The sequence below is a fragment of the Malus domestica genome, chromosome 04, assembly GCF_042453785.1.
Source record: "Malus domestica chromosome 04, GDT2T_hap1".
Lineage (NCBI taxonomy): Eukaryota > Viridiplantae > Streptophyta > Magnoliopsida > Rosales > Rosaceae > Malus > Malus domestica.
In genome coordinates this window covers 502,210-566,597 of record NC_091664.1, presented here as the reverse complement: position 1 = coordinate 566,597, position 64,388 = coordinate 502,210, and the positions used below count along the sequence as shown (strand labels likewise).

At 38.0% G+C, this 64,388-nt stretch overlaps 4 protein-coding genes and 2 long non-coding RNA genes across 7 annotated transcripts; 3 read left to right on the top strand and 3 right to left on the bottom strand.

Annotated features, from left to right (window-relative positions):
• Nucleotides 1-16,280: 16,280 nt before the first annotated feature.
• Nucleotides 16,281-17,336, top strand: LOC108171838 (uncharacterized). Its single transcript, XR_001788364.3, has 4 exons — nt 16,281-16,415; nt 16,527-16,578; nt 16,905-17,058; nt 17,203-17,336. It is a non-coding gene; the product is annotated as an uncharacterized lncRNA (long non-coding RNA).
• An 8,103-nt stretch (nt 17,337-25,439) lies between these two features.
• LOC103421794 (polyketide synthase 5) lies at nt 25,440-27,245 on the bottom strand. The gene is made up of 2 exons (NM_001319252.1): nt 27,068-27,245; nt 25,440-26,431 (listed from the first exon to the last, which is right to left on the bottom strand). Exons 1-2 carry the CDS (start codon nt 27,243-27,245, stop codon nt 25,440-25,442), a joined length of 1,170 nt encoding a protein of 389 aa, NP_001306181.1.
• A 573-nt stretch (nt 27,246-27,818) lies between these two features.
• On the bottom strand, nt 27,819-30,566 carry LOC139194877 (uncharacterized). Its single transcript, XR_011579616.1, has 5 exons — nt 30,249-30,566; nt 30,006-30,165; nt 29,832-29,900; nt 29,075-29,133; nt 27,819-28,134 (listed from the first exon to the last, which is right to left on the bottom strand). It is a non-coding gene; the product is annotated as an uncharacterized lncRNA (long non-coding RNA).
• A 14,233-nt stretch (nt 30,567-44,799) lies between these two features.
• On the top strand, nt 44,800-50,561 carry LOC103443515 (uncharacterized). 2 transcript variants are annotated; one of them, XM_008382389.4, is made up of 4 exons: nt 44,800-45,038; nt 45,257-45,446; nt 45,799-47,441; nt 49,816-50,561. In XM_008382389.4, exons 3-4 carry the CDS (start codon nt 45,825-45,827, stop codon nt 50,155-50,157), a joined length of 1,959 nt encoding a protein of 652 aa, XP_008380611.2. In that variant the 5' UTR covers nt 44,800-45,038; nt 45,257-45,446; nt 45,799-45,824; the 3' UTR covers nt 50,158-50,561. The 2 variants fall into 2 exon arrangements, with proteins under 2 accessions (XP_008380611.2, XP_028956572.1); XM_029100739.2 differs by lacking the exon at nt 45,257-45,446 and having other exon boundaries at nt 44,805-45,038.
• Nucleotides 50,562-53,784: 3,223 nt separating this feature from the next.
• On the top strand, nt 53,785-56,437 carry LOC103443517 (uncharacterized). The gene is made up of 2 exons (XM_029100737.2): nt 53,785-55,723; nt 55,891-56,437. The coding sequence occupies exons 1-2, from the start codon at nt 54,269-54,271 to the stop codon at nt 56,146-56,148; spliced, it is 1,713 nt and encodes a 570-aa protein (XP_028956570.1). The 5' UTR covers nt 53,785-54,268; the 3' UTR covers nt 56,149-56,437.
• Nucleotides 56,438-56,745: 308 nt separating this feature from the next.
• On the bottom strand, nt 56,746-63,658 carry LOC103443516 (uncharacterized). Its single transcript, XM_008382390.4, has 13 exons — nt 63,228-63,658; nt 62,821-62,970; nt 62,303-62,473; nt 62,044-62,187; nt 61,763-61,868; nt 61,476-61,624; nt 61,255-61,380; nt 60,755-60,898; nt 60,209-60,296; nt 58,568-58,941; nt 57,948-58,259; nt 57,198-57,428; nt 56,746-57,078 (listed from the first exon to the last, which is right to left on the bottom strand). Exons 1-13 carry the CDS (start codon nt 63,510-63,512, stop codon nt 56,944-56,946), a joined length of 2,415 nt encoding a protein of 804 aa, XP_008380612.1. The 5' UTR covers nt 63,513-63,658; the 3' UTR covers nt 56,746-56,943.
• Between the last annotated feature and the right edge of the window lie 730 nt (nt 63,659-64,388).

Sequence of the window (64,388 nt, the reverse complement as noted above, 5' to 3'; positions counted from 1 at the left end):
TCGCTTTGTGATTGGCCTCCTGGTTGAAGGGAAGCTCTTCTAGGTCCTTGACGGTATAACGTTGACCGGTGCTCAGTAGTTTCGGGATTGGTCAAGTATGGTACAAACAGAGTGTAATTTTATCAGAAAGAAAAAATTTATAATTCGTTTTATTACGAAAAATAAAGAGATAAAAAAGGGGACGTGCGGAAATCCTTGATTTATTTTCTTATAACAAAAATGAGATAAAAAGAATTTAACCCAATCAACCAACGCCACTCTTCCTCCATTTTAGGAGAGTGAGAGCGTTTAATATCTCACAGAAATAAAAATAAGAAAATACAAAATAAAACGCAGTCATAGTATTGTAACAAAAAACAGAAACTTAAAATTGTTTTTATTGAAAAAATGAAGAAGAAAAAAAGACGTGACCAACCCCACTCCTCTTCCATTTTCGCAGAAAATATTAATCTAACAAAATTATATTTTAAAAAAATATCTAAGAAATTTAAAAATGAGATAAGAAGAATTTAATATCTCACAAAACTATATATTTATATATAGATTATCCTATCCACACGCACTTGCGAGAGACCTTTTTTCAATCACGTGCACTACGCGCCCCTATATATGTCTTGCATTAGTTTTTTTCATTGTAATTGTCAAAATGGCTCACTAAACAAATTGAAAACAACTAATGCACGACATCTTTAAGGGCGCAAGAAATTTGTTTGATAACTATGTAAACTAAAATGGCATTAATGTTTAATTGTATGGCGTATGTCACATTTTTCAAGCTATATATCATGATCAAATGATGGAATGTTTTGATACATTGATTCAAAACAAAACGATGCACAATATGTACATACAAAAACATAAAGTCTACTTGTAATGTGATGGTGCCATTACTAAATCATGGTCTCTTTTATCATGGTCACGCAAGAGGCATTTTTTTAATTACCGGCACTACGCGGTTTTAATTATATATTGTGTTGGTTGTTTTCATGCAATAGTGAAACAACACTTGCGTGTGAGAGGATTAAAACAGCCTTTTTTAGGAGGCATTAGGTGTTCATTTGTCTATCGACATTCTTACTCGTTGAGAGCTGATTGACGAATTTTATGTATTTGCAAATGGTGTTTTCTTAATTGGTCATGCTTAACTTGTTTGTATTTTCCTATAGAAGATGAAAGTTTATTACATTAGTTTCCAATCTCTTTATTAGTAGATCGCCTAATCATGTTTTTATTCTAAGAAAAATGGGTTAACAATTTTGTTTTTGTTTTTACAATCATACCCGAGCCTTTTTCTATTAAAAGTGCAAATGGAGGTTGTTCTCTTAATGTGTATATGCCAACCCTATTTTATTTGGTATAGATATTGTACCTTAATTAAAATTGAATACATAATGTAGTAATAATCTTGTTTTAATTTGTGCAAAACATGTATATCTATCGTATTTTGGAGCACTGTAAAAGGTGTTCATTTTTATAACCTTCCAATCAAAAATACAATCCCATGCATGAAAAACAAACAGATAAGATACAGTTAATTACTTGATAAGACAAATAATTACACCCGAACTTCGAAGTTGTTCCAGTTCATATTCCTAAAAAGAAAGTAATCAAATCATTTGAAGCCTGAATGAGCCATGAACCTGTAAATTTAAGACGATCCATTATATACAGAACAAAAGGAAATAGGGGAATTAGAGAAGAAGAATCAATTACATACAAAATTATGCCAAATCACAGAATACTACCTGCACTCTTGAGTATGATAAACTACATTCCTCTGAATCTTACACTAATTAATAGCCAAGCAACTCTTCGTTGAACAATATTTTAAACAACGTAAAATATTTAATAGTCAAGCAACTCTTAAACCGCAATCTGACAACCATTTTCATGGTTTGACACTCCAGCTTCAAAATCAGTAGACATGTAAAACCCAGAAAGCTTTACTTGCTTGCACGGCATCTTATTTATGCAAAGAAGTGATCGAAACATGAAGTAACAAAAATAGACAAAGCATACTCAGATAAAGAACATGTTTACTTTATCAATTCGAGATAATTTTGTGCTCAATGAAACATAAAAGCACAAATACATATCTGTGCTCAATGAAATTGAAAAGGGCACCAATGAATTGTGTTCTTAGACTTTTTTTTTCTTGTAGTGTATATACATTCTTGTCTCCTCACTCCTATTCAAATAAAAGGAGAAGTAGTGCCACCCGTACTTTTCCCCCTTCCTAAAAGAACTTACAGAAAGTAAGGGTTCCAAGTCTCTTTCTTTATTTTGGTCCATGTAAAGGGCAACGCGATAAGGATATCACCCTAAAAAATAAGCAAACACTCTTACGAATACTTAAAACACCAAATGACAAACCCAAATTCTATAATCAACCCCAACGAAGAGGAAATCCAACTGAATATAAGGAAATAAGAAGTTGAACTGATTACAGGAAATAAGAAGGAGTTGAACCCAAATTCTATAATCACTGTTCTTGGACCGACTGTAGATGTCTTCCCATGGTTCTTCTTTGTTTCCTCTGAATACAAAGTACGAAAATAAAAATCCCTTCTCTGATATAGTGTTCATACTACATATAGGTTTGATCGTAGATTACATTATTAAGATAAACTAAAGATGACATAAACAATTAAGGACATCTTCATAAATTGGGGTAAGGCTAGCCGACATTCACCTCTCCCAGACCCTGCGTAAAGCGGAAGTCTTGTGCACTGGGTACGACCTTTTTGTAGAGCCTTGAAACCATTACAGAATAGAGCAATTGTAACATTTTTCTTCCAAAATGGAAGAAGAACAAAGTATCATTTGATCGCCAATAAATAAATAAAACATGGAAGAAAAAGAAAATAGAAATATACCCTTCACGTAGCCTCTCAGAGCACGCCAGTTGTTTCACATCAAACATATCCAACCACTTCGACACACCTGACGGCTCTACGGGCGAAGAGTGAGAAAGAGAAAAGCGTGAATTGAAAAATAGGAAAAACAGAATGGGAAATATGAGACACATGTTAAGAAAATGGGCATGCCCATAAAACAAAGCATAGATCGTCGTCCTACGTGACAGCCGCCCTCCCATCAAAACATCGTCCACCAATTGTCTATAAAAAAAGTATGCGCGCAGGAAATAGAAGCAGATAAAAAAGGTTCAAACTTTTAGTGTATGTTTGGTATCCTATTTAAATTTTTTTATCATTTCTCAAAATATTTCTTGAAAATAATTTTCTTTAAGACTAAAAAACTTGATTGGTTTGTGCTTTAAAATAGACAAAGATATCTAAAAAGAGAGAGTCGTAGGAGAGGGAGAAAGAGGAAAGATGGGAAAAAAAAGTAAGAGATGATTAAAGGAAAGGGAAAGAAGAGAGAGGATCGGACGAGATAGAGAGAAAGAGGAGTGAGAGAAAGAATCGAGAGAATGAAGACATCAGATTGGAGAAGAGACGACAAAGGTAAAATAAAAAAGAGGAGAGAAAGAACAAAAGAGAGATAGATTTGTAGTGAGGGGAGGAGGGAGAGAAAAGAAATGAGTGAATTTAAATTTAAAAACTCTAAAAACTCACTTTTTATGTTTTTAGATAATAGACAATATTTTTGAGTTAGTCTTGAGTTCAATTTTTAAAAATAGTCATACCAAACAAGTTTTTAAGGCCTAAAACTTGAAAATTATTTTTGAGTTAAAAAAATTGGATTCAAGTAGAATACCAAACAGAGCCTTAATTTCCTAGAAACCAAAAATGAACATTTCTAAAAAATTAATTAAAATGAATTCATGGACAGGAGGAAAAAAGACTTAACGAAGTTACCCAAAAGAATGAAACCACCAACTCATATATTGAAAACGCATCGATCACTGGGGATTCACCAATCAGCCTATATATTTGATCAAATCTAGAGTTAACGATAAAAAGGGAAATTAAAAATAAATCAAACATCAAAGTAACATACCTGAGAGTGAAGACGATTTAGTTTTTGCAGGAAAGGAAAAAAACCAATTGCAATTTCAAATTTGAGCTCCAATTTTTTTTAACGTGTTATAATTATAATAACTGCTCAGTTTAGGAGGATAATTATCCAATTTTTCCTCCATGTTCGTCTTCAAATGCCCAGCGATCAATTGCATAAAATGTGAACAAAAAATTCAAAGAATCTCAACTAAGAGAGATAAAGAACCATCACAACCCAGAGGTTATTTACATAACCGAGCGGATTGGTGGGCAAAAGTATTAACTGGCTATAGAGTGTTCAACCATCTCAGATCCGGATCCCGCCGCCCTAACTCTATTGAGAGCCCTTGGATGATCAAAGGCTATCTCCAACCGATGGCTAGCCAGAAGGCTTGTTTTAGCCCTCTGCCCCTCCAAAATTCTCCAAGATATTAATATTTTAATGAACAGTACATGACCATATTTGTCTCCATCTCCAACCGAGGGCTAGATGACTCGTTTTAGCCATTTCACAAAAAACTGTCTCCAACAGAGAGCTATAGGGCCAAACATAAGTTATTATTTAAAAACTATAACTTAAATTCAAATCCAATGGTTTAGGAAGTTATAGGAAAAAAAATAGAATTAAAAAAAAATATGAAACAAATTTTGTGAAATAGAAGTTATAGAAAAAAATAGAAGTTATATGAAAAAGCATAGGTCTCACCTAACATTTTTTTTAATTGTTATTCAATGAGGTTGTTCCACCTAACATTTTAATTAATAAAGCGTAGGTCTTATCTAGGTGTATAAGTGTTAAGTTCCAACCAGCTGTTAAACTAGCGTAAAACATACCTTAATTAAGACCACCCAATATTAAAATTATAGATCCACTAATGTGTATTTAGTGTTACTCTTCGTTGAATGAACATTGAATCATATAATTATTATTGTTCAAGAGTTATTCAATGTTGGTTGGTGTATGAAGTTTAATTATGTGGATGGGATGGAAGAAAAGAAATGTTTAAATTAAAAAATAAAAACCCAACGGCTAGCTGACTCAGCTAGCTGTTATATTCAAAAAAATTTCAAACTATTAGTGTCGATTATAACCGACACTAATAGTAAATAAATAAAAAATTTTGCCTATAACCGACAGTATTAAAAATCATTATTTAATGATGTCGGTTATAACCAACAACAATAGGAAAACTATAAAAAAAAAAATAGCCAGCCCGGGGCTGGCTGGCTGGTCGAAAGCAGCCAGCCTTTTGGCCCTTTGGCCCTTTGAAATTCCATGGGGCCCTCCCATATTCCCGAGCCCTCTGGCCTAGCCCTCGGTTGGAGACGGTTTTAGGGCTATTTTCGACCCTCTAGCCCTCTGGACCCTTCGGTTAGAGATGGCCTAACGTGCCTGACACGCCCCGACCCTGATATTCCCCGAATACCAGGATAGACACGTGTTGGCCGACACCCGAGGGTGACGAAAGCCATTAATTGATACAAAAGCTAAGAATAAGAAATAAATAAGGGTTATGAATTTAAAATACCAAGAATTTATAATTTAGGAACGTGCTCAGAGCATACAATTAAACCTAATCACTAAAAGGAATTAAGATAAAATTTAACGAATAAAGGAGTGGGTCCTACATCGAGAGGATCCGAAGATGCTGCTGCGGAAGTGTCTCCACGCCGGGATTAGGTGCCTTGATTCTAAGTCCTGAATGGGGGCGCAAAACAAAGGTGAGTGGACCAAGTTTATATATATATAATAATAATAAAACAATTATCAACATACTAACCCCCAAAGTTTAATAGTGAAAACTACTAGCATAGTAAGTGATGGATTTAATAAGAAATCCTAGCATACCAAAGTATCTCAAAAAGCCATATCGCGGAATAACATCGCGGAAAATCAAAACAGTAAACGTCTCGTAAACGCGGTGTGCTACTAGAAAGATCACTGAATAAATATAACTCCCGGCCCAATGCCTGCACCTCAGTCTCTGTGCCCGTAGCCAGAGATAACTCCCTCCCGGCCCAATGCCTGTCTCCGTGTCCCTCAGCCTTTCGTTAGGGATTATTTCTCCCGGCCTACATGCCAACACCAGATCCTCGCCCCAGGCGGCATAGTGTCCACTAGGTACGCACAAATAGTTACGTCTCTCTTAAATAACCACTTCATAGCATAGGTTACCGAATATCGTCTACGCTATAAAGAGGGGTTCAAAAACATGTTCTAGCATCCTATCGTCATCTGTCAGATAGTCTACCAGTTCATGGTTTTTATAGAAAATACGATATATTGAAATATAGCTCAGTATAGGCTAACAATTAATTCCTCACCAAAACACGAGACGATAATCAATATATATTTAATCAACAGGCTTCACCTAAATCACTTCATAAATTCGTAGGCATGCTAATCATTTATGCAATTAAACTATAAAATCATGTAATTTTAGAAGGGGTCCACTCACAAATATTCCTTAGCAGAAGAGTTGCGGGAATAAGGATTTAGAATTTCTCCACTAGCAATTTTACCTAAGAACAAGAATGTATAATTAATAAAATGATTTTTCTAAAAGATTGGTTTTGAATTAATTTAAATAAGGGATTTGGGATTGGATGGGTTTAGGGTTTTTAATGGGTTTTGGGAACCTAGGGCTCTAGAATTAAAAGGGGATGGAAAGGGGTTTGGGCATTAAGCCCAAACATATAAACTTAGCCACACACACACACGGGCACAAGGCCCTCAGGCCTCACTACAGAAAACAGGGCTTTAAGCCCTTGATTAAAAACCGGCCCAAGGCCAAAACAAAAGCTAGGGCCCGAGCCCTTTGGGCTTTAAAAAATTTAAATAACTAAAAATAAAAATGGAATGGGTTAGGGTACTGGGCTAAGGCAAAACGGGCTGGAGGCCCGTGGGAAAGGAAATGGGAAAGGCCGGTTGGCCTGTGGCTTGCCGAGAGAGAAGGCCGGAGCTGCTACAGCTCCGGTCACCTGAAAACTGGAGCTTCAAGCTCCGATCTAGGTACGAACGTGAAGCACAAGGAGAGAGGAAGAGATTTATACCTTCCTAACATCGTAACTCGGTCGGAGGTGACCGGGAAAGTCCTCGGGGTGCACGGGTTCACCGGAAAAGTGGGTGTGCTCACCCACGACCGTTCCGAAGCAAAAACCTACGTAAAAAGGTAAGGTTCAAGCTTCTAAATCACAACCAAACCAAGAACTAGGTACGAGAGTGAGAGATTTGAGACCTACCCGACGGAAAAATGGGGAAAACTCGCCGGAGCTTTGCTCCGTGCCGTCGAGCCGCAGTGCAGGGATCCCTGGTTCGTTGCGAGCCTCTCTTCGATGGTGACTCGGTCCTAGTGAGTCCAGGGGAAGAGAGAGATGTGAGAGGTTGAGGGAGAGAGGTACGGGATAGCTGAGAGGGAGAGAGCTAAGGGAGAGTTACGGGGGAGAGAGACGAAGAAGGAAGAGAGAGACTGGGGGAAAACAAAAAAAATTATAAGGTGGGCCCTACGGGCTCACCAATTAAGACCTTAAAACAATTTTTAAATAAAATGGGGTTGGGGTGTTTCAGTGCCGCACAAAATTCGAAGCTAGTGGAGCATCGTCATCAGATAAATAATACAATACATCAAATTAAATCCGCGAAAAAAGAAACAAAACTAAACCGTACCCGACACCAATGGGTCATCAGCCTGAGCGACGACGAAAGTTGAATATCAGAGTGCGCAACGAACAAGACTAACAAATAATATGAATATTATTAAAAGAACGAATTGAGAATGCCGAGACGACTACAAAAACCCTAGAGACTACATTGTGAATGAATTATTTTCTAATGAATAACAAAGCAACCTATTTATAATAAACTAAACCTAATCTCTAACAAAACCTAATTCTAACGGGCTAAGCCCAAAATACCAAACATTAAAATAAACTAAATAATAATATTTTCCAACACCCCCCCGTCAAACTCATGGCGGTTCACGACATGGGTTTGCCAAAGTAGATGTGGATGCAAAACTCCAAATTCCAATGCTAGTGTCAATGCCGATGCCAATACCCATATGAAATTTCACCGGTGCAAGTGCAAGATTTCAATGCCAATGCAAGATTTTCATGCTAGTGCAAGATTCCAATGCCAGTGGAAATTCCAACTTCCGAACAAACAAACAAAGAATAAAAAATCCAATTTTTTTTCCTTTTCTGTGCGAACAAACAACAGCAGCAGCAAGATCCTTTCTATTTTTTTTTTTTTTACCGTGCAAACCAACAACATCAGCCTTTTTATTCTTCGCGGGTGTAGGGTGGTGGAGACGGATCCAGGTGCAGAAACGGTGCGGGTGATTCTGCAAGAGAGAAAGGTTGCAGCAGGTGGGTTGGGTTTGTGGCTTGATGACAGAGTGGAGCGGATGCAAACAGCAGCTTCGGTGCAGGTTTGGGATGCCTCCCAAGTCCCAAGCAAACAGGTTCAACTTTTTTTCTTTGTTTTCAAACAACAAAAACCTAATTAAAACAAAACTGATAGTGAACAAACAAACAAATCGATATCAACCCCAAAACAGATTAATTCCCGAAGGATTTAACCTGCTCTGATACCAAGTTGAATATCAGAGTGCGCAACGAACAAGACTAACAAATAATATGAATATTATTAAAAGAACGAATTGAGAATGACGAGACGGCTACAAAAACCCTAGAGACTACATTGTGAATGAATTATTTTCTAATGAATAACAAAGCAACCTATTTATAATAAACTAAACCTAATCTCTAACAAAACCTAATTCTAAGGGCTGAGCTCATAAAACCAAACATTAAAATAAACTAAATAATAATATTTTCCAACAGTTGAAGCCACCAATCTCTGGTGGGATGAAAGCTCAAGAATTTCTGCGGCTGAAGAAGGCTTTTTGTAAAGAACTGGTAATTGAGTAACTTCAGTAACTCCTATAAATGTCTCTGGCATTCTAGAATGGCAACAATTAAGCTAGAAACTGAATAACCAATACACAAAAGAGGGAGCTTTCTACAAATTGGTCCAAAACCCATTAAAAAAATCTGGTAAAGATAAATAATTTCGAATAGTTCAAATGATAATCAAGTAAAAATCTCCAAATTATCTATATATATAAAATGAGAGCCACAATTTGATGAAGCATTCGATAAACCCAAAATATCCTCATTTCAAAAAATAAAAAACTACACGACTGTCCCAATATAATACGGTTAAATGGTAATACACAAATATAATAGGGTTAAAATTGTCATACAAAAAATAAAATATTGAGAGATGTTTAGATGCGGACAATATATCTGCACATATAATAAATGAGAATTTACAACCATCAAACGCAAGGCACCAACACTTTCAAATTAATTGAGACCCTTGGATTACCCATCACATAAATAATGAACTACATCCTTCTACAAAAGCGCCTTTCTCCAGTGGAATTTCAAAAGGAAAAGCACAATATAATCTCCTCCACGTTTTCGGCATTAACAGCACATACTTTGCAGTTACATGGAGAAGCGATAATACCGTTCAGTTTTAAAGTGCTATTTTCGATTTCCAATCTCACACGTACTCACATGGATTTCATTCCAATTAGTATCAGAGTTCCAGTTTCAAGCCCTTTGGAAGCGAGACCGTGCTATACTGTTTGGATTAATTTGGGGATATTCTTAACGCAATCGGCTTTTGCCAACCATTTATATCCATCTTGGGTAAAATTTCATATCTAAAATTCTATTTTATAGTGAAAGCTTCGTGCTTTTTTATTTTTATTTTTTCATTTTCTCTTCTTATTTTTGTTATAGGCTCCAGACAATTCTGTGACCTTGTTTAGCAGCTCGGACTGTACTGACTATTTCTGTTGGATAAGATAAATAGTCACCGGATAGTACTGATTAAATTAATCGGGCGTTTGGTGCAGTATCGGATTAATGACCGTATTATTTATACTATGTTTGATATTATATCGGATAGGAGGAATCACACTTAAAATAAAATTAAACTTAAAATAAAAAAAATAAAAAACTGAAACTTTTTCCAGATCTCTCCGCACCCCCCAAACTCCCTCCCTCTCTCTTCCTTCTTCTTTTTCCCCGACCAAAGAAGAATCCCAAATAATTGTTCCTCATATCTCTCCGCCGCACCCCCAAACTCCCTCCCTCTCTCTCTTCTTCTTCTTCTCCGACTGCAGAAGAATCCCAAATAAATTCAAACAGCAAATTGAAATCATCTCTCTGCCGCAGAAAACGACGACAAAAAACCCAGTTGCAAGGGAGGACGACGAGTAGGCGATGAGGAAGGCCATAAGGAGAGGACGACGAGGAAGGCGACGAGGACTAGGAGAGCAAATATGGCGAGAGAAAGCAATGGCGAGAGAAGGCAACAGTGAGGACGGCGATGGCGAGAGAAGGTGACAGGGAGGACGACGACGCCAAGAGAAGGCGAGAGAAAGGGGGTCGAGTTCGCGAGCGGAGAGCGAGAGAGAGAGAGAGCGGAGGGGAAGCGAGAGCGAGAGTGAGACCGACTAAATTATACTGTGAATTTGGACGATATACGCAAGCAGGTAAACACCAGATAAAAAAGGTGGGCCCAGATTATTTAATCCGGTGCCTATTTAATCCAAACGGCCACCAAACACCGTACACCGTATTATTAGTACTATCTGGTGCCTTATACGGTGTGCCAAACAAGGCCTATGTGTGCTAATTGCAACCATTGGACAAGAAGTAGAGTTCAAAGCTTTGACTGATTGTGGGTAAATCTCAACTTTACCTATTCAGTTTTTAGGATTTTTTTTTTATTATTTGTTTTTTTTAACTATTTGTATTTAGTATCTCTAAGTAAATTTTAGTTTGTATTTACTGACCCGAATCAAAGAACAAAGATTATCATAATCAAGGGTTCATATTGTTGTGTTAATTTACACTGCATATTATTTTGATAAAAATATCTGCATATTGTATAGGGTTTTAACATCCAGATGGCAAAAAGTTTAATTTCTATATAACCAAAAATCTGTTTACTCCCAGCCCTTCTCGATGGGATACGACGACTTCTTCGTTGACACGGTTGTAGAATGAGGTCGAAGGTGACTAGGCTATGGAAATTACTGAGACTCCAAGACGGAGAGAGTTGGGATGAATGTTGAGCTATATATTTTCATAAACAAAATATATTAGCAAGTCTTAATAAAAATGGGGAGACTTAAAAATAATAATAGTAATAATAATAGAGTCCAAAATATGGACTGACTAGAAATAAGGCTCACTTTATGTGCATATATTCTTATGTATACTATATTTATATAATATATATATAAGAAATAAAGAGAGGAAAAAAACAACTCTATACCCGCACACGTGGACCTCAACGTACACCAAGTCTGAAGGAGTTTGTCATCTACATGGCAATTGGGTGTAGAGAACGTGTGAATCTAGAACCCTCTAAAACTCTCACGTTCTCCACTCAAGATATGGTTTTCTCTCAGCATCTCCACACCCCAAGAAAGTTGCATCCCACTAACTTCAACTGCCATGTCCACTGTTTGCCTATAAAAAGGCATCGAACCAAAGCAAAGAAAAAAAAAACAGAAAAAGAAAAAGAGAGACTGCAGAAATTGAGAGACGACGGTGAAGAACGGACGACAAAGAAGAACAAAGCAAGACAGTGGGGGGAAAAGTACACAACAGCAAAAAAAAAAAAAAAAACAAGAAAGGAGGAAGGTGTACACACGACAAAGAACATCAAAGTGTGCACACGACAAAGAACGTCAAAATACCCAAAGGTATCGATCTTTATCTTTAACTTGTTCTTGGTTTTGTGTATTGGGTGCAGCTTTTTGCAGGATGAATGAAAGAGGAACTTGGCTTTTCCTCTCTCACCGAAGCCAGAAAGATGGATGGGCAAATTTCCCCGTGGCAGCCAAAAGATAAGAGAAGAAAAAATTCTCTTCTCCTTCCCCCTTAATTTTGCTGACAACAGGTAAAGCAATCCACCCCTTTTAATAGGGGCGTTGCTTTGATAAAAACCCAGTCACCACCGCTCTTCAACCATTGTCTCAAGCATTCCTTCGGAAGAAGCCCAAGGGCCCCGAGGACGGTGAACCAAGCAATCAACCAAACCGCAATACCACCGCTCTTCAACCGTTGTTTCCGGCAGTCTTTCGGAAGAAGCCCAAGGGCAGTGCCATCCGCACTCCAAGGACGTTGAGCCAAGCGATGTAGTTAGGCACGCGGGTCCAGACCATTAACAAATTCGACAAAGGCTCGTATGAGAAGATGGCAGCGATGGTCAGTGTGAAGAAATGAAAGAAAAAATGCAACACCAATCGCCATGAGCCATCCCCATCCCACTGGCAGTGGCGAGAATAACCCAAGGCTTTCAGAAAATGTGGAAGACATCCGAAGGCAAGAAAGCCGAAAATTTGGGAAAAGTGTCATGTCCCCAGGTCCAAGGATGCAGCGGAAATGGTTCTAAAGTTGCACTTTAAAACAGATTACAGAGGCTCAAAGGCTCTCTGTGAAGCTCCTGCAGCTTCTCGGGTGTCTAAAGAGGTTTTCGACATCTCTCTTTCTCTTCTCAGAGATGCAACGGAGAAGAAACCATCACTCTGCATGTTTGAACAAGTGGAAAAAAAGAACCCAGCATGTCCAACGATGGTTCCGAGGCTCGCCAACAGCGCAAAGATGGACATACCAGCAGCAGCCATGCCGTGATCTCTGCCCAGCAAGTTCGTCCATGCCGAGAAGAAAAAGGAGCAGTTTGTGCCGCTGCAGTTTAGTCCTATGAATTTCTTCGGGGTTGTCTAAACCATCCCGTGAAGTTCCAATCAAACCTGAAATTTCCGTGAGAGTTCCGACGCCATGCTCTATCTTTTCAAAGTTGAAGATGTTGAATACTGCAGCAACAAGCAACAAGCACGAACATGGAAAAGCAACAACAAAATGACGGACGTGAAGACAAAATGAAATGGGCTTCAAGACAAAATGAATGAAAAGGAAGGAAAATAAAAGAAGGAAAAGTTGCTCATCACGTAGGAATATTGCTCTACATGGAGATTAAATAAAGAGAAGAAAACCAATGGCTTTTTCATTTGTTTTATTCATATAAGAGTTTATCAATTTTGGCTCTGAGAACAAGAAGTATGGAGACCATGTCCTCAAAAACCTGTCCTTCATAAGATCACCAAAGAATTTGACACGTTACTGCTGCTCCATTCTTTGAAGACGTTCCAGGAAAAAGAGGAACAAAGAAATAGTCTTGTTCATCACGTGGGAATCTGCTCATATAGAGGAAAAGTAAGGTCGATTGAAATTAGAAGTCCCATTGGAATTGGAGACCTTTAAAGTCAAATAAAGAAGTGTAAATCTTGATGTCAGATTGGTCATAAGTTTAGGTTTGATGGGTTCGAAATCACATGTTTAAATGGGTTTGAAAAGTTCAAAGAAGAATATAAAACGAGAGAGGGGAAATGCTAACTGAAATCATCAACTCATATGGAAAATTGCCCACGTGAAGAAGAAGAGGAAAGTTTTAAAGTCACATAAAAAAAAATAAAAAAAAGGAGGAGTAAAGCTTGTTGTCAGAAGGCTTGAAAATCCAAAGTGGGTTCAAAGTTCCAGGGGTTGAAAATTCAAAAGAAAAGTACATAAAAAAGAAGCATGAAGCCGTGTTAAACTTCAAAACGCACGAAGCCATATCAAGTATCAAATAGCACAAAGTCGCGATGAGTCTCAAAATTAATGAACTACGCCGGTTTGATTCCGTTAAGGATACGTAGGCAGTCTGATATCAAAGTTTTAGACGCAACCGTAAAGCCGAAACGAATCTCTGGTTTATATAAACTAAATTCATTCTTACTATTTTGATCAAGTAATTCTACAAAGAGTAAGAGAGATCTTCAAACACGAATTATTAGACTTTCAATTAATACATGTTGCTCATGCAATAAAGCCGAAGAAAAGTGGCCAATGGCACGAAGCCGAAGAAAAGTCTCAAATGGCATGAAGCCGTATCAAGTATCAAATGACACAAAGCTGCAACAAGTCTCAAAAATCAAGAAGTTACATACAGCTCCAATGGTTTAAAGTCCTCGCCCGCATGAGCTAAAACTGCACAAGGCATTAAAGCTCCAACGGCTTAAAGTCCTCGCCTGTATGAGCTAAAACTGCACAAGGCATCAGTTGCTCTTTGCCCGCATGAGCTAAAACTGCACAAGGCATTAAACTCCAACAAATACATCGTGAACTACGAGTGACTTGATCCCTCAAGAGGGTACGTAGGCAATCTAGGATTCGACCTAGATGCAGTCACAACATCAAACAAACACCAAAATCCTCAAGTTACATTTTATTCGAATTGGAATCAAAGGGTATTTCTTTCCCAAAAGAAAGGTTGTAATTAATAGGCGCGTAGCCTAGAATGGGTCGAACTCGAATTAATAAAACCCTCTTCGGAAAAATGAACGAGGGTGAAATTGTGTCGAGTGAATTATTTGTTTACATATTATGTACAATTTTTGCTCAACAATGAAGATCAAAGATGTATGTCGAGAACGTAGGCATTGTAAGTTTCTATATATATCAAGATGTAATTAGAATCTAATTAAACAGTTCGACCCTACGCAATTGACAATTGTACTGAATAATGAAGGAATAAATATGTGTGTTCGATCCTACTTATCCATGTATATAAGCAGTATAAGTGTTTGAAAATCAAAATTTCAAATTTGGACCTACGATGACCTGTGGCATGTTTTTTCTAACAAGTGTGGGGGAAATGTACTCTTCCAGTCAAAACGTCACTAATGTACTCTTCCAGAAAAGGGTACTCAATAAAGTTTTTTGAAAAGCAAATACTGAATTTTTTTTCTTTTTTCTTAAATTTAATTTGATGGCAATTTAAAGCCTTGTTTTGTTTGCTATCATTTAGACATAAAGTTCTACTTTATAGTGGCCTTTGTTATGTAAGAGATTGATAGGAACATCATGTTTAGCTTCATTCTGTTTATGTTCTTTTCTCTTTTCAAGTTAGGAGGCTTAAAATATCTCAGTTCAAACTTCAAAGACAAGTCATTTTGGCTTCTCCATTTATCCCATGAAAATACAAATTTGGGAGGATCAAGAAAAGGTTAAATTTTATTTGCAATAAAAAAAGTGCATGCATTCAACATCCAAGCCAAGAAGGGGATTGAGTTCATATAATTAACAAACACGATCATCCATAGCATATAGATTATTGACCCATTGAAATGTACTTTTCGATGGTTTGGCATACAAATTTGGGAGGACCAAGGAAAGAATAGTGACTGGATAGTAGGTCATTTCATCTTTTTTTTGTTTTGTTAATTTTATACTCAAAACAACATATGAACGGGTCCAAATCTTTTCCATGATCATGGTGGAACTATGTACGTTCTGATAATCTATATATCTATATATATAAAAGGAGAGCCCTAGTTTGGTGAAGCATTCAAAAATGCCAAGAAAGCCCCTTTGTTTTCTTCACAATCCAAATCCAGAAAATGAGGACAAACCCGGAAAAAAAACCATAACTAAAAAATCTGTATTAAAAAAATATATCTCTACTTTAGAATTAAAACTAACTATTTTAATTAACAAAAAAATGATGATAATTATCTACAATGGAGTTTTACGGTTATAGAACACCCTCATTCGTCCCCCCCCCCCCCCACCGTCCTCTAACTTCTCTTCCATTTTTAAAGCTTTTTCACGCCAAACCTCCTCTTCATTTTCCTTAGTTTGGTGCAAGGTTCGGGAGGTCAGATCACTCAGGAGGTAAAATGAATTTAACCAAAAAGAAAAAAATTAGAAAAAAAGGAGATAAAATTAGAAAAAAAAGGAGATAAAATTAGAAAAAAAAGGAGATAAAATTGAAAAGAACAAACGTGGAAGACACAAATTCAACCACGTTCGACGCAAATCAGTTTTCAAAGAAAAAAAACGAAAAAAATGAGATATAATGAATTTAAAAAAATGAGATAAAATGAATTTAACCCAACCAACCAACACCACTCCTCCTCCATTTTAGGAGAGCGAGAGCGTTTAATATCTCACAGAAAAAAACAATCTTTTATATATATATATATATATATAAATGGAGAAGACCAGTTTGGTGAAGCATTCAGAAATACCAAGAAAGCCCTTTTGTTTTCTTCACAATTGAAATCCAAAAATAGGAAAAATGGAGGACAAACTGGTAAAAAAACCTTTAACTAAAATAGAGATAAAAGCATCCAAACGGAGAGTTCAACAAGCTCCGCGAACGTGGGATTCAACAGTCTCCACGTTCTACAAACTACCAGCACCATCTACACTAACTTTCCAAGCAGTTTTCTCCACAACCATTGACACAAACATGTTCAATTTTCAAACTGATATTTGGACACACACAGAGAGACATGCGATGCTATTTGAATTAATTTGGTGAGATTCTTGACTCAAAAGGCATTTCCCAACCATTCATATCCATCTTCTGTGAAATCTTGGTGCTTTTTATTTTAGTTTTCTTAATTCTTTCTCTCCTTTTTGTTATAGGGCCAAGATGATTCTATTAGGCTCCAAAGTTCAAAGGTTTGAGTAACTTTGGGTAAATCTCTATCTAAATTTACCTTTTTAGTTTTTAGGTTTTTTTTAACGGTTTATCTTTTAGGTGATGAATTTGATGCGCTCTACTGCTGCTGCAGCTTTGAGGATGTATATATAAGTTTGTATTTAGTATTTCCAAGTCAATTTTAGTTTGTATTTACTGACACGAATTAAAGAACAAAGTTTATCATAAGCAAGGGTTCATGATATTGTGTTGATTTGTTTTAAAGGTTTTGATTTATCTCTATTTTTCTTTGTGCCTAATCTGCTTTTATTTCGTTAAAATAAATAAATAAAATTCTTCATATTCTATGGGGTTTTATGCAGGCATGAAATTTGATTCCTTTCAAACCAAAATTTATCTGCTCCAACCCCTTTGCGATGGGAACGACGACTTGCAAAAGTAGGGATGAAGAGTACTTCTCCTTCGACCCATTCATGGAATAAGTGTGTAATTGTCAGTTGCATTGAATATCATTAGGTATGAAGGAATGAGTGTGTGTGTTTGATTCTACTTATTAATTTATCAGTAGTAGATTGGAGGGGGAAGGAGATTTTTATTTTTTTGGTGGGATTGTTGGTTTCTTTTGAATTGGATATTAATGTAAGGTTATCAAATGTGTAGAGATTGTTTTAGTAAGGAAAACCTCAAAAGAGACCTTCACATTGCCAATGAAGGAATAACGATGGTTAAAACGTTCAATGTAACTACCCGAGAGATGTTACAAAAAGCCAGTGAAGACGTCTGCAACCTTGGGTGGGTTAATCAATCGGCATTTACAGGTCTCACAGTTTATCAAATTTGATTTGTATTTTCTTTCATCTTTAGTTCCCGATTACTTGAATTTTATATTTTTTGAGATCAGTTCCAGTTGGAGCGAGTTCAAATGCTGGAGAGAAGCATTTGTGGATGACTCTTGAATGACTCCATCAATATATGGGTTCAATTACAAAGGAGACATTTTGCAAGTGAATGTGCTTATTTTCAACTGGGTTTATGAACATTTTAATGAGAGACTGAGAATCTTGTTGGATGAAACACGCACTCCCTCTTTTACATCTGAAAACCCACAAACCCCTAAAATCGCTAACCTTCAAGAACGATTTGGTAAGCATTCTCCAATCTTCACATTTAAAAGTTGATGAACTAATATTGAAATATATTATATGGATGTGATTTTGAAAGCCGAATACAATTTTGTGTGGAAAATATACATGATACTGTATTAGATAAACTTTTATATTCCTCTGCGTAAGAGTTTTGCTTGCATTATGGGTGTGTTTGAGTTTCCTTATAGTAATGGTGACCATTCACGGCAATTCATTGTTTGCATGATCATCCTTATCACAAAATAAGGATAAATATGTCCCGCGCTTGATTAGTAAAAGTGTTTGTGCCAGGTCCTATAGTTTAACGTTAATACCATTATTGTTTACTCATTCATGAAACAAATGTAAAGTGATGTTTAGGGGTTCATATAGCGCCGGTGCAAAAATTAGATTCAGTTTGGAAATAACAAGATTCTCAGTTTCTAATCCATGAAAACTGTGGTGAGAAATTTTGAATTGATCGATATAGAGTTCCGTTACAAACCTAAATGAAGATTAACTGTTAGGAGACACGAATAATCACACTCTTTACATGAAATGTCAACATATGAGTACATGTTCTCTTCTTGATGCAATGCATATACATGGGTGGATTGGCCCATGTAGATATTTCTCACAAAGAAGGAATTCATGCATTAGAGATGAGATCAACATAGGTCGAGAAGAGTGATCACACAAATGGTCAAATTTTTTAGAAGACTTTAATGATGTGTTTGCATGAGCTAATTTAAATTTCTAAAAACTTAGGATATATGTATTAAGACTGCACCACCAAGTGAATAAAATGTAAAGGTATTGTATTAACATACTCTTTAACTTAGGCTATCTGTAATTCTTTTGAACAATTTTTCGTACATGTGTCAAAATGATAGAAAAGGTTTGAGTTTTTTTTATGATGGAATTCCAAGACTGCCATGTTATGGACTTCCAAGAGATTAAAAGCATAAAAGTAAAAAAAAAGGCATTTCAGAGATGAAGCATCAGGCCACGGGATCGCAATATTCTAATTGGGTTTCTACTGCAGTTTTATTTTAATTTTGTTTTGGTTTTGGATTGCTTTGTGATATTTGCGGTTTCCGATTGACTCTCTTCGATTGTTTTTTGTGACTTTTACAGTTTTACTTTTATTTTCAGAGCTTTTGTTAGAGATGAAAATTTGAATAAGAAGAAGACGGCAAGGAATTTGTAAGTAATTTTTTCGTTTCTCTTTTATTTTTCTGAATAGATTATTTTTTTAGTCTATGATTGGATGCAAGTGTTCCCAAGCAAATACTGAAAATTTTAGTCACTTTCTTAAATTTATGTCTGTTTATACCATATTTAGGGCCTCGTATTTAGACCTCGTATGAATACTCGGGGGACTTAAATGTAATAAGGTAATAAAGGAAAGGGCAAATATGTAATAAGTGAGGAGTCCTTATTCTATAAAAGGACCCCCCACCCTCACAATTGGGAGGCCATTTCTAGAGCCTTCTCACCCCTCTCAAAGCTCTCACTCTCAGAGCTCTCTCTCTCCCTCACTTCTCAAAGAAATACTATACAATCAGTGTGGACATAGCCCAAACTTTGGGGTGAACCACGATACATCTTGTGTTATTTACATTTCTTGCAGATTCACGGTCGGATTTACGTTGTTCCAAAACCTCCGGTTTTATACATCAACATTTGGCGCCGTCTGTGGGAATCGATACAAAAACTATGTCAGTTTCTTTCTCAATTTTTCATACCACCACCGTGGATCTGCAAAATCACAAAAAATCCAAAAAACCAAATCTCTCTCTTTCTCATCTCTCGGTCAGTCCTACACAGAAACCAAAACAAAAAAAGAAATCAAAAGAAATAAAAAAAGAAATCCAAATGTAAATCTCTCTCTTTCTCCTCCAAGACAAAGAGCTGTCGAAGAACCAGACGCATAAGAAGGGAAATGAGGTGTATCCCGACGACAGCACTCCACCTGTGGGTGTTGCCTTTGCCGTCACCATCTCTGAGAAGGAGCGACACAAGCACCAGCTTCAGTCCATCAGTGCCTCTTTGGCATCCCTGATCTCATCGATGTCAAGCTTCTCCAAGTTTCAGGCTCTGGAGATCCATCACAGGAATCGGATCCTCCGAATCATGAACCGGGTTGACTTGGTGATCCAAATCAATGGCCTGGGTTGAATATGGAAGTGAACGAAACCCTGTCATCGAGCTTCGAATTGGAAGCCCGTGGCTCGCTTCGCCTTGACTCTCCTGCTCCTGAACTCGAACCCTCCGTCGCTGTTTTGGTCGAAGCCTCGAAAACTTGGAATGTACCACTGATGGATATTTTGTCACCAGCTCCAGCTTCGCTCTTGCTTCCACTCACGACGGTGGATCTGGGTCCATCTCCTTACATGTAGTCGGTCAGCATCGCCCACCAGATCGTGGCGCCATCAGATCTGGGCCTCATCTTCTTCCTGCTTACTATTATAAGGATCTTCAGGCAGTTTGAATTGTTCCAACAATACCAGCAACGACTGACTGCGCTTGTTGGAGCAAAACAGGTAACACGGCTAGTGAACAGTGCATTTGTGCTCATAACTCTCGGAGGCAATGACTGGGTCAACAACTATTTCATCCAACCTGTCTCCAAGACCATGCCAGTATTTCATCCCTGCTTTCTCCACTTACCCCACCTCACTCGGAGGCAAAATGAAAGAGAACCAAGCAATGTTACAGAAAATTGAAGTTCTCTTTCTAAATATCAACAGCAAACCAAGCAAACTGCCTTGAAGCGTGAAGGGAGTACCAGCCTTGCTTATTCCTTCTCTAGCCAGAAATTGAGTAGTGGTAGCAGCGACGAAGATGCTGGTGAGCATGAGGAGTTAGAGGAGAAATTTAATTTGCTTGATGGTTGGACAAGAAGAAGGCAACATGAGATCAATCCAGGCAGAGCTTCGTTTGATCAGAGAGATCCTATCAAAACAGTTGAAATCAACACTTCTCGATCTTACTCTTATTCGAGTACCCCGAATTCCAATTCTAGAATCAAAAGATCAGATCAATATAATTATCAGAGCCACCATCTGCAGTATAATTATCAACAGCAAAGAGCTCATCCTCAGTCATATCCAGTTGCCTCTCCTCAATCACCTGTCACGCCAACATCATCCACTGCTTTTGTCGGCAAAAGCAGAAAGGGAAACAGAGAACGTGAATGCTATCTGCACTCTGCAAAGTAAAAGCAAAAGCTAAAAGAGAAAGTTTGTACTTTTGCTTTTGTTGACGGATGCATGTTCCTATTTTTTAAAAGCCAGAGAAAAGCAAATGGGCAATGTCAGAAAGGCTGTCTAAAGTAGCTGTCATTTTAGAGAAAAGAGGAAGCAAAAGAGAAAGCAAAAGCAAGGAATAAACACTCCACCATAATGATGTAATTTATTTTATCTTGCAGAGACATATGTATAAACTCCAACAGAGGGTAATATGTATAAACCCCGTCAGGTGGTAAAAAAAAAAACAAAAAACAAAAAAAAAACAGCAAAGCCCAAAATAAATGGGCTGGAATTTTGGGTAGAGGGCAAAGGCCCATAAGCCCAAAATAGCTCCAACCAGGTGATCAAAAGTACGCCCAGTACTCTACAATTATTCGGCAACCCGCCGCTATTACCACCTACCAAGTCATCAAAAGTACGCCCAGTACTCCAAAATTATTCGGCAACCTGCCGCTATTACCACCAACCAGGTGATGAAATGTACAACCCGTACTCTAATATCATTTGGCAACTAGCCATTCATGCCACCAACCAGGTGATGAAATGTACAACCCGTACTCTCCTATTACCACCAACCAAGTGATCAAAAGTACACCCAGTACTCCAAAATTATTCGGCAACCTGCCGCTATTACCACCAACCAGGTGATGAAATGTACAACCCGTACTCTAATATCATTTGACAACTAGCCATTCATGCCACCAACCAGGTAATGAAATGTACAACCCGTACTCTCATTCATGCCACCAACCAGGTGATCAAAAGTATGCCCAGTATTCCAAATTATACATGAACATTACTCATGTCATTCATACATAAACATTCATAAGCATCACTCATAACAATCATACACAAACATTCATGACCATCATTTATGTCAACATTCATGAGCATCACTCATGTTAACATTCATGAGCATCACTCATGACAACATCCATGAGCATCACTCATGTCAATCAAACATTAATGAGTATCATTCATGTCAATCAGCTTCAAAAGCTTCATTTACAGAGCTCTAGCTTTAAAAGCTTCATTTACAAAAGCTCTAGCTTCAAAAGCTTTATTTACAGAGCCCCAGCTTCAAAACTTCACTTGCAAAGCTTCACCTACAAAGCTTCAGTGCAGGGTATACAAATACCACCTCCGAACAACCGCCAATTCGGCCCATACATGGATTCAATTTGAAGTCTCCAGCCAACAGACTCTATTGACCGAAAACTTGGGGGACTACACTATACACCATATATTGGGCCTCAACTGGACCTCATGAAAAATACTTGGGGGACTTAGCCCATCACTTATGTATTGAGAAGTGAGCCCTTATTTTATAAAAGGGACTCCCTTACCACCATTAGAGAGCATCAATTTTAGCCCATCATTCATGTATTGATGAGCGATCCCTTATTCTATAAAAGGGACTTCCTCACCTTCAACGCCATAAGCCGAGCCAACCAAGGCAACATAAGCCACGAGCCGAGCAGCCTCGCAACATGTGCTACTTCTAGTTGAGCATCATTTCAAATTGAGCACCACCTCATATCGAACATTAGTTCAAGACAACATCTAGTTACTTCGACCCACACATGGACTGAATTTCAAGTCTCCAGCCAAAAGACTCTCTTGACTGAAGACTTGGGGGACTACTGTTTATACCATATTTAGGGCCTCGTATTTAGACCTCGTATAAATACTCGGGGGACTTAAATGTAATTAGGTAATAAAGGAATGGGCAAATATGTAATAAGTGAGGAGTCCTTATTCTATAAAAGGACCCCTCACCCTCACAATTGGGAGGCCATTTCTAGAGCCTTCTCACCCCTCTCAAAGCTCTCACTCTCAGAGCTCTCTCTCTCCCTCACTTCTCAGAGAAATACAATACAATCAGTGTGGACGTAGCCCAAACTTTGGGGTGAACCACGATACATCTTGTGTTATTTACATTTCTTGCAGATTCACGGTCGGATTTACGTTGTTCCAAGACCTTCGGTTTTATGCATCAATAATGTCCATTTTATATACTGATCTATTTGTAAAAGTTAATTTGATACCAATGTAAAGTAGTGTATTTATATGTGAATTTGTTATTTGATTTGCGCAGAAATTATTATTTTAATGATGGCTTACAAATGAAAACCAAATGCTCTATATGACTAATAGTTAGGTTAAGATGATTGATGTGCATATTACATGATTAATTATTGATAGTAAATTTTACATGTACTGTATAGATAAAGATCAAAATTTTCACATTATTGATAAAAAAAAAAAAAAAAAAGCCAACATAATGTATAAGGTGGTGTTGTGGAGTTTTACATATAAAGATCAAGTTCCACTCTGTAGTGGCATTTGTGATGTACGAGATTGATTTGAAAGATTATGTTTAGCTTCATTCTATTTATGTGCTTCTCTCCTTTTAGGTTTGGAGGATTAAACAATTTCAGTTCAAAGACATAATTTTTACATTTATCCCATTGAAATACAAATTTGGGAGGATCAAGAGAAGAATAGAGATTGGATAGTTAGGTTATTTTGTCTTATTTATTTATCAATTTTAAACTCAAAATAACATTTGAACAAGTTTAAGTTTTTTTGACCAAGGTGGAATTCAACCATTTTTCGTGGTAGCTGACTGTGATCATACTTATTATTATGTTAAGTTGGTAGAAAACGTCCGAACAAGTGTGCCAATTTTATTCGATCTCTGAACGGTTAAAAAAGGTAGAGCACGTGTGTTTTTTTTCAATAGAATGCAAATTTCCTTCAACTTGGAGAAATACTATTCCAGGATTGTGCTTACTACTTCTAATCAAAAGAAGAAGAAAATACACACTTGAAGGTATCTATTAAAAAGGTAGGAGGAAACATGGATGTTGGCCTCTCACAAATTCATTGGAAAAATGAGTGTTAGTATTTCAAAGTTTAAAATTTTGGATGGGCAAATAAAAAAACAACTAAATCAATACATTCTTAGAGGCGCGTAGCTCCCGTGATGAAAAAATGCCTCTCGCATGAGTATGAATAACATTTAAATCTTTACGTTACGCAAAGTAAAAATGAAAAACATGATAATTTTTTAGGACATGCATGGTAAAAAAAAAAAGTTCCTCTATGCACAATACATTTAAAGTATATCTTGACAATTACAATGGAAAAAAACTAATACAATACATCTTTAGGGGCGCGTAGCACCCGTGATGCAAAAATATCTCTCGCACGCACGTTAGTGCGTGCAGAGAGGCTAGTTATGTATTAAAGTGGGCAATTAGTTAACAAATCAAACATTAGTAGATATGAACAATTCAATTAGGCATAGAGTACCTGAATTGAAGCAGAAAATGAAAATTTCTGGCGGAAACTCATTTCAAAATTTTGGCATAGATAAGAATATTGTTCGAGAAAATTACCCAATTTACTCTTTTGTATGCACTGTGGTGATCAAGAACGTGCGATGGAGGACGGTTCCATCTTTAGTCTGTGCAACTGCTGATATGAAATGAGGACATTTTTGGCATTTCAGAATGCTTTATCATTGTGTGCTTCTCACTTTATATATATAGATATAGATATATACGAAACCAACGTGGGAAAAAAACAGGGGTAGAGGCTGCCATGAGTTTCAGTTGTTGCTTGGTATTACAGACTCTCACACTCCAACGTGGGATAAAACGGGATTAAGCAACGTCCGAGTCATCATTCTTTTTTTTTCTTTCAAATTTTTCGCTTTTTTGCTTTGCCATTCTTCTTTCTCTCTCTCCCTCTCCCCAGGCGTAAAAGGAAATTAATCTGGGTGTAAGCTCCTTTTTTTTTTCACTTCCACGGGTTTTCGCCTTTCAAACGTATGTGCTATAGCTTTTGCAAACCCTAATCCGTCTACATTGTGTTCTCGCCACTTGTGCCAGGTGGTGTTCCCCACTTGTAAAAATTTAACACCAAAATTGAGCTAATTGAAAAGAAAGTAAATAATATCTGAGTGTGAAATTGGGAACATTACTTAGCACAAGTGCCGGTACTCCTAAAATTTTCACTGCGAAGAGCCCAATACACGCTCCCGGAGCCACCTCGCTTTATCATGAGATCAAGCTGGCATTAGGAGAATATCCTTTATGACAACTCTGATTCCGAGGCTCACCACAGAAGTATCCCTAAATCCCCTCCATTGATCGCCATTTACACATTACGATCTATTTCAACACGAGCAAAGACTTCCCGAATCCCAAATCAGGGGCAGGGCTTTACCACAATGTTTGAAATGGAGATGCAGCTAAGAGATTATACTACATGAAAATCAAAGAGTGGTATTATTCGTCAATCCATATTTTACTCATCATTACATTGCCCAATCAGGGCCCTTTTTTCATCAATATTGCAGTAAACAACATGAAAGTAAGGGTCCTTCCTTGCACCAAGTTAACCCCATGACGCCCACACACAATATCCCAAAAGCCAAATTCTAACCAGAAAAGGCGGAAACAATACATAAACGAAGCAGATAGATAAATCAACACCGATTTTCATGTCATCAAGCACCCACACTGTGAAGCACAACGGTCTCAACAGTGAGGCCAGGCCCAAATCCGAAGAGTACGCCCCACTCCAGTCCTTCTCCAGTTGTTTTGAGTCCTTTCTCAGCAGACTTCCTCCTCACTTCGTCCAAAATAAACAAGACACACGCACTCGACATGTTGCCGTAATCAGACAGCACTTGCCTTGTAGCTTCTAGTTTCTCCGGCTTAAGGGCCAACTTGGACTCTACTTGGTCCAGAATAGCAGGGCCACCTGGGTGTGCAATCCAGAAGAGCGAGTTCCAGTCTGAAATGCCTATAGGCTTGAAGGCCTCGTTAAGGCTCTTTTCGATATTCTTGGAAATAAGCCCAGGAACGTCCTTGAGAAGGTGAAATGTAAGCCCTACTTCACGGAGATGGCCGTCAATAGCCCCATCACTGTCGGGAAGAATGGTTTGTGCTGCTGACACCAATTCAAACAAGGGCTTCTCGACTTCGGGCACTGGATCCGAACCAATGATGACGGCCGCTGCGCCGTCACCAAACAAGGCTTGACCCACAAGACTGTCAAGGTGGGTGTCACTAGGCCCGCGGAAGGTGACTGCGGTGATCTCAGAGCACACAACAAGAACACGTGCACCCTTGTTGTTCTCGGCCAAGTCCTTGGCCAAACGGAGGACCGTCCCGCCGGCGAAGCAACCTTGTTGGTACATCATGAGGCGCTTGACGGAGGGGCGGAGGCCCAAGAGCTTGGTGAGTTGGTAGTCGGCGCCGGGCATGTCGACACCGCTGGTGGTGCAAAAGACCAAGTGGGTGATTTTGGACTTGGGCTGTCCCCATTCCTTAATGGCCTTGGTGGCAGCCTCTTTGCCAAGCCTTGGGACTTCAACAACCACCATGTCCTGCCGAGCATCGAGTGAGGGAGCCATGTACTCGCACACAGTTGGGTTCTCTTTCAGAATTTCTTCAGTCAAGTACATGTAACGCGTCTTGATCATAGATTTGTCACCTGAAAAGTTAGGTACCATATGTTATTCAAGAATCAATTTTCTGGACCTTTAAGTACATTTATTGATTGCATGGAAAATAAATAAATGCAATTATTAATTAGGTTTCCCCATAAGTCCTTTCTGACAGGCTGTTGTGCAGGGCAGCAAGGAGGTTTTGTTCATCTTTAATTGGTGGTTTAATTCTTTTTCCAGTTACTAGATTCTTCATGCTATTTCTATTTTTGACCAGAAAATATTTTAATTTCAAGTACCAATGAATACGATATAACTATTGAAGCGAACCACTATCACAAATATGAAGTTAGAAAAAAATTTGTTTTTAAATTACTGTATGGAAATAATATTGTTGTTTAATTAGTACTGTTTTTCCCCTTAAAAAAAAGTACTGTTTTCTACTTATATTAATACAATTGCCCCCTCTTCGTATATAAGTAGTTTACAGAGAGAAAAGCCATGACCATTACTTTGAATTTTGTTTCTCTGTGGCTATATTCGTAGTTCTTCATTATTTACAAATATGGAATTCATATCATGAATAAACGCTAAAGAGAGAAATAAGAACAAATTGTAACAGATGATGACAAAACAGATAATTATTCAAAGAGAAATGAGAACAAAAAAAAATTGGTACATACACATGCGCTGGAATTTTTCTTTGAGCTCAGTCTTGTGCTCACTGTTGGTGATACGAAAGTAATAGTCGGGGTATGTGGCTTGATCCACACAGTTGGGAGGAGTTGCTGTCCCAATGGCCAAAACAGTGGCCGGACCCTCAGCCCGTTGAGCCTTGCGAACTTCTTCGACGGTCACCATTTTGATCGGGTCGTCAAGAAAGATCGAAGAGAGGAGGAGTTAGAGGACGTTGCAAGGGTAAGTAAGATAGCAGGTAAAGGGTGTGACACAATGTTAAGGGAAGTGGATATATTTATATAACGCGAAGAGAGGGTAGATGAGGATCACGTGCCTGACCCATTACTTCGTTAGAAACCCTCAACTACCTAAGGGGAAGGGGGCTTGTTGGCACGTGCATTTTGTGTGGTCTGCTTTGCCTACTAACCTGTGCATGATTTGGAATGTGTTTGTTCTCTCGTCTTACCTACCAAACAAGGGGTAGGAAAAAATCTACGTGGTATTTTATACATGATTTGGAAAGCTTAGAGTTCCAGCGGAAACAAAACAACAAAACTGAAAATCATACATTTAATGTGCAATATGAATAATATAACGTAAAATTCCCTTAATTGGCTTTAAAGTAAATTCTCATGATGTTGGTAACTCCCACACACCATTAAACGGGAGGACGGTGATAAATCAGTGCATGCATGCAGGAATATTCAACACCGACATATTGTAATTTTTTCTGGATTATACTTGGATACAGGTTAGTAAGTACTTTATGTAATCATTTTCTTATTTGGTTCAATAACAAAACGTGTTCTTTATTTTTTAAAGTTCAAGAAAAATTAATAACATGTACATTATTAATTAGACAATATAATTTTTCGCACTGTGGTAATGACACACCCCGTCCCGAAGGAGGGCATGCTGGCCGTCACGTGAGAGTGACGTAACCATTTGCACAGTACGGAAGCTTTAAGATACAATTTAAATTGATACACCCGAAGGTGAGTCCTAATTTTGTCCAATCTGTCAGAACACCGTCGAATTCCTCGTAGTCACCACACCTTTGTGATTCCTGAACCTGGAGGGGCGCAAAACCAAAATTGAGTGGGTCAGTAAAACAATTCTTTTCCAAATCCAAACATTTCTCAAAACGTTGTAACCCCTCTCCGTAAAACCTGTATACTTTCCCAGAAATGTAAAATATAAATATACATATATATTCTCAAAACTTCATTTTTACTATCTCAACATTATCTCTTTATCAATCATGCCATGCCATGTCATCTCAACATTTCTCATATTAATTATGCCATGCCACATCATCTCAACAGTAATAAGGTATGAATGCATCAACATAATCATATCAGGTGCAAGAAAGTAATCAACCGTAGGCCCTCTAATAGCCCTATACGGTTGAACCTAGAGCTCAAAATCTATCATTATCACTCTACCGGAGTCACCTCTGTGACCCGTCCGGCCTTCTGCACACAAGTTACGCTCTAGTGCTTCTCATAAATCATCTGTGCACATAATCTAAGGTCACCCACCAGTCGGAATCTCACTAACACTCTCGCGACTGGTCTGTCGTACCCACTCCGCGTGGACTGTACGACTAGCATCTACTTGGATCCAAGGCGAGCGTGCGATGCGGTGAATACTATAAGCACTAAACCATGGTGCAGGATTTGAGCTCAATATATATCATCATCATCATAACAGTAATTAAATACTCATCTGTGCGTCCACCGCACCATTTCATACATATGCATCATAAATCAATTCTTACCTGTGCGTCCACCGCACCAATTCATACATATGCATCATATATTAATTCATGCATGGCATTTCAACTCACATTTCTATATACTTTTCATATCAATTCTATGCATGGTATTTCACTTCCCGTTTTTCCACATAACTCATATGCATTTCATTTTAAACATAATTTCATGCATTTTCAATTTCTGGGAAAACGTTAAGTATATATATATATACGGAAAACAAAACTGCCCACTCACCTGGAGTTCGCCCTACAACTCCCTAGCACAATACGCCAAGGCGTCATGACGATCGGCGCCTAAAACAATAATCAATTCCAACCTCAGAATTCATATCGATAGAATATATAACTTATATAAAATACGTCACTACGTAGATTGATCCGGAAGATCCACACCTCAGATTTTAAATCCATAACTTCCAGAGATCCACATTATACCTCTAGGACAACATCCTAAAATTTCATTACCATCCAACGGTCGGATCTCCGTCAATTTCCAAAACTAAGTGACGGTTAACATTTTATATTATGGACTTACAATTCCAATTCCGGAAGATCCGTAACTCGGATTCCCAATCCGTAAGTTCCAATAATCCTCAAATATTACGTATTACAACGTATCAAAGTTTGGTGACGATCCAACGGTCGGATCATCAATTCACATTTTCACCTAAATGTGAAAACTATAAAACGTTATTTGAACACCTAACCAACAATCTTCAATAACTTTCTCATACGGTGTTCAATTTAGGTATATGAATATACCACAGTGATCTACTCGACGTCACGGACGTCGACATATTTTTAAAATAATTTTATTTTTATTTTTTATTTTTACTGTAGCACCTTCTTCTTCCTTTTGTCGCCGGACTGGTTTTTCCGGCGGCCGTTTTCTGGGCAGTTTTTCAAATTGCCATAACTTTGTCATTTCTCAACGAAATCAAGTGATTCAAAAACGAAAGTTGTAGCCCTTGAAGAGACAAAGAGAATGGTACCTTTCCCAACACCTAGTTCGCCGTAGTTTGGCCGGAAACTGCCTCGAAAGCCTCGGAGGTCGCCGGAAACTGGGTATTTTTCAAATGAGTATAACTTCTTCAATACTCAACGAAATTGAGTGAAACAAAAAGGAAAGTTGTAGTACTTGACGAGACGAAGAGATTGATACCTACCTCGACGCCTAACTCGCCGGGGATTCGCCGGAAAATGCCTCGAAAGCTCCGGCCAAACTTTGAACTTATCGATCTCCGTGTTCTTACGTCCAAAAACTTCCAACGAAGCACTCCGAGCTTCCTTGGAACCTCACTAAGCTCACTGTGAGCTTGGATTGTCCTAAAACAAAGTCAATTCGAAGATTATGAACAGTGCACTTTCACGGGGAGTTTAGAATCTAGGTTTTCCGAAGTAAAACTTACCTGAAATTGGTGTCTACGTGATCGTGGAGTCTCCAGGAGTTCGATGGTGGTCTTAACTCCGTCGTTGGTGGAAGTTTAAGGTTGTTTTGTGGTTGGTTTGTTCGAACGGAGAAGAAGAGTGACAGAGAGAGAGAGATTCGTGAGGGAGGAGAGAGAGAGACAGTATGCAGAAAATAGGGAGAGGATTGAGGGGTGTGGGGATCCCACGTGTCCAACTCAATCCAAATTGTTAAATTTTCGCCCCTTAGTCCCGTTTAAGGGCATTTTCGTCTTTTCATGTCCTCGGAATTAAAATTCCGGGACGGGCTGTGACAGGTAAGATCAGAAAGATAAAATATTTATCGTCATTAGAAATTAATTTCTGAAAATCGCTTAACATTAAAACTCAATAGTAATCTATACTTAGCCAAAATATATTGATACTTACAAATCACTTATCCAACACATAATTATAAGCATTCGATCGTTGGTATTACGGTCTAATGATATCCTCTTCACTTGTAAGTGAAAGATTTTAGATTCAAATTTTATAAGTGTTGAGTTTGTAACCAATTTATTCTCCTCGTCCCTTATTGTAAATATATATCCGTCGAAACTGAACGGATGAATATATAATTAGCTAAGCTAATTAGCTCGTCCTCGTCACCAATGTATTCTCATTTAGGTGCAAATCTTTACAAGATTATGATCATAATCCGAGTATGCGTGGATTGGGGGACATTGCATATATGATCTTGGACTAGATATACATCGATCTCATTGAATTTGAGAGCAGATATAGGACGTGAGCTAATTACTTTTGTTTGCTAAACTCCATAATTTGCTTACCAGTTTTAACTTTGAATTGCGAACAGCTCCGTATCTTTCATTCAAAGACAAATACATACAACCACTTAGTATTGCGGTCTAATAATATTTCTCTTCACTTGTAAGTGAGAGGTCTTAGGTTTGATTCTCCCAAAAGGTGAATTCGAACAACATTATTATGGCTAGCTCAATGTGAGGCAGAGGCCACTCCCCCACCCCTTAGTAGATAATATTGTTTGTTAAAAAAAAAAACGTATGTACTAGTGTTTTAAAAAACCAACAAATTCCCATAATAATTTCTCCAATCAACCTTTATTTCATTTTAAATACCGTATAAATAATCCACTCAACCCGTTATTTTCCCCATTTATTTCATTTTAAATACCCTATAAATACTCCATCCCATTTATTTCATTTTAAATACCCTATAAATACTCTACTCAACCCTTTATTTTCCTTTAAATTTGCATAACTAGTGATTTATATCATTTTAAATACCCTATAACTACTCCACTCAGTCTTTATTTCCTTTTAAATTACTTATAATTGCAACATTCAGCCTTTATTTCGCTTGAAATTTTCCTATAATTGTGACCACTCATCCTTATTTTCCTTGAAGTTCTCTATAATTGCTTTTAATAAAATAAATAATTACAACATTTTAAGACTATATGACATAGTTTCCAAGTACAATTAGACTTAGTAATGAAGAAGACGATATTATCTTTGATTTAGTTATAATTATATTTGTTTTTACAAAGTATTATATTGTTATAAATATACCTATATTATATTATATATATTGTTGGACGCCTCGGCTACGCCCCGCTCTTTAATACATTTGTACGTACATATACGTACATATCCTTCCAGCTTAAGCCCACAACCCTTTTAGTTTCCGTGTCATTAGTTCTCCTCTGTCATTACGGCTGATTTACCAACCCTAGGCCCTAGCTAACTAGCTAGCTAGCGGACACGGATCCTCTCCGAATTCAATTGTCCTAATCCTAATGATCCATCAATCCGGACCATTGAAATTTGATCCAACGGTTAAAATTATTAGAACTTTTAAAGTGGACTCCTATTTGTAACCGTTGGATCAAATTTCAACGGTCCGAATTGATGAATCCCTAGAATTAGGACAATTGGATCCGGAGAGGATCCATGTCCCTAGCTAGCGAACAACGTTCACCTCAAGCATTGCATGTGTCCCAAACTGTGCTAGGTCTGGTGAGTCTGGTTCTAGGTATCTAGCTGCAATTTGGTGACTAATTTTGCTTGGTGCTATATGTACATATAGTTGGTATTCCTAATTGCATATTGACTCGTATATACGTGTAGAGGAATTGCTTAAGGGGAGGGATCCCCATTTTTTCAAAAAAATTGGGACACGCTCCCCACCGTTGGATTTGAATTAAATGAAATCCTGTGGTTGAGATTCGATGGCCTGTGTTTTAATCTCAACCACATAATTTCATTAAAATCAATCTAACGGTGGGGAGCGTGTCCCCATTTTTTTTGAAAAAATGGGGATCCCTCCCCTTAAGCTCCCTGTACGTGTAGATAAGTCAAATATATATCTCCCAATAAGCAGTTACTACCGATCTCTCCGGTAGCATAGAGCTTTGGAACATCTTATTAGATTGATAGATTCATCAAAGCATTAGAGAGTCCTTGAGCCCTAGGATGTTAAAGATTGAGTTTGTTCTACTTGCAAGTTTCTACTACAAACGGAGTTGTTGATGATTGAATTATTACTTAAGGAGTAATGCTAAGGAGACTAAATTTGTAGACAAAGTTTTGAAAATTAAAGGACATGGAAGTTGATGATTGGTTTATTACTTACACGTTGACAAACGTGCTTATTTTTATTAGTGACACATCATTTAGTTTGCAAATTTAGTCTTTCTAGCATTACCCATTATTAAATGTTGATTAACATGTTTATTTTCTATTTGGGACAAACACGTGGTTTGCCAAAGTCATCTAAAATTGTTATACTTAGCATTCTCTTTGGAAAAAGAAAAGAACTGAAATAAGAAAAAGATAAAGACAGTACTTGAGCGACAATTAATAGCCAGACTCGGATTCGGAGTTTCGAGTCCTCAATCCACCCCTATTAACCTTGTAAGCCCTAGACACCGCAGTAGCACCCCCTATTAACCTTCGTAACCCCACAATAACGGCTCCTCTATTAACCCTCGTAATCCCTTGAACCGCAATAACGCCCCCTCTATTAACCCTCGTTACGTCTTGACACCGCAATATCAATAATTTGTATTGTTCGTGTGAACCTAAGGGGGTTGTTGTATAATGGCGTAATTAGCGAGTAATTAGTATAACAATGTTTTGTGTGTTTCTGATTAATGAAGACCAGTATCATCTTTTCATGCCCAAATTTGATTAGAACAGTAATTCTGTGGGAGAGGGATCAAAAAGTGCAACCAAAATCCGAAAAGGAATCAAAGTAGCTAATTTTCCAAAATGAAAACCCAAAATAACTGTGTTAACTGAAGAAAAAAATTCAACTTAGGCCCAAAACCATACCAATGTTGGACCTTTCACAGTTTCCCGACTTTGTATCTTCAAACAGGCTAGAAACAAGCTTGTCATGTATCCTCCAACCTGCCTCAAAATCCATATCACTATGACTTAGTACTACTATGCCTCCGGGAATCCAATATCCGAATGTGGTTGTGTGGCTGAACATCTTATATGGTTTGGCTGGTGGATATGTATCTCAAAATCCATATCACTATGACTTAATACTACCAGCAGCACTTTATGTTGCATTATGTCGCTTAATATCTCGCAGGTTGATAAGGCTTGGTATAATATTTAACTTTTAACAATAATAACAGGTCTTGTTTAGTAGATATACAATACAACTTTTTCTGTAGAGAATATTTAGCAAAATATTGACCCTTTGCCTCGCTCTCTCTCTGAATCAGTATGAGAGAGAGAATGCAGTTTTTTTCTGATTTTCATCACAATATTCTTCTTATTTGCAGATCTATAATTAACGCTTTTACGTTTGAAGTTGTAATGCCTGTTTTATATGTATATTAAATACTAGGTTGCTGATGGCCCGCAAAAACGCAAGAAAATGTGTGTTTGAGACTAAAGGTGGCGATAAGGGGTAAAAAACATCTAGTCAAGTTTCGTTATCTTTTGCTGGTAAGCTTGCAATGGGGAATTTCAACTAGCTAAGAAAACATTGATTTGTTAATGTAGTTTAATCAGATATATCTTGCCTTGCATGATTGAGTGAATAGAACCTATGCCAGCAACTCAAATCTCTGCAATCTATCAAGTGTTAATTCTACAAACGCTTCATTTGAAGGACTTCTTACTAACAACCATGCTTAATTTGAATGGTCTTTAGCTTTCAGTGTTGTCTAAAATGTGGGAACATGACATGCCTGGAACCCCATGTCTGTGTCTTAATTTGACATTTGTGTTTATTGAAAGAACTTAAGCTAGGGTTGTAGAGACTGCAGGCGTGTGGATTGCTGACTTATGTAATCATTTGGCTTGGATTGTTGACTCGGATTACATGTAGGATAATTAGGTTTATCATTTATTACCGTTGTTAGATTTCCGGTTATTAGTTGCTTGAACCCTTATTTAAAAAATGAAAACTAATTCTCTTGTTCTTTCTGAATTTTGTTGAGCATCTTTCTTAATTCTTACCGTCTTAGAGAGCAAACTCATTTTGGGCTATTGTCTTTTGTCGTTCTTTCCACTTTTTGGAAGGGGTCGGGTTGTTAACTTTACTTTTGATTCGAACTGATTACTTTCTTTTCTGTAGTCTGATTTTGATATGCTGCCCCACCAGAAGATGCTGTTAGATTATATGAATTTTGGTGTGGTTCAATGGAGATTGAATAAATTTCTTAGAGAGAAGAATGAAGAATTTCAGAGAGAGTATTCACAGTAGTGGGAGCAACAAGAATGATTTCATTGATTCACTTCTCTCTCTCCAATTGCACTTGGAATATGACCGTTGCAACCGAAAGGGAATAATCCCTCCCTTTCTCTTCTACCAGAAAGAAATTATCTTAGCCCTCCATGTCATCTATTCTAGGATTGGCAAACGGGCCCTGGACCCGTGGGTCGGGGGGAATCCTCGCGGTTCCCTGAGGGGGGGCGGCGGATCCAAATATTAAGAGGAACGGGCCCTTGACCCTAACTATTTCTAATATGGGATATTGGATGAATTCAATGATTATTCCACCTTCACTCTCTACCATTCGATTGGATAATTTGGATCTTCCTCACCCAATCTCATCTTCTTCCTCTACTCTTTGCAGCAGCCATCGCCAATTCTCCGTCTCTGTCTCTCTCTTTGGCGATTTGCGAGGTGCAACCACCATCACCACCTTTTCCTCCTAATCGCGACTACCCCATCACCACCATCTAGAACACCATCTAGAACACCACCATGATCCTGCAAATCGAAATCGACCACCTTCTTCTCATCTCCACCCAAATTAAGGTGCTATAATTTCTTAAATCTTAACTATCTGGAGTCTCTGCATTCTACAATCTCTGATTCTCTCTGATTAATTTTTCAGATTTAGGGATTTATGGTTTTCTAGATATATGCCCTTTCTGACTCTGCAATCTCTGACTCTCTGCATTCTGTAATCATATGGGATTTCAAGAAAATCCAAGGGTTTAAATTTGCATTATTTTGAACTATTTAAGGGGTCCGTCTTAGGTTTTCCATTATGTAATCTCTGACTTTCTCCATAAGTGAAAATTTCGTTGGATCGGTGCGTTATTTTGAACTATTTAAGGGGAACCTGTCTCAGGTTTTGCATTGTTCTTAAGAAATTAATTTCAGGGTTTAGTATTCTAAATGTGGTAAAGTTTAAAAAAGTTGTGGTATTTAAGCTGATTCCTACTAGATTAGGGGTTTAATTGGTAGGGTCTACTTGAATTTTGTGGGATTTGGGATTAGCCTTAGGTTTGATTTTATTGGATCTGGAAGGTACTGAGGCATGCTTTGGAAGTTTTAGTAGTGAGTTTGGTGAAATGGATTTTGATTCCAATGTTGGTGATGAATATGGTATTAACAGACAAAATGCAGTTTCCCAGTGGTGGTGACAGTGCGGCCATTGGAGGCGGCGAGATCCCCATCTCTCCCATTAGTGGTTCCAAATGAGCGTGATGAACATCTGGTAAACCATTTAGATTCAAGTTCTGAAATTTAATCGATTTGAAATTCCCAATTTGATGTTGAGATGCAATATATGTTTGCAATCTGTAGACTATCACGTATGTAAGCCTAGCAAGTTGACACCAAATATGATCAGGAGTAGGTATTCAAAATCCCCTTTTAAGTTTTAACTTTGACCATTTCATGCAGATTGGATTTGAATGTAAACTCATCTTTATAAGCTTTTATTTGTAACTATTGGCAGGGAAAAATGTATTCACCCATTTGAGAACTGGGAAAAGGCTGTGAACGCCTTGTACTGACAACAGAGCCTTTCTCATTGTTTTCTAATGAGCTATTCTATATACACAATCCAAATAACTTGTTCTTAAAATAAAATAAAATAAAAAGTAATTTGGACCCGTGGACTTGTCCCGTTTAAAATGGGTCGGGTTAGGTTTTGTTCCAAATCTCAAAATTCATATACCCAGCCTATTGCATTTTAAAATGGGTCGAGTCTGGTTCCTACAAATTTGGGCCCGGCCCAGCCCGTGCCCATCCTTAATCTATCCTATGAGATAGATACATGTGTCACTCAACACCACTTACTCTAACTTAATCTAGAGCATCCATTTGGAATGTAATCCAATGGCTCTAATTAAAACAAGTAAAATGAATAAACTTATTTATGCTAAAAACAAAAACACTCCCTTCTGAGTGTTTAGCAGAAATCACACCCAAAGCTTTCCTCAAGCATTCAAATCGATCCATTGCCAAGGCCTTTGTGAATATATCTACAATTTGCTTCTCAGTACTGCAATACACCACCATTCTGTAATGCATCTCGGATAAAGTGAAACCTTATGTTGATATGCCTTGTCTTGTGATGTGCCACTAAATTCTTTGACATCACAATGGCAGAGGTGTTATCACATAGAATTTGAGTAGGCTCTACTTGTTCCTCACTAAAATCTGAGAGAACAAACCTTAACCAAATGGCTTGAGCAGTTGCTTTTGCAACATTAACATATTCAACCTCTGCAATGGAAAGTGCTACATTGCTTTGCTTGATTGAGGCCCAAGAAAATGCTCCAGAACCAAAACTAAAAGCATAACCAGAAGTGCTATTCATGTCATCTTCACTTCTTACCTGATCATTATCACAATAGCCAATAAGCACATCATCTTTGCCTTTCTCATTTGCAATTCTATAATCCAGTGTTCCTTGGATATATCTCAGCACCCTATTTACAATTCCCACCCTATTTACAATTCCCATGTGTTTTCTAGTTGGATTGTGCATGAATCAAGCTAGCAAACTTGCAGCAAACATGATATCAGGTATTGTCGTTGTTAAGTATAGCAAGCTACCAACCATCTATCTATAAAGACTTTCATCAGCCATCTCACTCCCATCTATTTTGCTTAACTTTTCATTTGTTGCAAGTGGAGTTGCAACAGGTTTGCAATCTTTCAATCCAAACTTCTCCAATAAGGTCCTTGCATATTTCTTTTGATGCAGAAAAATGCATCCTTCTGTTTGAATCACTCAAAGCCTCAAGAAATGATGCAATAAACCAAGATCTGACATTTCATATTTTCTTATCATTTATGCTTTAAATTCATCCATCAATGCACTAGAACTCCCTGTGTATATAATGTCATTCACATATAAGGACACAATGAGAATTCTTGCCTCAGTTGCCTTGATGTAAAGAGTTGCCTCACTTGGACTTCTATGAAAACCAGAGCCACAAAAATAGGAATCAATCTCTTTGTACCAAGCTCTTGGTGCCTGTTTCAAACCATACAAAGCATTCTTAAGCTTGCAAACCTTGTCCTTCTTACCTGCAATTACAAATCCAAGTGGCTGGTCCACATACATTTTTTTATTTAGAACTCCATTCAGGAATGCAGATTTCACATCAAGTTGGAACAACTTCCAACCTTTATGTGCAGCAAGTCCAATTAGAGTTATAGTGGTGTCAAGCATTGCCATAAGGGCAAATGTCTCATTGAAATCGACCCCAGGCTTTTTAGAGTATTCCTTAGCAACCAACCTTGCCTGATTCTTCTGTATAGACACCAACTACTGATTTATCAAATGGTCTGCCCACAAGTTCCCAAGTGCAGTTTTTCTCTATCATAACAATTTATGCCTTCATTGCCTTCTGCCATAACTCATCTTTTGTTGCCTCCTCAAAGTTCTCAGACTCAACTATGCACAAATTGCATTTTGCATACACTTTTGTCAAGCTTTTGAACTTCAATGGAGTGTGATCATAGTCTTGGGGACCTGTGCTATTCTGCATTGGAACCAATCTTGAACCATTTTCAATTACTTCACAAGTTTCAGATGCTGGTATAAGAGACTCATCATTTACATCACATTTGTCACTTGAACTCCTTTCTTCCCATTGTTCACATATTCCCACTTTAGACATTGGTACACTAATGTACTTTTCATATTGAGATTTCCAATCCCAGCAAGCATTTTCATCAAATATCACATCCCTTGACACAATTATCTTCTTTGAAATAAAGTCATAGAGTCTATAACCTTTCTCACATGTGCCATACCCAAAAAACAAAATGCATTTAGCATTGGTTTCATCTAGCTTCTGCCTAAGTTGACTTGGAATGTGGGCATAGCATATAGAACCAAAGGTCTTCATGTGTTTGATTTATGGCTTCCCCCCACTATATGCCTCAAATGGGGTCGTTTTATCAAGAGACTTAGTGGGATATCTATTCAAGATATACACTGTTGTGTTGACAGCTTCTACCCATAAATCAAATAGAACTCCCTTCTCAATCATCATACATTTTGCCATTTCCACTATGGTTCTATTCTTCCTCCCAGCTACACCATTTTGATGTGGTGTGTAGACCACTGTTAGCTATCTTTCCATGCCCATTTCTTCACAAAACTCTATGAATTCAATAGATGTATACTCCCCTCCTCTATCATTCCTTAACTTCTTTAACTGGTAACCACTTTGTAACTCAGATGTAGCCTTAAACTTCTTAAATATACCAAACACCTCAGACTTGTTTATCAAGAAATAGACCCAACACATTCGAGTGTAGTGATCTATAAAGGTAAGGAAATACCTATTCCCAGCCTTAGTAAGAGTTTGCATATGCCTACAAATATCCGAGTGAATGAGTTCTAGATGAAGAGAAGCTATATATGATACTTCATTTGGAAATGCATCTCTGCAATGCTGCACATCGTTCACATATCTCATCTGTCACTTTGAGTTTAGGCAATCCCAACACCATATCATGTTCTTTGAGTTGCCTCAGATTGCCCATATTTAAATGTCCTAGCCTCCTATGCCAAATCATAGATGACTTACACACACCAGCTTTTAGAACAATCTGCATCTCATGTTGAAGTTTCAAGGGAAAACTTCTATTTCCTTTCATTGGTATTTTGGCCACCAAGTTTGACATATAGCAATCATCATATATCTCAGCATTTGTACCACCAAACACAAGAAAGTAACCATGTTCCATCATCTATCCTACACTGAGCAAGTTTTCTTTCAAACCTGGAACCAACATTACCTCATTGATATATCTTCTCCCCATTTTGGTTTCAATTACCAAATTTCCCTTTCCTGTGACATTAATAAGCTGACCAATGCCCATTTCAACTTTAACAATCATTGTCCTGTCAATGTCAACCAATAAATCCTCCCTTCCAGTTATGTGGTTGCTGCATCCACTATCCACATACCATATGTCTTCACATTTCTTCACAATGGCATTGTTACAGGCATAAAACATTGTAGTAGTATCATTGACTTGGTTAACAAAGTTTACATGTTGGTTAGCCTTCTTTTTCTTGCCACGACAATCTTTTGCAATATGTCCTAACTTGTGGCAATTATGGCACCTAGGATTATCCTTGAACCAACATTCACCAAAATGTAATTTATCATAGTGTATACAAGGATTCTTAGCTCCTTCAGAGGTACCTCCAACTCTTCTAGCTTGATTTGCAGGTTTATTATCTCATTTCTTCCCCTTTGACTTCCAATTTTTCTATGGCTTGAACCCTTGATTCCCATTGTACTTATTTTGTTTTGGAGCAATATTGAGTCTAACAAATGCCTTCTCAATTTGAATCTCATCATGCCTATCAATTCTTTGTTCATATCCCTTTAGAATAGCCACAACATCTTGAATGTCAACAGTATCTAGATCCTTAGTATTTTCAATCACAGAGGCAATACTATCATAAGATCTAGGTAAGCTTATCAACAATTTTTGAACAATTCTCTGATTACTAATATCTTCACCATAACCTCTCATTTGACTAATCAAATCAAATAGTCTAACTAGATATGCAGAGAAAGCTTCATTCTCACCCATTATAGTATATTCAAAATTGCGGCGTAAGCCTTGGAGTTTCACAACTCTTACCTGTTTATCTCCCACAAATTCTTGTTTCAGGACATTCCCAGCAGCATTTGCAGTATCTTGGATGGTGATTCTAGGGAAGATCTGATTGGAAACCGCCCTTTGGATGATTCCAAGTGCCTTTGCATCTTTGACAATGTTTTCATTCAATAGCTTGCTCTCAGCTTCAGTGAGTTCTTCATCCTTCTTTGTCGGAGTAGCGAAACCTTTCTCGATGATATCCCAGAGTTCGTGAGATCGAAATATGGTCTTTATCCGAATATGATAGAAATCGAAGTTGTCTCCATTGAACACCGGTGCTCAAAGATCAGCATCACTTGATCCAGCCATATGAGACTCAATTCAAGATCACTGAGATTTCTTCTCTGAATTTTCTTTCAGTAACAAAGCTTGACAATCAGTTTGAGTTCTTTGATGCACGCTTCACAGATTCACGCCTAGTTGTAGATGATGCAACCTGGCTCTGAGGCCATGTTAGATTATATGAATTTTGGTGTGATTCAATGAAGATTTGAATAAATAGCCATGCCAATCTTCTCTGAGAATTTACTTTTACATTTAGGGAAGCGATAAAAATGGTATGCAAGTTGTGTTCTTTCAGTGAATAATAAATCCGTCCTGTACATTCCAAGATGTTTGGAACATTTTCATTTTCACTCGGTTTTCCAGTATCCCCTGCACTGGTTTTATTTCCCTGAGCAGCGTGGAAATTTTGAATACTAGCCTAGCTTAGGTTAGGTATACGCTTGTGGTCATACATAAGGGAAGAAACTTCTCACAAAATGGTGAATTCTCTCAACCTTTTTATATCTAAAGAAGTCAATTACTATTATGTTCTTTCCCTTTTTTACTGTTGGAAAATTTAATAATATTATTATTATATTAAATTTATTAATTGAATGGAAATTAGAAGTTGAGCCTTTTGGTAGAAAGATGTGTCTACTCAAATGAAGAGTTGTAACTTTTGACTCTTCATGAATAGTCACATGTTTTCCAAAGAGTTATTTCACATTCTATAAATAGGGAAGCCCCCGATAATCACAAAAAAACTTTCATTCTTTATACAATCATACATAGAGCGCATTAAATGTTAGAGAGTCTCATAGAGTCCATATGAGAGAGTTTTCAACACAATCGTGGTTCATGGAGCCTTGTGATTTGGAGTGCTACTATTACAAGGCCGTGGTCGTTGTATATTGGAAGACATGCGCTGATCAACCATGAGCACCGTAATGAGGAGTAAACTTGTCTTAAGGACAAAGTGTCCAACACTTGCCTCAACCATATTTTCTAGGTTTTTCTAATCCATTATATCATGTTCATGTAACATTGGTTACTCATGTGCATGCATTATTGTGATATATAATTGTGTGAATTATTTCTTGATTTTCTATGTGATTTATTATAGCAATTACACCCTAATTATTCCAACATTTACAACAAGTATTTGTATGATTTATATCGACATGTCCAACAATTGGGTGAATATATCTCATCACAAAGGTTGTTGCAACTTGGCCACAATTTCTTTTGTAATCCATGCGGGAAGTTGTAAGGCATCTGCATCTCAGGGGGTTCCACTTCCACTTAGAGGGGTGGGGTATGTTGTGAATAATAGGTTGCCTCAGTTATTAATTGGCTTATTATCTTTGTTAATCTAATATCGGACAATTATCTACATGTATTACAGAAGTGGCAGCGTATGTAGAGGTTTTAGAGGCGAGTTCAGGCAATGGCAAATCATTCCTGGTGTATATATCTGAAGGTTCTTACCCCTGAATGGTGAATTTATGATACTTACACAATTCTGCATTCTTTTTACAATCGGTGACTACAAGTGAGTCGATTTGTAATATGGAGAGTTAGTTTCTTCCTTTTGTGGCATCAAGAGGAGTGTAAGAAGTCTCCCTAACTGGCAAGTGGCAAGCGAATGCTAGGTAGAATATGTTCATTGGGTTACTGTAGGGCAGCTGGTCCCTGATAGATTTGGTGGCGTGCTTTAAAACACTTGTCCATGAACATTACGAGTATCAAAGTTTATAGAGAATAACAAATTATTGTCACTTAATACTACGATTTAGTGATATTCCTTTTCACTTGTAAGTGAGAGATCTTATGTTCGATTCTCGCCAAAGACAAAGTGGAAGCACATCTATTGCTAGCCCATCGTAAGGCTAAGCTTACCTCATCTCCTTAGTGTAGATAATATCAATTTTTTTTCAAAAAAAAAAAAAAAGAAGTTATTGAAGCAACAATGAACAATACACTTTAAGATGCACATAACAATGTGGCTTAATAATGTAGGATTATCAGAAAGACGGGCCATATGGGCCACTTCCAACAACACTGATATTGTCCCAAACTTGGTAATTACCACTTGCACAATTCGTCAGGTATGAGGTTTTATCACAAAAGGCCTCGGTATTAGTTGGAATGAGGTTAGGATATTTAAACTCTTCTTTTCTCATTAATATAGTTGATGTGGGATATTTTAACACATCCCCTCACGTGAGACCCATTTAGTGGGTCATATATGGGATATCCACACATCAACAACCATAACCATGTGGAGCCAAGGGGACTCACCCTACACACGGGGCCAAGGGACCCACTATCATTGCGCGGGGCTCAGGGGACCCACCCATCACGTGGCAGTATAGTACGGGCCCGTTCCTTGGCTTTGATATCATATAGAATTATCATAGAGACGGGCCATACAACCCACTTCCAACAACACCAATATTGTCCCCAACTTGGTAATTACCACATGCACAATCCGTTAGGTATGAGGTTTTATCACAAAATGCCTCGATATTAGTTGCAGTGGGGTTATGATATTAAACTCTTATTTTCTCATTGATACGGTCTATGTGAGACATTTCAACAAATAGTAGTTACACCATTTGAAGGCATTAAGCGTGAAATAACAAAAATAATCTTAATGATGCACAAAGTGTGCGAGATCGATGAAAATTCTTAGTTTTAAGATGCACATATCGGTTGTAATTAAAAAAAAATTCTCAAAAACTTTTAAAACGTGCATGATAAAGATAATGCTTTCCGTATTTACAATACGATAAAAATTATTTCTTTAAAATTATAATGAAAAAAAACTAACGTAACATGTCTTCCAGGGCACTATTGAAAAAAAATGAACTCTCGCATTCATGAGAGTGCGTATGAACAAACTATTTGTCTCCTAAGGAAATAAAATAATGAAAAAAGTGAAACAATCTACGTTGATAAATATATTTAAATATCTAAGTCATGCGTATCACATTGTGATTAAAAAAAAAGAGCATTTTGCAAGCATGTGTAGAAAGACTAGTTGTAAATTTAAGCCGGTGTTTAGAGAAAGGTGTGAATAAAAGATGAGGTGTTCAACAACAAAATATGGGTACAAATAGAATTTCTCAAATATCTTTTATAAATTAAAAACTATTCAATTTTGTATTAAAATAAAACAAAAAATGCGTCCCGTGTTTGAAATTCTTATTCTACTAAATTGATATAGTAGTTTCGAACCTCCTCATCCCATAATAATAACTAGATGAAGCGCACATGTAAATATGAAAAATTTAAATATACATATGGAAGAGAGAGAAGTTTGAGAGATATGTGAAACAACGAGGGAGAGAAAGAACATTAAAAAGGTTTAAATTTTTATTTTTTAAAATTTTAAATTAGAGATATGATATGATGATATGTGAATGGAAAAAAAAGCAGTAAAATTTAGTTTGTGCAAAATTACATTACTGTCAATAATTTTATTTAGTGACAGACGACCAAATTGATTTGTGGAAAATTACATTACTGCACTGTTTTGATTAACATAAAGAATTTTGTTAACAGGTAGCTTAAACATGTATGTTATTTTAAAAAGGTTGATCCTACCACTCCGTATTCTACCGTTCAAAAAACTATTAAATTCTATATCAAAATAAAAACCTATTTAATTAGCATTAATAAATACCCAGATTTGGAGCCTTATAACATTTTTAATGTTGGATGGGGCTCTATAACATTAATTAAACAATACTAAATGAACATTTATATTATTAATTGAAAATCATAAATATTATTCTTTCATTTTTTAACTAAAAAGAGAAGAAAAATAATAATAAGAGGAAATGGGAAAGCAAGTTCCCTCCCTTGTTCCTGGTCACATGCTGCCTTCCTCTTTTGATTTTGGACCCTCTCTCTCTCTCTCTCTCGTTCTTCTTCTTCTTCTTATCTTTCTTTGTTTGTTTCAGTCAAATTGAATAACAAAATAATTAAAGAAAAATGACAGAGCTGCTGCTGCTGCTGCTGCTCTCTCTCTCCTCCAATCGCTCCTCCTAAATCCTAATCAATTTTCGCAAAGGAAAAAAGCGTCTTACTTTTACCAGGTAAACTCTCTCAACTCTCTCTCTCTCTCTCTCTCTCTCTCTCTCTCTCTCTCTCTAAAAAATTGGCTTTGATTCCCCTTTCTTGTTGTTTTCTTTGCTTCGCTGCTTTCCTCTATTCCTTTTGCCTTTTCCTTTCCCCAGATTCTTACTCTCTCTCCCCTTTATTCTTCTCCTTCTTGTTGGGGAAATTTAATAGCATTTTTGTTTGTTTGACGCAGTGCATTCATGTTCTGATCTGGATTGGATCACACTTTAACTTGCAGTGGAGCTCGTAAGAGAGAGAAAGCCTGAGGAAGAGAGAGGGAGAGAGAGTTGTGGTTTGTGGGGTTTAGTGGCCGAGTCTCTTTTTTGTGCAATCTTGGTCTCTTTGGGGGGTCACAAAAGACCATAAAGAAGCGGCACAACAAGGTGAGATTTCTTACCCTTCTTCCATCTTTTCCTTGGGCTGCCCACCCCTGATTCTTTTCTTAGGCGTCAACTCTCTCTTTCGGTTTTCTAGCGCCATCTCTGTCTAATCTGTTTTGGGTTCGATTCGTTTCTGGAAAAATATTGCAACGAAATCATCAATTTCTTAACCAATTCTGACCTGGGTCTGTTTCGTTTCTCGAATTTACTGCTTATAATTAACAATTGGGTTCTGGCTCTGGACCTCTGGTTATACTGCAGGGTGTCTTTAAGTTCTAATTTGGGCTTTGTTTTTAAGCTCTGATTGTGTTTCCGGTATAGTGTAATTGATTGGGTTACTGGCTCTGTGTGTTAGTGATTGCTGTTATATACTCCTGAAGCATGGCTGGAATCGATGTGTCCAAGTATGATCATAGCCCTGTGCACAAGGCCATAGTCACGAGGGATTATGCCGGTCTCAAGAGGATTCTATCTGGTCTCCCGCGGCTTTGTAACCCTGCTGAGATTCGAACTGAATCAGCTTCATTAGCTGAGGAAGAGAAGGCTGATGCCATTGCTGCTGTCATTGATCGGCGAGATGTCCCAAACCGTGAGACCCCTCTTCACTTGGCTGTAAAACTTGGTGACCAGACAGCAACCGAAATGCTTATGGTTGCTGGCGCGGATTGGAGCTTGCAGAATGAACATGGATGGAGTGCACTCCAGGAAGCAATTTGCAATAGAGAAGAAGCAATTTCCATGATCATAGTTAGGCACTACCAGCCACTGGCTTGGGCAAAATGGTGCAGAAGGTTACCTCGTTTAATTGGAACAATGCGGAGGATGAGGGATTTCTACATGGAAATTACATTCCGCTTTGAGAGTTCTGTTATACCTTTCATTTCGAGGATTGCCCCATCAGATACTTACAAGATCTGGAAAAAGGGTGCAAATTTGAGAGCAGATATGACATTGGCAGGTTTTGATGGTTTGCGAATTCAGCGTTCTGATCAGAGTGTTCTTTTCCTTGGTGATGGGTCTGAGGATGGTAAGGTGCCTCCCGGGTCACTTTGCATGATCTCACACAAGGATAAGGAGGTGATGAATGCTTTGGATGGTGCTGGATCTCAAGCAACTGAAGAGGAGGTTCGGCAAGAGGTGGTTGCAATGTCTCAGACTAATATATTCAGGCCTGGGGTTGATGTGACTCAAGCAGTACTTTTACCTCAAATGACCTGGAGGCGGCAGGAGAAAACAGAAATGGTTGGCCCATGGAAGGCTAAGGTATATGATATGCATAATGTGGTTGTGAGTATGAAATCTAGAAGGGTCCCCGGGGCTATGACAGATGACGAGCTCTTCTCAACCTGCAATGAAAATGAAACAGAAAGTGAGGAGTTTAATGATATTCTGACAGAGGATGAGAGGAAGCAACTTGAAAATGCACTTAAATTGGATTCGTCAGACTTGTCAAACGAAAATGGTGATGGGATTATTGAGCATCGTCGTAGTTGTTATGAGCACAGGGAGGTTCCCATTGAAAATGTTAGTAGTGATAGAAATGGAGAGAATAAGCAGGAAAAGAAAGGATGGTTTGGTGGATGGAGGAAACGGGATACTAAAAGTGAAGGGCAGAAAAAGATTGTGCCGCCTAGAAGTTCTCTCTGTGTAGATGAGAAGGTGAGTGATCTGCTAGGGGATTCTCCTTCAAGAAATCAAAGCAGGCCTGGAAGAAATAGTGTGGACATTGTTGTGAAGGGGGATGATCATCGGAGAGGAAGGGATATGAAGGCGTCTTCTTCCGCAAGTTCTGATAACAGGAATCGTCACAAGGATGCTAGCAAGGAGAATGAGTATAAGAAAGGATTAAGGCCAATCCTCTGGCTTTCCCCAAGCTTTCCATTACAAACAGAGGAACTGTTGCCATTACTTGATATTTTAGCAAACAAGGTTAAGGCAATTCGTCGTTTGAGGGAGCTGCTTACAACTAAGCTTCCAATGGGTACATTTCCAGTCAAGGTATGCCACCCTCCCGTTGTCACTTTGTACCCTGTCTGGTTTATGGTTTATGTTATTTTCCTAGATGGCCTTTGTTATCTTTTCCAATTTATCAAACTTGTTTGAAGAACTTTTTGTTATTTCCTTTTTTACCCTGCCTGGTTCTGTTGTAACTGTAAGAGTATGATGTGCTCACATTGGACTGCTTAGCTTTTATAGGGCTTTTTGTTTGAGCCTGAGGCACCATGGAAGCATGGTGATGTTTTATCCTACTTGGTTAACCTAACCAAGGAGAATGTGTCAACTTTTGAAGAAATGGGGACTCGCATTGAAGCTATTGCATAATATGAGATCTGCATGTTGTAAACTTTAGTTAATATATCTATATGCTGTCATAGACAATTGAGCTTTATTGTCTGATTACCACCTGACCTTAACGAAATGAACCTAGTATGACTTTTGTACTCGTGTTTATTTATGTCCCCAGTTGATGCTTTCATGAACTCAGTGGCTCTGCTGCATTTGTCATAATTAATTTCTTTTAGGTCTGAATTTGGTCTACGATTGAGCAATATAATGGTAGACAATGTTTAATTGTTAAAGAATGATACTGCAAGTGTCTTCCCTATAATTTCATATTTGAGCAATCAGAAAAATCAACTTATCGGAGCTTAAGTTTTAAATGTGCCACTAACAGACTAAATTGACTTGTCAGGGCCCAAAATTTGTATTGGCCAGATCTATCTGCGACAAGATAAAGTTAGAGAGTCATCTTTAAGATAATAATATATCTAAAACAATGCAAATATTGTTCAGTAAAACGCAGATGTTTTGCAGAGGCATGAATGTTTTGCTCAAAATGTAATTATTAAATGATAGCATATAGAATCCTGGAAGGCTGTAACCATATATTTGAGAGAAGAATAAATTAATGAACCCAATTCTATGAGGCTATCAAATCTTATCCTCCTTGTGAAAATTCTCTTTTGATATTTTTTGAATACTCTCAACATGTACTGTACCTAAAATGTTAAATCACCAGTGTCTCCTAGAAATTTACGACATGTGTAATTGAAAATTGTGGAAGGGTACATGAGGCATGCACTATGACTAATGCTGGAAACAGGGATCCTTATTTTTATAGATTAGTGAGTTATAATGAGATCATCTTATATGTAATAAACACACTCTGAATATTTGTACTCAATAATTTAAGGTTTGATAGTTTAAGCCTTTAGTGCAAACCTTACTACCACTCCATTGCAGCTTCTTGTACTCAATAATATGAGTGCGTAAAAATCATAAACTATTCATTTTGCTTTGGAAAATGCCAAATAAGTGCTAGCAGAAGTATTAAGTTATATAAGTTGTTGAGTTTACAGCTTGTTTTCTTCTCATTTCTAGTTATGAACAGGTCAAAAATAGTAGGTTCCATATGAATATACGTGTAATGTATATCCATTACCAGAGTAGTTAAAAAACGTAATGTTTCTCAAGTCGTTGGATGAAAATCGAATAACTAATAGGAAACATGCTGCTAACATACATACTGTTACGTGAGAAGCTTAAGTTTTCTGGTAGAAAGAAGAGGGGGGTAGTGCTAGAAAGTGTGCCAGCGTGGCTATTTTTGGGTGCTATGGGGGGAGAGGAATAAGAGAGTTTTTTTAGAATGTTATGGATGAGGAGGTAAGTGCTTATGGGAAAATTTTGGGTTTATTTGTGGGCATCAGTGGCTTCGGAAATTATATAATTCTCTTTTTTTTTTTCTATCATTTGGTTTAATTGGGCAAGCTCTGTACTGTAGTTTTGTGTTTTAGGTTGTTTTCTTAGAAGTGGACATTTTGTTCACCAATGATGTTCTATTGTTTATTTAATTAAAAAATACATACTGTCAAGTTTTATTCTATTAACTAAGGGATGTTCATCCAACAACTTTGAGCATGGTATGGGTCTTACTGGACTTCTACGCGAACAAGCCATGTATGCATATTTAGAGTAGTAAGCTTCCTTGTGTAATTACTTCTTTTGATAAGCGATTGGAAACCACTTTATGTAATTGTAGTTTGTATATGAAGGAAGATGAATTTTTATTTATATGCTTTGTTGTGTTAGAAGAAAGATATTTACTGCAGTGTTTTCAAGCATATGGCAAAATGATAGGAGCCTCTTGGCCCCCTGCTTTGTTGCATAAACCTATATTCAACTCTGCACTTATCTTTATTTTTGGATGATATTTAGAAATTTTGTTGCATAACTTGTGAATCTTATGCTCTTATGGTTACCTCATTTTTGTGGTGGTGGTTGTTGATTTTTGTGGATTTGATCTAACCGTAAATTTTGGTCATTAAGTCTTTACTGAATCCATTTTCTGAGCATTCTCTTTGTTTACATCTAGGTTGCTATCCCAGTGGTTCCTACTATCAGAGTAATTGTCACCTTCACAAAGCTTGAAGAATTACCACCAATGGATGAGTTTGCAACACCGCCATCAAGCCCCCCTGGCAGGGAGAGCCCAGGTTCGATGCAATCGGCAAGTTCATCTTGGTTTCAGTGGATAAGAGCTCCTTACCAGCGCCCCAGCGCGTCCCCTACTGGTTCTTTCAGTAAGATAGAAAGTATTCAAGACCCGTTTGCAATTCCGTCAGAATATACATGGGTTTCTGTGGAAGCAAAGAAAAAGAAAATGCAGGAGAAGAACAAGTCAAAGAAAGGGAAAAGTCAGAGTCACCAAAAATGATGTCAGTGAAGGTGGAGACTAAGACCCAAATGTAAAGGATTGATTTAGCCCACCAAAAGGAACTGAGAAGATGCCAAATAGAGAGAACAGTATTTCATGCCATACTGTAAGGAGAGGAAAAAAACTGCTGTTAGAGAAGGGTTTGGGTTGGTATCCCAGTGAATCGTTGCCGTCATTTGACAAGTGAAAAGTTGTACTGGAATTATTGTGGGGGGTGGGAACAAAATTTAGGAAAAATATTGTGATTCTTGCTACATACGGTTTGATTACCTTAATTCATTTAATTTGCATATATGGGGGTTGATTCAGAACATACTCAACAGTCAATAGTGGCTGCTTTATACTCTTGGAATGGAAGCAGAACCTTGTATTAATTCACCTGATGAGTCATTTTTTTCGCTTTACTCAATTGTTCGTTTTTTTCTCTCAGTTTTTACACTTTGGTTAAATTTCTTCTCAAGAGGTATGTGCAACTTAAAAATATAGTTAAGCCATCATCATAAGATGATCCATTGTAAGAACGAGAACGAAAGCAATTTCGGAAGGCCATTCATCCCGCTTTTTAGCTATGCATTCGAAACTCCAACTACGGGTCTACAATATGGTTCAGAACTTCGAAAGATTTGATCTTTAAGAGACAAGCAAATAGAACTAGCTGGACTAGGCTAGCTCCGGATCGACAAGAAATTCCAAGGTCATTCTAGTATTCATTCTGGAAAGATTGTCCATTAGTAAGCATTCATTCTTCAGCAGAGTGTACTCTCAGAAGCATAATTAGAGGCAATTGTGGGACTATAATTTTCTGGCACCAGAGCATGTTGCACTTTAAGTGGCAATTGTGGGACTATAAATACTCTAACCTATGCGTAGACATGAAATGGCATCCCCCACACACTCCGCCATATACTACTCATTAACACACCCCGCCATATGCTACTCTTTAAGGATGTATTCCGATGTTGCACACATCATACGTACTCCTTTCATAATGATTCTTCTCCCCAAAGATATGTAGGCAGCCCGATTGAGATTCAATCACACCCCCAATCAACCCTATTCAACCATTCACGTTGTTCATGGGCAGTTCTGACAAATTTTATCTTTCGTCCGCAAATGTGCACGAATTTGATTTTAACAACACAGCGCAATGAACCAACGCCACCCTACCATGTGGTTCCGCAACACCTCACCCTCGCCGACCTCCGTTTCCTCAAGCCCGTATCCTGCCTCCCCACTCTTCTCCACGACCAGGCCATCCTCATTACTAACTCGTCATCCTCACTCGTCTCGCCTACCCACCTTCTCCCTACAATCAGGTGATTGATCATCTCCTTCACTTCTTTCCTTCACAAAATTTGAACAAAACTCAGATGGAGTTATATGCAGATTTTCACAATCCAAAATGTTGGAAAAAATAGGAATTTGTGAAATTTTATCATTTCAAAATCATGATTTTGGGATGAAGAGATTAGAGATTACTTAAAATAGTGCAATTTGAGGCTATCTCCAAACGAAGGGGCCAAAGCGTCATGTTTAGCCCACACTATAAGAAATTATATTTTAATGAACAGTGTCGGGTCATATTTTATACCATCTCCAGCCGAAGGGGCCAAAGGGTTATAGGCCAAACATAACCCCCTTAATAATTTAAACATAACATCCTCAATAATTTATTATTTTAATTGAATTAATATGGTTAATTAAATTAAACTACTATATATTAAAATAAGATTTCCTGATGTATTTTGAGTGTCACTTGCCACAATAACGAAGAAAGCGTGGTATTGTTGCACCAGTCACAAAGTCAAGTTTGACATTCTGCCGCTGGAGGGCTGGCTGGAAATGGCCAGCCAACTAGCTTGATTTAGGGGTTTTGGCCCAGTGGGACCCACAAATCATTTGGCCTAACCTTCGGTTGGAGATGGTTTTCATGTCATTTTGAGCTATTTTTATCCCTTTTGCCGTGTCGGTTGGAGATGGCCTGATGTTATGTTAAAACGAATTTCTCACATGGAGATTTTGACAAAGAAACATGTCTCAACCTGACTGGAAAAGAGAAATGGAAAAATTGAAAAATTCATTGTATGAATTGAAGTAATCTCCAAGATAGTGATATTTGAAGTTTGATTAATTAATGAGAGGTCAACACTATTTAAGAAGTAAGTATCATTGTGTTTATTTCCAAGAGTTACAAAATGGGTATTTATTTATTTATGACTTTTTAGCCAAAATGGTCCCTGAGATTTGCCTAACTCTTCATTTTGGTCTCTGAGATTTGAAATCAATAGAAGTGGTCCATGAGATTGTCCACCATCAATCATTTTGATCCTTTAGTGAAAAATTATGTTAATTAAGGATCAAAGTGACAAGATTACCCTCAGTATAATAAACAATAGGCTAAAACGATTTGACAAAAATTGAGGATATTTTTATTATTTTATGGAAATTTTTCACAGAATGACCAAAGTGATTGATTGTGGACAAATTCAGGGATCAATTCTATCGATTTCAAATCTCATAGACCAAAATGAGAAGTTATGCAAATCTCAAGGACCATTTTGATTAAAAAGTCTTTATTTATTATTGTATGTTGATGCTATGTTAATTGCATTGAAAAATGTTAAAAAAATTTGACAAGTTGAGAGCATAGATGAATAACACTTGTTAGATGTGAAGAAAAAAGATACTCAGTATGGAAAGTACTCGTAATCGAGAGAAAGACTTGGTGTATCTCCCACAACAAAATATTTGTGTAAATTGCTTCAATGTTTTGATATTCATGATGACACCAACCTTGTAAGTACTCCATTGGCTCTTCATTTTAAGTTGAGTGCTTTGTTATCTTCGAAAACCAATTGCAGATGAAGAATACATTCTAATTTGGTTGGTGGCTTGATGTATAGTATGGTATGTTCTCGACCAGGTATCACTCATGATGTTGATTTTGTTAGTTGCTAAGATATCTACATGGGACTAGAGATGTCAGCTTATGTTTTTGGCCAAGTGATATTAGTTTTGAGAATTTTGTGGTTAGATATGTTGAGACTATGATGGAGATTTGGATAAAAGAAGATCAACTATTGGCAACTTATTTACTATGGCCAAAGAGCCAGTTCGTTGGAGGTCCATGCTACGATCGCTTTGTCAACCACGGAGGCCGAATATATGACTATTACAAAAGCCGTAAAGGTGGCGATTTGAATACATAGGCTGATAAAGAATTAGAGATTTATCATAAGCAAGTTGAGCTACATTGTGATAGTCAAAGTGCTATTCACTTGTGTAAATGCTAAGTTCATTTTATTCGTGACATTTTGTCAAAAAAAAAAAATTAACAAATTCTAACTGTGGGTAATCCAGTTGATATGTTAACGAAAACACAAATTTGAATATGAACATAGCTCATATGTGCCTGAATATACATGTAACTATGAATCTCGCTCAATTCTTTCATGCTTGATGTGTTGTTTGCATGCATGAGGTTAATCCTTAATTTTCTCGTTAACAACAATTTGTTAATAGTTATTCCTTGATTTTCTCATTAATATTAATTTGTTAATGGTTTACCTCAAACAAGGGAAAGCCATTAGTATCTGGTATATAAATGGCTCTCGTAAGGTGTTTGTAATTGTAGAGAGAGAAAGAGTGAGAAAGAGAGTTGTGGGCGGTGGGTTTTGTGGCTCTCTCTTTTAGGAGGGGGGGGGGGGGGGGTGTCCACTGTCACGGAAGAACCAAAAAGAAGCAGCACAAGAAGTTGAGATTTGTTGCCCTCCTTTCATCTTTGCCTTTGGCCGCCCACCCCTGATTCTTTCCTTAGGCCTCAGCTATCTCTTTCGGTTTTTCTTGTGCCATCTCTGTTTAATGTGATTTGGGTTCGATTCGTTTCTGGAAAAAAAAAACATTCTGCAACGAATTCGTTAATTTCTTGACCAATTCTGCACTGGGTCTGTTTCGTTTTTAGAATTTGCTGCTTATAATCAACGTTTAGGTTCTGGGTTCTGGTTATACTGTAGGGTATTTTTAAGTTCTGAATGTGTTTCCGGTATTGGATAATTGATTGGGTTACTGGCTCTGTGTGTTAGTTCGGATTGCTGTTATATACTCCTGAGGCATGGCTGGAATCCATGTGTCCAGGTATGATCATAGCCCTGTGCACAAGGCCATAGTCACGAGGGATTATGCCGGTCTCAGGAGGATTCTATCTGATCTCCCGCGGCTTTGTAAGCCTGCAGAGATTCGATCTGAATTAGTTTCATTAGCTGAGGAAGAGAAGGCCGATGCCATTGCTGCCGTCATTGATCGGCGAGATGTCCCAAACCGTGAGACCCCTCTTCACTTAGCTGTAAAACTTGGTGACCAGACAGCGGCTGAAATGCTTATGGTTGCCGGGGCAGATGTGAACTTGGTAAATAAAGATGGATGGAGTGCACTCCAGGAAGCAATTTGCAATAGAGAAGAAGCAATTGCCATGATCATAGTTAGGCACTCCCGGGCACTGTCTTGGGCAAAATGGTGCAGAAGGTTACCTCGTTTAGTTGGAACAATGCGGAGGATGAGGGATTTCTACATGGAAATTACTTTCCACTTTGAGAGTTCTGTTATACCTTTTATTTCGAGGATTGCCCCATCAGATACTTACAAGATCTGGAAAAGGGGTGCAAATTTGAGAGCAGATATGTCGTTGGCTGGTTATGATGGTTTGCAAATAAAGCGTCATGATAAGAGTGTTCTTTTCCTGGGTGAGGGGTCTGAGGATGGTAAGGTGCCTCCCGGGTCACTTTGCATGGCCTCACACAAGGATAAGGAGGTGGTGAATGCTTTGGCCGGTTTTAGTTCTCAACCAACTGAAGAAAAGGTTCGGCAAAAGGTGGTTGCAATGTCTCGGACTGTGATGTCCAGGGGTAGGATTGATGTGACTCAGGCAGTACTTTTTCCTCAAATGACCTGGAAGCGGCAGAAGAAAACAGAAATGGTTGGCCCGTGGAAGGCTGTGGCATACGACATGCGTAATGTGGTTGTGAGTATGAAATCTAGAAGGGTTCCCGGGGCTAAGACAGCTGGCACGCTCGTCTCATCCTGCAATGAAAATGAAACAGAAAGCGAGGAGTTTAAGGATATTCTGACAGAGGATGAGATGAGGCAACTTGAAAATGCACTTTCGTCAGAATTATCAAGCGAAAATGGTGATGGGAGTATTGAAGGTGGTTGTGATGAGCACGGGGAGATTCCTATTGAAGATGTTAGTAGTGATAGAGATGGAGAGAATAAGCAGGAAAAGAAAGGATGGTTTGGTGGACGGAGGAAGGGGGGTGATCACCGGAGAGGAAGGGATATGAAAGCATCTTCTTCCGCAAGTCCTGATAACGAGAATCGTCACAAGGATGCTAGCAAGGAGAACGAGTGTAAGAAAGGATTAAGGCCAGTACTGTGGCTTTCCCCAAGCTTTCCATTACAAACAGAGGAACTGTTGCCGTTACTTGATATTTTATCAAACAAGATAAAGGCAATTCGTCGTTTGAGGGAGCTGCTTACAACCAAACTTCCAAGGGGCACATTTCCAGTCAAGGTATGCCAGTGCCACCCTCCCATTATCACTTTGTTGCCCTGTCTGGTTTACGGTTTATGTTATTATTCCCAGTTGATTTTTGTACTCGTGTTTATTTAAGTCACCAATTGATGCTTTCTTGAACTAACTCGGTGGCTCTGCTTAATTCTGTGTGTGTTTACCTCTAGGTTGCTATCCCCGTGGTTCCTACTGTCAGACTAATTGTCACCTTCGTAAAGCTTGAAGAATTGCCGTCAACGGATGAGTTTGCAACACCGCCATCAAGCCCCACTGGCAGGGAGAGCCCAGGTTCGACAAGAGCTCCTTGCCAGCGCCCTATTCAAGACCCGTTTGCAATTCCGTCGGAATATAGATGGGTTACCAAATTAAAGAAAGGGAAGAGTCAGAGTCAGAGTCAGAGTCAGAGTCAGAGTCACCAAAAATGAGGTCAGTGAGGGCGGAGACAGAGATGTAATGTAAAGAGGTTGATTTAGCTCACCAAAAGGAACTCGGCAGATACCAAATAGAGAGAATAGTATTTCATTACTGTAAGGAGAAAAAAAACACTCATGTTAGGCAAGGCCATTGCTGTGGTCGTCCCTTCCAATAGGAGAATCATATGGATCAATTCGACTCCATCTTTTTTTTGTTTTTAAAAGTCGGATGATTCTTACAAGTTTACAACTCAAGCTTGCTTAGAGACTTTATTCAAATAGATTAACGACCTTAACACCAGACTCACGTTGCTGTCACTTGGTTATACATTCTTCCCTTGCCCAACCCCAACCCACATGAAGAGGATGCAATATTAGTTCATCACTATTTACGGACGGGACAAGTGTTTGTACGAGTCTATGGGAAGGAAAGCATCCTCGGAAGTGAACCTCCTACTTTTCCTTTTTTTTTTGAGGTATCACGGCTTTTTTTTTAGCACTTCCAACTGTCGAAGGGAAAGACTTGGGTTGAAAAAACAAATCTTGAATATATTGCATTCAACTTCTACCTTTCTTTTTGCTTTTCAACTATCACATAGAAACTTGTCCTTCGGCTTCAACCCAACCTTTCGTATGCCTTCATTTCTTCCAAAAATATTATATACAACATCAATTTCGGTGTTTGGCAACTGTTGTGCATAAGAAATGCACCTAAGACAAGGTTAGACTAGACATTCGACTTGTATCTTATACATTTTAATATATGCACAATTGAGGTGTTCAAGCTGGTAGCCTACAAAAAGTTTGTTACCAAATTGTATCTCGAATCACGCGTGCTATTACCCGTGAAGACAATCGACTGAGCACTTCAGGGAGCACTTTGGAAGAGATGCTCGGCAAAACGGGAAGAAGCTCTTGGATAACCTGGGACACATTCAAACCCTGCACATGTTCCCCAAAACCACATATGTACAGCACAAAATAAAAATTAGCATCCTGAAGGAACGTCATATGCGAGAAGCTATTGACAGGTGTTGAGCATAAGGGTTGTAATTAAGCACCTGATTTGATATCCTTGACATGGAACTTCCTGCAGTCAGGAACTCGAGTATTGTTTGGACGTTGTTCAATATAACTCTATCCTCTTCGGTTATTGTTGGTACAAGTCCTGCTGGCTTGAACAACCCGAAGGTAGGAACCATGCTGAAAACTGGGGTAGGATTCCCCAATCCAAGAATAGCCATTGTACGAACCAATTGTTCCCTCGTAACTGCATCAATGCCTTTGACAATCTGCATTGCAGTTGAAATACAATAGTTTATACAGATAGTATGCTTAGTATGCTTAGTATGCTTTACAAGCATTTTATGCAAACCAAATTCTAATTCAAACCGCGCACAGTGCTCATTAGATGTGCATACTACTAAGAGACCGCAGCTATAGACCTCTAGTTTGTCAGAGCATTGGACAAGATAGTTGTTAACTAAAGGAAATACATGCAGTTAGACAGATTAGTGAAATCCCATATGTTTTAGGGCATCAAGACAGAAGCTGAGTGAGTGAAAAGAGAGATACTTCTTATGCAGTACCAGTAAAATTTCACTAAACTATCAGGTGATATATACAATAACAAATTTCAGTCTCTAAGACTTGATTTGTTAACATTCTCCATTGCATATTGTCGCAAAAAGGGAAACAACTCTGCCATCAATGTCGGAAAGTAACACCACCATTTGCAGTCTAAGGATAGGATAGGATAGTAAGCTAATCAAATAATAATTGTTTGTTTTAAAAGTAACTTCTAGAAGTACCTCATCCAGAAGAAATTCTCTGAAAAAGCTCCCTTTATCAGACAGTAAAAATGCTAAAGCCGTCCTTGTTTGTATTGGTTGGCCATTTGACATAAATCCGGGAAAGGGTGACTCGGTTTGACCTTGCAGAATACCAAGTTCAGCCATTTCACCATTCAGTTCCTCTCCACCTCCACTTTTAGCTGCAGTTATGAAAGTTTCAAAGGCTTGCATCACATCAATAAATCTCTCAGCATCAAACACTCCAGATTTCCCATATATTGTATAACGCAATGCACCCCTTAGCCGTGGGGATTCATCAGTCAGGAGCCTCTAACAATGAAACAAAAAGAACGTAAAATCAGAAAAAGATGGAGCATTTCATTAGCATAAAACAACAAAGATAAAATGATGGAGCATTTCTCAGGTATCCCTAGAGGTTTTTCATACAATCGCATGGTCCAATGAACACTCATTTATGACATAAGCGCAAATTAAAATATGGAAAAAAGGTCGTACCCAGTGCACAAGGCTCCCGCTTTACGCAGGGTCTGGGAGACCATTTATACCACCATTAGCATATTTAATCCATGTGATATTAAAGCTAAATGCTAAAAAAGAATCAGATACATGAGCAATACCTGGGCAATATACGGATAGGCCTCATCCACAATGGCAAAATCAGGATTTCCTACTAAAGCTATGCCTTCCAGGACCCCAATTGCCCTAATTATAAGAGCAAAATAAGGGGGTATCCTAAATGGATAGTCGAATGTGATTTGAGCCAAATCTGATGCCAACTCCTGGAAGTTGATATTTTTTGCTCCTCCACCTTCAAGAGCCTGATCAAAAACCTTGGCCAGAACAGGCAAAATAGGTTCTAGATTAACCCCCTCTGAAATGAATTCAAGCTTGACAAAGTCTTTAACTATGGCAGCATAGTCACGATGGATAAGGTGAGCAATTGCCTCGATCATTCCATACTTCTGATCATCAGTTAATTTAGTGACAAGACCTATTACAACAAAAGTGATATTTAGGAAACATGAATTCTACTTGACAGCTAGAAGTTAGTAACATTTCTGTACAACGTTTCATTTGGAGTGTTCAAGATACACAATGAAGGAACCAACAGGATTTCCTTAAGAGTTATGCAACTTATGCTCATAGGGCACAAAAATGTGTCGGACCTGTACATGTGGAGTGCTATTTTGATATTAAGATAAATACCCAACCAATGACGATAAATTGAAGAAAAAGCATACATAATAGGTGATCACAATCACAAATTGAAATGCATCCTTTGTCACATCCCAGTCCGCATAGTAAGATATTGTCCGCTTTGGGCCACGCCCTCACGGATTTGTTTTTGGGCTTCCACCCAAAATGCGTCTCACTATAGGGAGGTGAGCATGTAAATATAAGGCACATCACCTCCTCTCCCCTGGGTGATGTGGGATCTTACAATCCACCCACCTTAGGGGCCTGATGCCCTCGTCGGCACACTTCCGGGCGGGGAGTGGCTCTGATACCAAATTGTCACATCCCAGTCCACATAGTAAGATATTGTCTGCTTTGGGCCACGCCCTCACGGATTTGTTCTTGGGCTTCCACCCAAAACGCATCTCACTATAGGGAGGTGAACATGTACATATAAGGCACATCACCTCCTCTCCCCCGGGCAATGTGGGATCTTACATCCTTTGTTATAGAACATATGCGCATATTAGGTCAGCATGCTGCATTTTAAGGAGACGCAGTTTTCTAAGCAATGAGGGAATTTGTGAATCTATCATTCAATTTTTTATTTAGTGGTCCCATGTCTATTTTCCTGCTAGTTCATGACTTCAATTGCAAGGTTAATGGACCTCACAGTCGGCATACTTTGACTTTTCTCATGTCAAAAGTTTCAAAATTTATTGTAATAGGATACCTAGTTTAAGGTTAACAGTTGTAGGGTTCGGTCTACTTTGACTTAAGATTGGATCTGAGTTTATTATAGTAAGATGAAATCATGATAAACCAAAGTAGAAGAAACTCCACTGGATGGAAGAAAACTGATGTGTTATCTTTTACCATAATTTTTTTTTTCTATCTATTGATATGCAACATAGGTATATTCTTTAATCATATATTTCTTTTACTTGTAAAAGTTTAAACATAGTTCACAGAAGCACATGAAACCAATTTGCACCAAATAATTTAATACAGTATGCAGGTGCCGTTTCAAACCAAATGGAAACATGACCTTTGGGAAAATACTGCAATGAGTAGAATATTACCAAAGTCAAGTATGGCAAGCTTCCCATCTGGAGTGCGAATCATATTCCCAGGATGAGGATCAGCATGAAACATTCCAGTATCAAGCAACTGTAGAAGAATGACAATTTAAAAAACTTGGCTAGAAGCCGTCAAGGGTGCTAATTATCATTTACATTAATTTAGCCCATCCAAAAAAGAGTAGCGTACAATTGCATTTCCATGCCCAAAATTTACTCTAAAAAGTGAAAAAGGAAACGCGAAGCCACACTGGAGTGGTATTTCTAAACAAATACAACAACAAAACCTTAACTTATGAAAATCATCACTGTGTAAACAGCAAGATAAAGCGGACTTTCACATGCCAAACACGTAGAAAACCAATTTACAAAAGTTAATTGTAGGTTAATCAAGCAGGAAAGAATATTGCCAGATCTGCAGGAAGAAAGCAACTGTTTCATGACCATGCTTAACTATGAAGTATAAAAGGTCAACTGAAACTGAAAGTCTGTTTATAATTATCCGCCTCCAGAAATACAAAAGCGGCAAATCTAGTAATATTACTTTACCTGCTTCAAGTAACATATGACTCCAACATTAACCAGTTCTCCAACATCACTTTCAGTACTCTGAGATAACTTTTCTCCATCTATCCATCCTGTAGTAAGAACCTTTCTTGAAGTATATTTCTGGTAGGTTTTTGGCACAACTACCTGAAAAACATGAATGCATAATGGTATTACACATTCTTAAGCAGACACTATTACACATAAGAAGAATCACAACTAGATAGGGGAGATAAATTTTGTTTGGAAAAGGTCCTGAAGTGCTATTTATGGAAGCCAGCTCACACATTCGAGCACATTTTAAGGGATTCTAAAGCCATCTCTTAGCATATATAGTGAAGATGCAAGTGCAAGAATATACAGAGACTATGATTCCACCCTTCTGTGGAAGAAAGTGCTATTTATTTAGTCAAGACAGTAGCGTATGTCTGTTTGCGTGCGTGTATTGAGATGGGGGGAAGAGGGGTGTATAACAAAACGATGTTAGAGCTTATCAGACTCACCTGTGGAAGGTCCTTCCTCATCAAATCAGCAAAGATTGTTCCATTTTCACCCTCATTAACATAATCCAGCTCTTCAAAAAAACGAGCTGCCCATTCATCAACTAATCCAACCACATCTATCGAGATCTGGCAAGATAAGGAAAGGAGGAAATCACACAGCCTTAGAAAGAAAGTTATGAAATCAACAGAAGAAGCAACAACACCATAAGTTGGAGATGTACCTGAGGAAACTTCCGGAGAACCAAACCCAAGTTGCGTATGACAAACAAATCAACAGTCACTGTTTCAAGAACAAAAGGCCGTTGCACTTTAACAGCCACGAGATCTCCATTTTCTTTCAGCCGTCCCTTATATACTTGCCCGAGAGATGCTGCAACAGATATTCCACAAGAAGATAAACTCTATTAGAGCATGGAACTTCAGAAGCTAGATGTTGTAGATATAATCACCAGAAGAAATAAAAAAAAAAGTGTCTTTTCTTATGATTAAATAGTATCATGATTCCTACCAGCGGCAATTGGAGAAGGAGAAAGCTCAGAGTAGATGTTAGGCCATGGCTGACCAAGCTCCTCCTCAATGAGAGCCATAGCTATATCATCTGGAAATGAAGGAACCTTCATGTATCATCAATTGGACATATCAGCTATGAAAAAGATAACATGAACTATATATATGATGACATTGCTAAATGTATCGCATTCACATTCACCCATGCACCGACAGAAACTTTGTGAAAAGTAACAATGCCAACTCCAAATATTAAAAAGGTATAAGAAGAAATGCCTTTACCTTATCACAAAGCTTTTGCAGCTCAGTCATTGCAGCAGGTGACAGTATATCAGGTCGAATGCTCAGAGCTTGACCAAGTTTGATATATGCAGGACCCAAAGAGGTTACAATTTCCCTTAATTCAATGGCTCTAGCAACTTCATTCTGATTAAGAAAATATTGATAAATCAAGGTAAAGATTGAACATTCACAACACAGGCAAACTAAAATTTTACAAAAGGCAAGTAACAATATCTGAAAGGAGAGCTGAAAGACTCACCTCCTTGACCTTCTTGTTTATAATATCCCACACAAGACGCGAGAGAAAACCCCCAGCAACAGAGAGTAATTGGGTTACACGTGTCAAAACGGCTCGTGGCCGTTTTCCCCAATAAGCAGAGATACTATCAGGATCATACACCAAAGGCAAAAATTCACTGCTTTCGTCTACCTATAGATGCAAAAAGAAATTACATAGCATCAAAACCAACATATAGCAATACAACAGCTACACCAAGTTTCCAAAAATAAAGCTTTGCTTATTTATGGCTTCAGTTGGAGAGAGCATTAAGGAACAGAAAAGTGATTACATCCATTGACAGTATGTGATGACTCAAAAACACTTGCAGTTTTCCACTAAGTATCCAGCTGTTGTATTATTCTTATGACTTTTTTCAGCACCATTTCAAGAGTATGATGTTGTTTAAGTACAAAGGACATCAACACTTACCATTTTCAACCAATTTCATATAAAACACACAGAAAAAGAAAAGAAAATAAAATTGACAAAAATAATACCTCAACAAGGCGAAGCTCAACGTCATCCTGAGCGAACTGTGAGTCGCTTAGATTTTGTCCCCGAAGACCTCTCATGAGTATTGCCAAGTCTTCATTTTCTTCCATCTGTGCCCTCACTCTCTTGATTTCAGTTGAAACATCTCCAATTCTCTGCCAATTTCCAAAACCAATCATCTATCAGTAAAGAATTAACCAAATTTTAGAATTAAATCCAGAATTTTCTATATAAAACATGAAATTGCACTCCCCCAGACTGAATTGAACTATATGCCTCGTTCATTTTCTTTTCCACTTTCTCATCAACCAAACAGACATTTGAATGATTGAATTTCACCGACCAACTCGATCAAGAAACGAAAGAGAAAATTACAACAAAGCAAAGACAAGATTTGACCGCTGATTAATACCGTGGAAACTCCAACTCCATTGATAGGTTTGTTGACGGCGTTTGGGGGCGGAGATTTGGGCAGCGAGACGTTGGAAACCCTGTTGAGAGATTTCGATGGCGGAGTGCGTGAGGAGCCATTGGAGGAGCCTGGCGACCCGGAGCGAGTGGGTTTGGGGTCGGTGGCAACCGCTAAAATACGGTGAAGTCGTTTGGGAATGCGAATTCTAGTATTTGTGTTTGGAAATGAATGTTTGGAGGTGGAGATGCCGATTCCGCTGCAGACCAGCTGTGGCGCTGCGTCCATCGGGCGGGAGCCGATTTGAGACGCTTTCTTCTTTCTTTCTTTCTTTGTTGAGAACTTGAGAGAGAGAGAGAGTGCGTGTGTGGGTGTGTGTGGAAGCAGAGCAGAAAAGGAAGAAGTGGACTCGGAAAATGTGGGTTGTGGTGAGGCTGGCATATTAAATATTGAGAGGCGTTGGAAGGACCTACTCATTACTGGCCGTTGGAGGAAGACGTGGCAGGATGCCAAGCCAAGGGAAGCTGTTTTTTTAACTTTTATTGGTTGCTTGGTTGGCAAACCTTTCCTTTCCATTCATTTCATGCAGAGTAAACTGTAGCAATGATTTTTTAACTAAAAATCTATTACATTGGTTCTTCAACTTATCAAAATGTATAACTATAGTCATTTTCATCAATTTCGTTAAAATTTTGTCAAAATAAGTTATGTTGGAATAATCATTTATATAATTAGGATTTCTCAACTCATCAAAATGTGTAATTATGGTCATTTTCGTTAACTACGTCAAAATTTTTGTCAAAACGAGTTATGTTGAAAGGATCATTGCTACAATTGGATTAAAGTTAATGGACAATTTCTCCAGTTGAATTAAAGTTGTGGGACCAATGGTAATGAATTTTTAGTTGAATGACGATTGCTTCAATTGAGTTAAAGTTAAAGGACCATAGCTACAATTTACTCTTTCATGCGATGCTATGGGTGTGCACTTCGACCCGTAAGCCTAAGAGATTGCCTGGATTATCGTTTGATGGAATCTATTGTCGACCAGACAACCATGAAAACTTAATTTCAATTCGAGTTGGCCGGATTTGCAGGTTACCAATGAATTAGCGTTTAAAAAAAAAGAAAATTAATGAAAAATGTTTGAAAACTTTGAGTTTT

What these genes read in the sequence shown, in the direction of transcription:
- LOC103421794 (NM_001319252.1), bottom strand. Translation starts at nt 27,245, where the DNA reads ATGGTGACCGTCGAAGAAGTTCGCAAGGCTCAACGGGCTGAGGGTCCG. An exon ending in AGAAAAATTCCAGCGCATGT is followed by an intron (nt 26,432 to 27,067) that starts GTATGTACCAAT and finishes CTAACTTTTCAG; the next exon opens with GTGACAAATCTATGATCAAG.
- LOC103443515 (XM_008382389.4), top strand. Translation starts at nt 45,825, where the DNA reads ATGGCTGGAATCGATGTGTCCAAGTATGATCATAGCCCTGTGCACAAG. An exon ending in TGGGTACATTTCCAGTCAAG is followed by an intron (nt 47,442 to 49,815) that starts GTATGCCACCCT and finishes GTTTACATCTAG; the next exon opens with GTTGCTATCCCAGTGGTTCC.
- LOC103443517 (XM_029100737.2), top strand. Translation starts at nt 54,269, where the DNA reads ATGGCTGGAATCCATGTGTCCAGGTATGATCATAGCCCTGTGCACAAG. An exon ending in GGGGCACATTTCCAGTCAAG is followed by an intron (nt 55,724 to 55,890) that starts GTATGCCAGTGC and finishes GTTTACCTCTAG; the next exon opens with GTTGCTATCCCCGTGGTTCC.
- LOC103443516 (XM_008382390.4), bottom strand. Translation starts at nt 63,512, where the DNA reads ATGGACGCAGCGCCACAGCTGGTCTGCAGCGGAATCGGCATCTCCACC. An exon ending in ATGGAGTTGGAGTTTCCACG is followed by an intron (nt 62,971 to 63,227) that starts GTATTAATCAGC and finishes GGAAATTGGCAG; the next exon opens with AGAATTGGAGATGTTTCAAC. An exon ending in TGAGGAAGGACCTTCCACAG is followed by an intron (nt 60,899 to 61,254) that starts GTGAGTCTGATA and finishes CATGTTTTTCAG; the next exon opens with GTAGTTGTGCCAAAAACCTA.